Source organism: Panicum virgatum, chromosome 9K (assembly GCF_016808335.1).
Source record: "Panicum virgatum strain AP13 chromosome 9K, P.virgatum_v5, whole genome shotgun sequence".
In the NCBI taxonomy this organism is placed as follows: domain Eukaryota; kingdom Viridiplantae; phylum Streptophyta; class Magnoliopsida; order Poales; family Poaceae; genus Panicum; species Panicum virgatum.
In genome coordinates this window covers 31350044-31422132 of record NC_053144.1, presented here as the reverse complement: position 1 = coordinate 31422132, position 72089 = coordinate 31350044, and the positions used below count along the sequence as shown (strand labels likewise).

The 72089-nt window shown below is 45.0% G+C and overlaps 2 protein-coding genes and 1 pseudogene across 2 annotated transcripts; 1 reads left to right on the top strand and 2 right to left on the bottom strand.

Annotated features, from left to right (window-relative positions):
* The first annotated feature begins 18484 nt into the window (after nucleotides 1–18484).
* On the top strand, nucleotides 18485–19557 carry LOC120651245. Its single transcript, XM_039928682.1, has 2 exons — nucleotides 18485–18565; nucleotides 18794–19557. The coding sequence occupies exons 1-2, from the start codon at nucleotides 18555–18557 to the stop codon at nucleotides 19278–19280; spliced, it is 498 nt and encodes a 165-aa protein (XP_039784616.1). The 5' UTR covers nucleotides 18485–18554; the 3' UTR covers nucleotides 19281–19557.
* Nucleotides 19558–20323: 766 nt separating this feature from the next.
* On the bottom strand, nucleotides 20324–26262 carry LOC120651244 (probable polyol transporter 6). The gene is made up of 3 exons (XM_039928681.1): nucleotides 25865–26262; nucleotides 22061–22302; nucleotides 20324–21904 (listed from the first exon to the last, which is right to left on the bottom strand). Exons 2-3 carry the CDS (start codon nucleotides 22227–22229, stop codon nucleotides 20475–20477), a joined length of 1599 nt encoding a protein of 532 aa, XP_039784615.1. The 5' UTR covers nucleotides 22230–22302; nucleotides 25865–26262; the 3' UTR covers nucleotides 20324–20474.
* Nucleotides 26263–34578: 8316 nt separating this feature from the next.
* LOC120647946 lies at nucleotides 34579–47823 on the bottom strand (annotated as a pseudogene).
* Between the last annotated feature and the right edge of the window lie 24266 nt (nucleotides 47824–72089).

Below are 72089 nucleotides of genomic sequence, written 5' to 3'. Positions count from 1 at the left end.
ATCAATTGGTTGGCGCAACCCCCAGTCTGGACAGAGAGGAAAATCTGTGAAAAGAAAGGTAGCGACGAAGGACAACAAAGAAGGAGGTGATGATGATGTGAGAGACGATTGGACAAATTTTCCATTAAGCGTGATTGATCATGTCCAACATGGGAAGTGGAATAAGAGCTGCATGGAACACCTTCACCTCTTGCATGAAGGACCATGGCTTTGCATCAATTTGAAGGTAAGAAAGTCGAGCTCTATGACTTTAAATGAAGCGCTTTGCGGGAGGCAACCCGATCTTTTATTTTATATATATTAATATGACCGTCTACATTGCACTCTTTAATCGGAATATCAAGTAACATTGTACCATTGCTCTAACAAAAACCACAACTTCATGTTGTTAATTCTAAATATTATTGAGGGAGCACTTTGTTATTTGATCTTGGGAAACTTGTAGACCTTTTTGTGTGCCTATTAGTGTTTAGAGTCTTTTTATTTGTGTCCTTTTAGAGGGAAATATGAAGTGTTGCACCACCCTTTGATTCTAAACTTGTGGCTAGTTAACTTAGGTTAACTTTTTGTTTTGTTTTAGACCACCTCATCATGTCATATCATTTTGTTCACCCACCCCATGTTGCATTGCATACCATGTTGTTCGTCTCACCCTTGCATTGCGTTGCACATTGCATTTAAAAAAACTTTTTCTAAAAACATTGACTAGCCTCGCTTTTGAGATCCTAAAACCTTTAGGAAAACCACTCATAGAGCAATCCTAAAATCATAGGTTATGTTTTTCATTCAAAAAAATCTAACTTTTGTTTCTCTCTAGTTTTTTTTTAAAAAACCACCTTAGATAGAATTTCTATACCCAACACTCTCTCTTCAAAATTTTTGTTTTAAACCAAAAAAATATAGAAAACCCATAAACCTACTTCTAAAACCTTGTTAGCTCGGTTGCTTGGTCCTTTTCGATAAATAACCTTTTCATTGTCAAAAGCCTCACTTCTTATGAAGTGTCGCAAAGGCTTTTTGTCACTCTTAGCAATTGTTTTTGAATAAGCTAGTTACGTAACAACATCGAAAAGTCCTTTCAACCTTGCTAACACTTGTTTTTCTTAACTTTGCATTTGCACTTTGCATCCATTCCATTGTTCATGCCACAAGTTGAGTCTAGGGATGCTTGGTTTGTTGGCATTTGTCTCTAATTCCGACCGTCACCCCGGGGGTAGTGTGTGCATTTGATTATTTTGCAGGCATGACAAAGCGTTCCTATGAATTCGTGATCAAAGAAGAAATCAAATTTGTCAACATCTCCAAAGTTCGAGAGCAAGCCCCGCTGTTTTCATCAAATTTTGCACATGGACAGAGACGTACAAGGAAGAAAAAGTTGATATTCAGAAGCTTCATGAAATTCCCGTTCCAACGCATCCAAGATCAATGAATTTGAAGACCCGTACAAGGAGATATGGCAAGAACATTGGACGTTGTGCGTTCTGAAATTCGTCAAGACAGATTGCAGCGCTGGGATGAAACAGACACAACTCTCTTGTTCGGAATCATTTTTGGGCGAATGAGGACTCATTGGAAAGGAAAATTCGTTCACTTCGCAATGGAGCAATGTTTCATACATGTTCTATTCTGGGAATTGAAAGAAAAATTCGTGAAGATGAGGCAGCAATGGGACAACGAGGAATTGAAGGAGGCGATGACGATGTGAAGCAATGATTTGGACCATGACTTAGTACAAGAAGAAGTTGAAGGAAATTGAGGCAACAAAGGTGAAGACACATTGAAGATGATATTCATACACATGAGGGAAGGACTTCAAGAATTTCAAGATGGTCCATCTTGTACTTCCACGCCTAGCATCATGCTAAGCATGGGGGAGGATTTCGTGAACAAGGAAGAAGGATCTCATGGAGTAAGATAATCATAGTTGCCACAAGATGCTCATGATTCTTCTTCCATGCTTAGTACTATGCTTAAGTATGGGGGAGGCCGCGCTACACTTCATTACGAGCATCGAGAAGGACGGTAAATCTTCCTCAACTCTCTCTTTTTCTAAATGCTTGTACATATATGCCTTCAACCATAGATGCAACCTTTGTATGGGTCAGTTGGATCCATGCCACTACAATTTCACGATTTTTGATTTCATGTTGAAATCGATGCCATTGAGTGGCATGATTTTCAACGTGAAACCCAATTTCACGGAGTTGTGGTGGCATGAATCGAGTTTTCCTTTGTATATACCTCTCAACCTATCACATGGCTTCTAGGAGGACAACCTAGTTTTTTTTTGTTTTCAATAAGTGTAGGATCACCATCACTTTGTACTCACCACATTGATACATTTTGGCAATGCCTTATGCTTATGGAAAAATGATGAAAGTTGCTGCTTTGTTTTACCTGCGCTATGTTGTATATGACTTGACCATTTGCTCTCAATTAAATGGAATTAAAATGATTAAATACCGGCTCTTTTATTTGTGGAGGTTAAATGACTAAATTCTAGACCCACATATTCTATGTTGCTCTTTGATTTAAGTCTACCGATGACCTTACACCTTGTGTTGTTTAATTTGAAAACTTAATTCCTATGCTATCTACATTTGTGAATCTCTTGCAAAGTTCTACCTACCAAAGCCTATACATACATATTATTTCATGATGAAACCTTTAGATTGCAAACTTATATTTTTATGAGTTGGATTAAGATTGATTTCTTTGGTATGAGACTAAGAAGATGGTCATTCCATTTTTTTTGTGTAACCTTCTTTCTGCTAGCCTATTTATCCATGCATTGTGAGTTTCTACTTCGGGAATTTTGCAAACCTCGCTGGATATCCACCCTAAACCAAAAATATCTTTTTGTAATTACCTCCTTGACCACAACCCAATTTGAGTATGGATTATCATTTCGACGGAATCAAAAGAATTAAGGGCACCATATAAAGAGTAGTTTTGGGAGACAAGGCTCCCCGGAGATTCAAAAGGTTCTACGAAGAAGAAGGTGAATTTGAGAAACTTACCCTAGCTAGTTGGTTCTCCCACTATTCATACTCGAGGACGAGCATTCGTTCAAGCATGGGGGGATGGCTGTGTAAGTATTCTATGTTATCAAAAGTTCTAAGGAGTTAAAAGAAAGAAAAAGAGAAAAAAAGAAAAAAAGAAAGAAAAAGAGGAAAATAGAAAAAAAGAAAGAAAAAGAGAAAAGAAAAATGAAAGAAAAAAAAGAGAAGAATAAAATGCTCCTTAGCTTTTTTTGGCTTCATTAATTTTCCAAGTTACTTTGAAGAATTATTCCATACTCAAATCTTCCAACCATGTGCAATCCGATAACGAGAACTTTATTTGTGTCTCGGGATCATCCATTTGCCACTTGCACATGTCCACCTATCTAAATGTGTGTGTTTCATCTTTCTCCCTCTCCAACATTATTCTCCAATGGCCTTTTTGACTAGTCTCGGTAATTCCATTAGATCTCTCTCTTAGTTTGATAATATTTCAAGTATAATGTTTTGCTAGGATTGTTTTTACCAACCAAGCTCCATATAAGCCTTCCACTTTTATATATGAGTAGAATAGGTTGAAGACAATCTAATGTAGGCTTGAGAGACTAGATGAGATGAGTATTTCCATGATCTTTTGCAAGAGAACCTCACTTATGTTTGATATCCATTCTTTTGAAAAATCTTCACGATGAAACAAGGTAAAGGTTTGAAGTTCGCTTAAGTTTGAGAGCATGTCATTTATTTATTATTGTGGCTTGTTCTTTAATTGCTAGTCTATCTTCCATAATGAAAAAGTAGCCGGTCATAACATGAACTTAAATGCTAAATACTTGAGAGAGCAATATGTCTTGTTATGTATGACTGAGTGCAGAGAGGACATTGAGGGGCAACGCTGATTTCTTTATAAGCAAAGTCCTGGACTTACTCGAGGACAAGCAAGGTTTAAGCATGGGGGGAATGTTGGCGCTCCTTAAGTACCCCTTTTATCCCTTGTTTATCCTTGATAATGACATGAATTTAATATCAAAATCACTAACCGTCCTAATTATTGGTCATTTTCACACTTGCACATATATTTTGGAGGAACTTCGTTTTTGCAGGTTTTTGGCCTATTTTGCAGCATGAAATGACGAGGCCCGTGATCGAGCGCTAACACGGAGAAAGACGAAGGCCAAAGCCCAAAGGAAGGACCAAAGCCCATGTTGATTCGAAGCCCATTCATGCATATCCATCCTCCAAGAGAGCCCAAAGGACCAAACCCACGAAGATGAGATCAAGATACTTCGGGATTAAGAAAAGCAAATGAAGATTTAAGGAAGGATTCTCTATCCTATCCTTTCCTCGAAGATATCTCCAAGATAACGACGTCCAAAGGGGTGCAATCGTGAAGGACATAAACTCTAGAAGATGTGAGGAGTCTACACGCGAAAGATGAGACCGAGGCGGGCCCGAAAGAGGGTAGGCCGGCCGGCCTAGGCCCATGAGCCGGCCGGCCTAGCCTGTTTTCGAGGCGGTTCGGCCTCCCCTTCGACCGGTGGCTTCCTCGGCTCATAGATAGCTTGCACCTTATTCAACTCGGGGCATCCATCCACCTAGAACTCGACGAAAACCTAGGGCCAAGACCGGAGGGAGACGACGGCCGTTGCAAGTCTTCGAAGTTGTCTAGGAGATGGCTTAGGCCGCCCCTAGCCGCCATGGCCTCCCTGTGTGGTTGTGCCATGGTGGAGTTCATGAGCTAGTTGGAGTCGTCAATGGTATGTACTCGGTGGTGACGATCCAAACGAATCTATTATGTGAGTAATGATAATCATGTCTTCCGAATCTTTTAGCGACCATGTTCTCTCTTTCGATTTTGTTCTTTTCTTTAGGTTTGCTTCATCCTAGATCTATTATCGAGATAGATCGCTTAGCATGATCTTGTAGTCATGGTGGCTAGAGGTTCATGGCGGAACTACCAAAGGGGGTTCGACTTGCTTCAGGGTGCTTTCGTCCAAACGGGGGCGTTGTGACAGGGCGTTGCTTTAAGTAGATGGGGTATCGAAGGATTAGATTGGATATTTTGGATTTAAAGATGCCATTGATTGAGATGCATGATTTATTTGCTCGTTAGCTTGAACTACAACTAGATGACAATAGGTCTAGTCATGTCTTTGGTTTTTCTATGGTTACGCCTATATTCATGGATGAGATCAACCTTTACACAACACTCATATCTATTAAAGGTTACTCTATATGTGCAATTCATGATTCATGTTAGGATAGATCCGTTAGATTAGATGGAAAACCTTGGGTAGTTCTTTGTCGATCTACGGATTGATAAACCTTGGGGGAATACTCTAAGGGAAAAGTTACACGATCCCGTGCGCTTGCGGTATATAAATTGGGGCGCTAAGGAGCGTCCACATGGGGACAGGAAGAATCAGTCTCCGTATCATGGGAAAGACCATGAAATTCAAGTTCCAGAACAAAAGGGAGGTATTCCTGATTCATGAGGATAGTGAGAAATAAGAGCTATGGGCAGAGCCAGGTTGGGATGATCAAGATTATCATCCCCCCCTTCCAAGCCAGCTTGGGAGGATTGGGAAATTCATACTCCACCAACCGAGCCAGTGGAAGACGACCAGAAGATCCCTGACTTCATCACCAACACAGTATGGGAAGATCTGGAAATTGTCTATCCTGCATCCGAGGATCCTGTTCCTGCGCCGCCTACGCCACTTAAGAAGACCAAAAAGGTGTGGCGCAAGAAGAACAAGATATCATCGACCACTACTACTTCTCCAGGTACGGACGAAACGACCTCAACCTAATCAGGTATGGAGAAAGGTCCTGCTTTTTGGACCCTAAACCAAGAGCTAGCTTGGGGGAGGTTCCCTCCCCTAAGTCAATTGTATCCCTTTATTTGCTTTCAATAAAATTTGATAAAAAACTTTCAGAAACAAAATAAAAATTTACTGCTTTATTTCCCTTTTTCATGATGCACGGTAAGAATGTTTTAACTCCTTTTGATAAGTTGAAAGGATGAGTTTTGCTTTGCTCTATCATGTGTGTTGTGCCTGGTTCGAAAATAAGAGTTCTCTTGAGTTTAAATCTGCTAGTTATGCAAATATCTTGTCAATGAACCTGAAAGTTCCGTGGGTTGCGTATGCTTGATTCAAGTCTAAGTTGTTGCGAGTTCAGATATGGTAAATAAGGTTGTGCAAGCTTGTTCTAGTGATGCTTGAAGTCTGGAGTTGTTTTCAAAAAAAATTAAAAGAGGCAAGTTCCCCAGCGATATGCAAGGTCCTACCAGAGACATATGTCATATTCCATGAAAAACCCTTTGCACATATGCTGCTTGATATTCTGTTGAGTTTTGTCAAATTGTGTGACCCTAGAGAGATGCTTTTCATGCTTCCTCGATCATAAGCACGCACACGTCCCATCCAATTGCTACATTCCTACACTGGGAATTGGCACCACCACCCATTCATTTCACATAATAAGTGCTCCATGTCTTGGTGATCTCTCTCGTAGAACATCCTTGAAATAAAATAAAGTCAGATTATGGTTGCCCAAAAAAAAGAGAAAAGATGGCATGCCAAAGAAGCATGACCCAAAAAAAAAGAAAAGAGAGAAAAAAGGGGTAGCCATGTCTCAAAAAAAAAGAAGAAGAAGAAAGAGACATAGGGATGATTCCAGAGAGAAAATCCATTAGGAGTAAGTCATATCCATCCATCCATCCACTCATACACTTGCACCTTTTGATCGAGATTGCATGACTTGTTTCTCCATGGATCCTCTCGTTGACTTTACAATAAATAGAATACAAGTGTGCCCTGTTCTTATCCTACCTTGAGCTCCATAAAGGCTTGTAGTAGTAGGGAAGATCAAAGGCAGATACTGCCCTGATAAGGAAATACAAGATGAGTGCCTCGAGAGAGTTATCCTAGGAGCTTTGCCATGTTTTCAAAATTCTTTCAAAAAGTATCTCCAGATGGATTGCGGATCTATGAACAAGTAAGTATCACTCTATGCACCGTTCTGACTTTCAACAGCCCAAGACAAGGAGATAGCTAAAAAGCCCCATGAAGGAGTAAGGTAATTGAGCAAAGGTATGCTAACCGACTTATTTAAGCTTATAAATGAATCCCTTTGCTTCAGACTATGACATGACAGGTAAGGTACGAGCCAAAGTGATTTTCTAATCAACAACCTGATTTGTCCTACTTTGCTCGGGACGAGCAAAGGACAGCTTGGGGGATCTTGTTGACGCTCATTAACGATCATTTCCAGGCGCCAACTTGATCAAAAAATCATGAGAGTTTGCATTTCTTACACGCATCCTTATCCAATAAAATCCCTAAACCACACTTTACCTTTTAGAATATGCAAGTTGTGTTTTCAAGCTAATATGCAGGTTACAAGCACACTTTGGCCCGACATAAAATCATAGAAATTATCAGAGCACCGATTCGGGCTCAGATGGACCAAAAGTGATGCAAGAACCCAATTCAAACAAGTCAAGACAGGCCAACCCCAGCATGGATCAGACAAAGAGGCCCAAGACAGCCCACCAGAAGAAGTTGGGGGCGGTTGGTGGCCCGGGCAGGCCGACCGACCTACCTGGTCGGCCGACCTGGCCCGTGGGCCCACCGCCTCAACCAGGGCACGTGGCGCTTCCCCATTGGCCCCTACGTTGGTTGTGCTGGCTTCACCCCATGGCTCCTTGCGATAAATACAAGGGGGGTGGAGAATAGGACACACACACACACACCACTCACCTCTCCTCTCTTGCATTCCTTGCATAGTCTTTAGGCTTAGTGGAGTTTAGGAGAAGTCTAGAAGTCATCGAGTCGCCGGTGTTGCTCGAGAGTCTGGTATGGGTTCATCTCTAGCTCTCTCTTTAATATTCGGTTGTTTGTAATAGAATTAGACTATGGTTACCGATATCTGCTTGAAGTATATTCTGAGTTATCGAGTATATGCTTCTTGTCATGGTTGTGTTATCATTCTATGCTTGCATTGTATGATCGCCCTGTGCTGGAGATGGTTAGTCTTTTGTTCTTAGAACTCTATCAACTGCTCCAGTTTTCGTATGATTGCTCTAGTGTGATGTCTGTACATTCGGAGGGTGGGGGCTCCGCGCGGGACACTAGAGTATCCCTTACTAGTGTAGACATGGTGTCTAGATTAGCTAAGTGTTGCTGGATGTCAACTATACCCACGGTTTGTAGAGGTAGCTAGCAGGTGGTGACAGCCCTGTCCGAGCCTTTTAGTAATCCTCCACATTCGGTATGGGGGGTAGGAGTGACATAAAGTCGCCGGGGTGTACGGGCTCCTCCTGTCGCTTCGATAGCGATCTCCCTGTTGTGTAGTTTAATCTCTGACGAGCTAACCAATGAGAAAGTGTAGATATAGCTAGCCTAGTACAGCTGACTCGAGCTCTGACTTTTACCTTGCTCCCAGCCTAAAGCATCTTTTATCTTTCATTTATTTATTTATTTATTTATCCGAGAGGGTAGTTTGTGTGTGTGTCACACTACCTCCTACCATGTCATTATCTTACCCCTGTTTATATATGAGAATATCCAATCTAGATAGAGTTCACCCACTAATATATATATTCTCACACTCACCGCCTTCCCTGCGGAAATATAAATGACACCCCGGTATACTCTCGGGTAAAATGCTACAGCGGTATTCCGTGCGCTTGCGGATTTATTCGTGGTTCATGAAATACTGCCACCCCAAATTGGTGTCTGCGGGCGTCATCGCTGGTGACGTTGGTAGGCACCAACAGACATCGACATGCTGGACACGTTCATGCCATTGCCTTCCCCAAGTTATAAGTCATCCCCAACTCGGTCATCACGTTCGTCTCGGATTCAGCCGACACCCCTGCACGGTTTCGGTGATATCTCCCTCATACGACGTCCAAATGAGGTGATCTTGGATGCGATGGAATCGTGATGACGAGACGCTCCTTTTGGTTCTAGTCCCAGATCTAGAAACCTCGTGGAACATTCTGTGTGACCACAGAAATGTGCTACATCATCTGTTTTGGGCCTTTTCAGGCTTTGTATCGTGTTTGGCCTTAGGCCCATGTTGTGGGCGCCTCCCTGGTCGCCCCCAACCCTAGGACGCACCCTCCTCCCTTAAACTCAGTAGCCGCCGCCGATCAGACTAGGGTTTTGTTTAGTCTTGTGATTTTCTTCGAGAAACAGACATTGCATCGTTGTATCTGTGGTGACAAGTCCTTATACATTGATTCAGGGCCCCCATTCTTGATCTCCTCCACTGTGTCGATTAGTCCTTTGGAATCGAGTTCTTGAACCCCTCTTTTGATTCGCTTCATTCATACTTGCAATTATCAGATTGCGTGTTTACCCTTTTTTGCTTGTGTTCTTCGATTCGCTTGCAGGAAAAGCCTTCTTGGCGAGGTCAATCAAGTTATGCTTGGTTGATAACCAACGGAGCAGTGGTGTAGCAGTTGCAGGGTTCGAGTCGTGCTGATTTGAAGCCGGATCGTCAACGTCAAGATCTCCACCAATCGAATGTACCCTTACCTCTCGGAAGATCGGGCCTACTCCTCATCACTCCTTACTCACGCCGCGATCACGATCAAGGGACATTCGTAAAAAGAAAGGTTATCAATGTTCCATTAAACAATGATATGTAATCATTATGTTGTACTTTGATGTTCATGTGACCAAGTGATTGATGTAATATATCTGAAACAAATTTCATGAAATTATTAGCCAAAATAACAAATATTTGCATAAACTTATATTCAAATTAACAAAATGATATAAACTACAAAAATATAATTTTGCATGGCCAAAATAACATATGTTAGTACTTTTAATGAATTAATTTATTTTTTTAGAAACCAAACACATTTGAAACTCATTTGAAGTCAATGTGACGAGTTCAGAGCATAAACCTATATTCGATTTGATGCAGTGTACCTCCTCAGCGCCAGTGGACACTCCTTGGCGTCCTCCGTGCCGCCCCCTCCACACTCCACCCTTCGTCGGTGTCGTCATCCTCCGCGCACGCCTCGTCGTCCCTCCTCTGCGCCGCCATCTGGCCTCGTCCACACCATCATCCTTGGAGACCGGCGTCCTCCTCCGCTCACGGCCACCACAGGCTCCAACGCCGCCGCCTCGCTGTAAGGAACATGTCACCATTTATGCCATTTCAAGTGATTTTGGTGATCGAATGACAACACAATACTTGGACTAATATGATTGTTAAGATGACCATTCTCAGGCTTTTAGGTTCAAGTGATGACAAAGAGAAAGAGAAGATAGGCATAGCAAGTCCCGAAGGGCTGCCCCTACGGGGGTTCTGCTACCCAGTTAGCGGACAGGGGTCGAGGGGGAGCCGCCCCTCGCGGGTCTCAGGGCAGCGCCCTGAAAGCTCTTCGGATCAGGAGCACCAGAAGAACTGATGCCTAAGCATCGGTCCATCCGACGCTTGTCGAAAGAACTGGCGCTATGAAGTTTGGTGCAGAAGGGAATCGAAGCCAAGTCAGCCTATAGGCACCGGTTGAACCGACGGGTCAAAAAGGGGGCATCGGTGCATTGGGTGTCCTATGTTCCAGAGACGATGTCAAGACCCCAGGAGAAGATTCTTCAGCACCGGTTGAACCGGTGAAGCATCGGTGCATACCATCGGTGTAATGACGTCAGCTGTCAGGAGAAGATTCTTAAGCACCGGATGAACCGGTGATGCATCGGAACAAAGCATCGGTTCAACCGGTGGTCACTGCATCAGCTGTCAGGACTTCAACGGCTACTTCGGTTTATGAGTGACCGAAAGAACCGACGCTACCCCTGCCAGAGGCATCGGTTCTTCCGGTGATACGCAGATTTTCAGCTGACCGTTGGAGCAACGGCTACAAGACTTGGTGGCCTATATATACGCCTCACCCCGGCCATTTGAATGGTGCTGGAGTTGCTAGGACATCCCACACACACCCAAGAACATCTCCAACCACCATAGAGCTTCATTGTACATCATATAGGCTTAAGCACACTTGTGAGAGTGCTTAGTGCTTGTAATAGGGATTAGTTCTTGCGAGAGCTCCCTTGAGAGAAGTCTTGCTGCGGCAAGCAACTTGTGATCCGTCATGTGACCCTCCGTCTTGGTGTGGAGTGGCAACGACACTTTGTGCGGGGGAAGAGGAGGCCCCCTCCTTGGTGGAGAAGCTCCGTAGTGGATTACGGCCGGGTGACCGAGAGAGACGGTGGCGGTGCACGAGACTCGGTGTCTTAGGGGCACTTGCCTTTGCTTGCCGGCATCGCCTTGGTGGCGTAGTGCAAGACGGTGATAGGAAGAGCCTCGGTGTCCCGTGGACGTAGGCGTTTGTGCCGAACCATGTTACATGACCGTGTCTACTCGGGAGTTTGCATCCCTCTTGCACTTACCTCTTTACTTACCGCTTTACATTTCCGCATTTACTCTATCTTGCGTATCTTTACTTTCCTAGTTAGTTTGATTAGGATTGGCTAGGTTGCAAGTCTTTTAGGGGTAAGTAGAGAGTAGCATAGATAAACCTTAGTCATAACTAGCATATATAGGACGTGTTAGGTTTATCTTATGCAAGTAGTTTGAGCCCTAGGTTAAAAAGCAATTAGCGACCCTATTCACCCCCTCCCCCTCTAGGGTCGGACACCCCGGTGATCCTAACACTCGCCCTACCCGACGTCGCGCCGACGTGAGCCCTCGGGCTAATGTCAGCACGACTCCATGCTACCGTCAGCCATTTTTTAATTAGATTAAGTGATTATTAAAATTTGTAGGAAATTGTAGAAAATTTGTTAAGATTGTAGATATTTGTTCAAATTGATGTAAATTTGTACAAATTGATTGATATTTGTTCGAATTGATGAAAGTGATAAATTTTTTCAAAAATTCTATGAATTGGTGAATATTTGTGGAAATTGATGAAAATAGTAAGAAAATATTAGGAATTGATAGTAAATAGTGAAAATTGTAAGGGAATTTCAAGGCACTTTGAAGAAATTGTAGAAAATTCCAGGGCACATTGTAGAAATTATGTAGAAATTGTAGATATTTGTTCGAATTGATGAAAGTTTCTTAAAATTGGTAGATATTTGTTCGAATTGATGAAAATGATGAAAAATTATAAAAGATTATGTGAATTGGTGAATATTTGTAGAAATTGATGAAAATAGTAAGAAAATATTAGGAATTGATAGTAAATTGTGAAAATTGTAAGGGACTTTCAAGGCACCTTGTAGAAATTGTAGAAAATTCCAGGGTACATTGATATTGTTGATTGTCTCCATGGATCAAAGTTCATGTATATGATGTAAATTTTGTGTTGTATTACATGTGTTGACTTATTTGGTATTGTTAAATTGCATATCGAACATGCGTTGTTTCACATAGGGATCAAAATGGAACACTTTCGTCGTGATGGCGACGAGGACTTCCTTCATAACATAATTGGTCAAGGTACCCACCACCTAGAGCATTTCAAAGAAGATGTTGCCGAGTATGATGGCAGCGAATACCTAAACGATACTGGTGATGGCGATGATGGTCAGCCAGAAGAAATGGTTATATATAAACATCTGCATGAATTCTATATATATGTACAATATGTATTAAATAGATACTTTTCTAGGCATCCGAATCGTGAAGAAAATTATGGAGGGGCACACTATCATTACCTCATTGCACCCTGATGGTGAACCAAAGTTTCCGAAGGGTGTAAATACGATCGTGGTCAATCAATGTGGATGTTATGTCAGAAACCACATTCCCATTAGCTTCAAGCTATGGAAGAAAAGCAAAGCCACAGATATTGATGCTGACATCATCCCCGAGACTGAGAAAGAAATGTTCCGGGCAGATGTGAAATGGCACTTCAGTTTTCCAGAGGACAAAGAACAACTCTTTAAGGATTGGGTCATGAAGAAGATGGCTATTGCTTTTCAGATATTCAATAAAAATTTGAACAAAGACTACATAAAAAGGGGACTCATGCCTAACTTTGAGAAAGACTTTAAAAATCAATGTCCTTATTGGGATGCATTAGTGCAGTACAAGTCATCCAAGGATAGCAAGAAGAAGACAGCCCAAGCCAAAGAGGATGCAAGCAAAAAGAAACACTTCCATCATCATGGGCAAGGAGGATATGCATCGGCGATTCCGAAATGGCAGAAGATGGAAGATGATCTCATTTCTAGAGAAATCGTACCAACGACTTTCAACTGGATGTTGCGAGCAAGACATTACTTCTACGCTCATGGAGGCACATTGAATATGAAAGGTGGGTCATTTGTTACTAGCGATGCCATAAGGAAAGTGGCTGACAGGCTCGATGTGGCACTAAAGGCCATGTCCGAAGGAAGCTTCAAGTCGGATAGAGAGAAAAACGAGGTGACATATGCTCTTCGGACACCAGAACATACAAGGCATGTACGTAGTTCCATGGGAGCATGGCTTTAGTGCTGACATAGAGACGTGTCGAAGCCGACAGAGAAGAAAGGTTGAACAAGAAGAGAAGATGTGTGCCCTAGAAGAACGGGTAGCTTCGATTGAAGGTGCAACGGCAACTAGCCAGCAACAACAACTAGAAGCCAGATCAACGGCTCATTTGGAGAGTAGCCCCACCTTCTCGAAACATCGTAGCAGCATCGCTTGCATGGAAGACCCAGCCGCAGATCGAGCCGAAACGGTTGCGGTACATTACCCTATGGATGACATCACCATGAGGACCCCCTGTGAGCTTCTATATCAGTAGTTCCTCATGGAGTTGTTGAAGTCCCTGTCCAAGGTGGGACAATCCATGGCATGACTATTCGTGAAGGCTATGCTAGAGTCATGGTTGACCGTGTCAAGACCTCGACCTTGAGATTCCTGGAGGCGATGGAGAAGAGGAACTAGGACAGGCCCCCCACACTTGGATCTGTTGGAACAAATGGTACATAAGATTTCCGCAAGGAACGACAGTGACCGCAGAAAGGGATCCTAGCCCGGCTCCGAGGTCACCAGCTGCTAAAGGGTACCCTAGCGTGGAACCGCCGTCACTGGCCTCTACCCAAGACCCTAGTGTTAGTCCATCATCGCCGTCCACGGCCGCTTCTCGGGACCCCGACGTTAGTCCACCTCCGCCACCTCCACCTCCGGTCCCCTCGAAGAAGAAAAAAATCTGATTGGGTCCTGCCACCTCCACCTCCAAGGCTGATGAAGACCCAACAACGCAAGAAGAAAGAGAAGGCCCCGCAAGAGAAGTCAGGTTATGAAATTACTGATGAGGAATTGCCTGCCCATGTGAAAAAAGAAGTGCGCGATCACTTCAAGCCAAAGAAGCTTGAGCCGAAGGAACCAGTGGATCCAGCAGGGAAGAAATTCTATCTCTCCGAGATGTGCCAACCAAAGTAGAAAGAACACATGTCGGAATATGAACACTCAATCACAAGGTCATGGTGAAGAAGAGTAACCATCGACAAAACCAGACAATTCCCAGCTCGGAGAACAACCCAACCAACCCATACCCCCTCTCAAGGTGCTGTCAAAAGAGGATGAAGCTACTGCTTAGATTGTCGAGGAAACCAACGTCAAAAAAGGTCAGCTCCGAGGTAAAGATGAAGTCACGCTTCACCCAGAGGCAGGCAGAAAACCATTTGTAATGGAGCAACCTCTTATGTGGCCAGAGTTGATTGACATGTTACCAACAAGAATGCGTGAGTTGCATCAATGGTACATGAAAGCATCGGTAGAGGGGTATGTAATGCTTGCTGCTCGAATTAAATATATCCATTTCCATCGAGGGATGGATGACGTATGGATTGATTTTGACAATTGTTGGTTTCTATACCATCAAGACGCCCTAGACAATTCCCTCGCCAGTGTATGGGCTATGTAAGTGTTTCCTCTCATTCTATACTCTAGCTCTATTAAGTCACTTTGTTTTCTCATCCCGCCCTTGTTGATGCTCAGTAACGACTCATTTTGAGCATCATCTTGAGCTTAAAATCATGAGAATAAAGTCTCATACCAGCCTATGTTATCCAAAAAAAGCCAATTCCACGTTTCCTCTTAGAAATATTGCCATATTGGAATTCAGATAGAAATGCAGGTAAAACAGACTTCAAGGATCAAGATACAAACCCGACCATCAGAGCAAGCCATCAGCTCCTGCATGAGCATATGAAAGACGAGCGTCAACACTAGTGGTAGGAGTTATTGCTAACAAATTCCACAAAGTGTTGGTGTACATTTATGTTCAGGTTGCTTATGCTTGGAAATGAGAGGAGAATGCAGCCCAAAAGCAAGGTGACATGTTGTCAATCCGAGGCAAAATCTTCTCGATGAATCAGACGCATTCACAAGGATCTACGAGCCCACCAGAGCTACCAAACTGACTCAAGACATGAGGGCCTACCTAGCAGCCTTCAGACCAAGAACCGGGCCGAACGGGCTCAGCCCACGGTAGGCCAACCATCATGGTCGTCCGACCATGTGGTGGCGGCCCACGGGCCCCACCGACTCTCAGCTCACATGTGGCGAGGTGTGGTTGGTCCCCCATGGCAGTTTGGCTCAATCCCGAGCAAGAGGCTGGAGGTTCCCTCCTATAAATACAAGGGGAGGGGCTGTAATTGAGACAACACATCACACCATCAACAATTCACTCTTCTCTTGAGTTCTCACTTGAGTGAGAGTTGTCTTAGGAAGTTTAGGGGTAGAGGTACTCAGGAGGGGTGCCGGTAACAGCGCTTTTCTCGAATTTGTACCTCTACAAGAGAGTGAGGGAGAGTCAGGGGAAGTGCCGGGTCTGTCGGCACTCTTCTCCACTTGTACCTCGACGGATGCTTATTTGGTTGTAAGTGTTTGAGACTTTCTTATTTAGAATTAGAGTTTATTTGCAAGTTATTTCTTTTGCCTTATATTAGTTGAGTGTATGCTTAGAGTAGCATTTGATCCTAGCTTAAGACTCCGGATAGAAAAGGATAATCTTGATCAGGGTTAGGATTAGTAGGGAATAGCTTAGACGTGGTGTCTAGGCTATACTATACCACTCAGTTGTCTGATAGTCCCACGATTTGTTGAGGTAGCCAGCAGGTGGTGACAGCCCTGTCCAAGCCCTAGTAACCCTCCGCGTCTCGATATTGGATAGAGCATTACTACTGGAGCTATTGGCTTGTTTAAGCTAGTCGAAATCGGTAGCTTGAAGTATAACGGCGAAGTATCTCTTCCCCTAAACATAGATTCTAAATCTTAGGAAGTCCTCTCTGTACTATCCCTCCTACACTAGTGCGTGTGTCCTTGGATGAGCCTGAACCCGTAGATAGTGTACTCACGTTCCTCAGTGGATACGATACCCTGGAATACTCCTGGGTGAAAGCTACAGCGGTATCCGGGCACTTGCGGATTTTATTCGTGACGTTACAAAGTACCAACAGTCCTTTTATTTGTAATCATGCAGGATGAAAGCGCAAGAATGCCGGAAGAACGGGATCATCTACAACATAGGCTTCATGGACCCAAATGCTATACATGAGGTGATGAGGAGAGTGTACGGACCTGGCCAAATTGGACCGAGAATAATATATTCATGGCCTTGAATGGGCAGCACGATCGCACATTCATTCTGTTGCCGTACAACTTCGAGTGAGTCCTTTGACTTTTTTTAATAACTTCAATTTGCCTATAATATAAGTATATATCCAGCATTTCTTCTAACCATGTATGTATCAACAGTTTCCACTAGATCCTACTTGTGATCGAGATCGATCGGTCCCGAGTTACTGTATTCGACTCATTGAGGAAGCCAAAAGACAAATATCAAAATCTCATAATCATCATGCAAAGGGCATGGTCTCGGTTCCTCATAAAACACTTAAGAGTCACGTCAACGCCGAGTGAACTTGCATTCAAACTTGACAAGCCGGTACGAATATAATTCATGTCGCACATCTACTTTCATTTATTCAAACAATATGAATATTTTATATACATATATATATAGTGTTTGAGACAGAAGCAAGGAACCAACCTCTGTCGGTGTTTACCGCCAAGTCTGCTCAGGGATACCCTTAGCAGTAGGGTTTGTAAGTAGGGATCGACTGCTCTAGAACTCGATGGTACAAGGAACTCAAAGATTTAGACAGGTTCGGGCCGCGAGTTTGCGTAATACCCTACGTCATGTGTGGTTTGTATTGCCTTAGGTGTTGATGATTGTTTGGAGCGGGTCCCTGCCCGCCCTTATATATCTGGGGGGACAGGGTTACTTGGAAAGTTCTAGCCGAGTACAGTTGGAGTCCTACTACAATACAATCGGGTAGTTTCCTTTGTACTACAGCTAGTTCTATGCATATTCGGGTAGTTACAAAAGAGGTAAGGTATATCTATGAGCTATTCCTTACTCTAGAACATTCTATGTCTATAAGCAGTCCCGCTGTCCCGGGTCTGCCAACCTCTACGGATACTACATATGCGAGTACATGCATTATTTTTGCAGACTCACAAAGAGGATGACACAAGAAACATTCGATGTATGTATAACATTAAAAATAATTTCTTGCATTTAATTCCATGCAGGTACTAAATGAAAATATTGGTGTTTATTTATTCCTGATAGATTTGGAATATGAAAGAGAACCTCATCAAACCGGAAAGAATTAGGGCAATTCAAGAATCACTCTGTGGATTCCTGTTGGATGAGGTGATAAATTCAAAAGGTGAATTGTATTCATATCAAGGATAAGCGTGACTCGAGCTGCTCCAAAGAAGCACCGCAACGGCGATGACGAAGATGATGACTAGAATTATTTAAGAATTTTCGAAAAAAACTTATGGGCATTCATACTTGTAAATATTTTTGTAATCCCAAGTACTCTACTATTAGAAGTAATTGTAATATTTCAAGTGTATATAAATATGATATGTATATAATTTCTTTTATTTGTTCGATATACAAATACGAATGCTAGATACGAGTATGAATACACAAACCGCTATGAGTACGAGTACTAATACTAATTAATTGAAATTGAAAAGAAAAGAGAACAAACATAAAGTGCAACCAAAAATAAATAAAGATGTCTGGCCTGGCTGCCTGCGTGGCAGACAGTTTAGTACCGGTTGGTATTACCAACTGATACTAAACTAGCCATTTAGTACCGGGCGTGGTGATCGGTTCTAAGTGCACGCGCACTTAGTACCAGAGGAGCAGTACCGGGCAGGAAACCGGTACTAACCGGGGGTTCCCGCCAAGTACTAATGGATGTTTTTCTAGCAATGTTATAACATCTTTAAAAATAGGGAAAATTGGATGCATACCATCAAAAGATTGCATGTTTGGCAATGTACCATTAAAAGATCGTTTCTTTGCTATATACCATGGAAAGATCACAACGTTGAGATTTGTAGCATTTCTGTTAACTTTGCTAACGCCATCCGTTCCACCTGCTCCTCTCCGTCCCAACCACCACCGCCGAAGATGGGGGAGGGCACTTCCTCAGCGACAACGACGCCGCCGAGGTCGACGCGGTCTGCGGCGGGGAGGTCGATCACTGCGACGTCGGCAAGATGGAGCACGGGTGAGCCCGCGAGCGCCTTGATTAGCGTCGCCTTCGGCTTCCTCCACTTTCCCCTTTTCCTTGCCTCCGACGGAATCTAATTCGGTCCTCCCGGGGCCGAATCGCTCGGCGTTGTGCGCCCGCTTGAATTTGCTCGGTGGATTGGGTCCTCTGGAGTTCCCCCGATCTGTGGCTGGTTTAGTTTGCTGAGCATATTCTCATGGGGAGGAATTTGTGATGTTTATCCAGGTGCGAGCATTACCGGCGGAGGTGTAAGATCGTGGCGCCGTGCTGCAAGCAGGTGTTCCCCTGCCGCCACTGCCACAACGAGGCCACGGTGAGCGGCTGCCCTACTGCTGCCTGTGTCGGGCCCGTCCGCTGCCGAATCGAGTCCCGCCACCTCGAGCTCCATCGCGGCCGCATCGGCGTGAGGAGGCTGCTCCTCGCCGCGCTCGTCGACCTTGGCGCCTTCACCAACATGCCGCCATCCGCCGGCATCGACCCGCTCGCGGCTCCCCTGCCCTCCGCCCGCCGTGCTCCTGCCCGCTCGTTGTTCGCTGTGCCCCTGGTCGCTGCGCAACTCGCCGCGGGCTCATCTGTGCCGAGGTCCTTCGCGTCACCGTCATCGCGAGGCGGCCGCTCCTCGCTGAGCACGCGCCGTACGCGGACAGCTGCCAAGGTCGCCGTCAGCAGGGAGACCGCTGGATCCTTCTCACCTCGCTCATGTCCTCCCTGAGACGGGCCCCGCTGCCCCAGCGGCCTTCGCCTCCCGGGCAGGCAGCGGCGAGTGCCAGGCATGCTCCTGCGCCCCTCCCCATGTACGCGCGTATGCCCCAAGTTCGACGCCATCCTTGCCTGCTGCGTGCCCGTGTTCTTCGTGCACGGGTGGCTTTGAAGAAGACGACTCAAGAACGGAGATACAACGGGACGTTAGCGAAGGTAACTGAAGTGCTAGAAACCAATAACGTGTGACCTTTCAGTGCTATATAGCAAAGAAGTAATCTTTTAAAGGTATATTGCCAAACATGCAACCTTTTGATGGTATGCATCCAATTTTCCCTTAAAAATATTGATGATTTTTTCATCATTATGTTTTGTATCCCAGCCTATCAAAACATTACTGGAAATTTTATATTATATTTTTTTAATATATATTGTTTTGTTTGCTATCATCATGCAAAGTTTTAACTTCAGGCTCTAGTGTGTGTGGAGAAATAAAAAAAGATAAATCTTATTAAGCGAAAAATTGAACCCGTTGATACAAATTGAACAAAAAATAGTTTAGTGGGGTTATTCGGTTTTAGCCATATTTGAAGGGAGTAATAAGAACTTCCCCGGAAATCGATTAGTGGATCATAAGGTGGAAATCGGTTCCCAGGACCTAGTTTTGATTTTTTTTTTCAGATGACTTCGAACATAGACAGGCACTAAATCAATATTACAGTTGGAACTGAGTGTAAATTATTAGGAGCTAAGGTTCTTATGGTGAATCAACTCATCTGGGTTTGAGCTCTCGACTCAACATGGGTCCTCGTATTTTTTGAATTTATTTTAAAATTTAATTAATTGGCGCTATTCTTTTAGTGACAGAAATCCCAGGGTGTGTCGCCTAAGTCTTTCGAAGGTACCTATTGATAGCGGAGTGACTGTGGTGACTTTGTGAATCTCGAAGGTTTGTTGGCTCAGTCTTTCAAAGGCACTCATAGGGCAGGGGTACCTGTGTATTTGTAAGCATTTGCGTTTGTACTGTGTTTCAAAAAAAATTATAGTACTGCTGAATGAGATAAAATATTTTGTAGTTAACAAGTTCTTTTGTTATTTGAGATGGTTTAGGGTCATAGTTCCTTGGGAATATTCCATCCCACATGAGAAGTCTTGACTCTTGACATATAAACACATTGGTTATGCACATTTATTTCTATATATCGCATTACGGCTGCGCCTTGCCGTCGGGGATGTTGGACGCCGGAAGCTCCACCGCCATCGCCTGTGACCGACGCCGTTCACGCCACCCGCGGCTGAAAACCTCCTCGATCTCCTCCAGGGGCCGGCCCTGCGTCTCGGGGCAGAGGAAGTAGAAGAACGTGGCGGCCAGCACGGCCAGCCCCGCGAACAGGAAGAAGGCGCCGCCGATGGTCACCGCCTTGTACAGCGACACGAACGTCATGGACACGCTGGCGTTCATGACGCGGTTGATGGCCACGCCCACGCTGGCGCCCTGCGCGCGCAGCCGGAGCGGGTACACCTCCGAGCTGTACGCCCAGGTGATGGGGCCCACGCCGACGGAGAAGGACGCTATGAAGGTGAACACCGTCGCGATGGACAGCACCACCGCCCACGCCGGCGAGTGGTGCGGCGCCGAGCGCTCGACGACGGTAAGGCCAAGGCCGAGGCAGGCCAGCGAGGCGACGATGCCCGCGAGGCTGGAGAGGTAGAGCGGCCTCCGGCCGATGCGGTCAACGAGCAGGATGGCCGTCAGGATGAACACCGTCTTGGTCACGCCGACGCCGATGGTGGCCACGAGGATCTCGCTGCGGGTGGCGATGCCAGCCGCCTTGAATATGCGCGGGCTGTAGAGCACCACGGCCTCGATGCCCGTGAGGTGCTGGAAGAAGTGCACGCCGAAGGCCGCGACGAGGATACGCCGGACGGGCGGCGTCGGGTGCAGGAACATCTCCCTCCAGACGCCCTTGCCGACGCTGCTCGGTTGGTGGGGCGCACTCGCGGCGGCGTCATCTGCAATAATCCCCGCCGCGATCTTGATCTCCGCGAGGCGCACGTCGGCCTCGTCCGCGGTGTCACACACCTGCCGGAGCACGGCGAGGGCATGCTCGACGCGGCCCTGCATGACGAGCCACCGCGGCGACTCCGGCATCGCGATGACGCCGACCGCGAGCACGGCGCTGGGCAGCGCGCCGAGGCCCAGCATGGCGCGCCAGCCGTAGACCAGCGGCAGCTTGGCGAGCAGGTAGTTGGCCACGTACCCGACGAGGATGCCGAAGCTGATGCAGATCTCGGGCAGCGACGTGACGGAGCCGCGGATCTCGGCGGACGAGATCTCGGCCGCGTAGACGGGCGCGATCATGAGCGCGTAGCCGACGCCGACGCCCGCGACGCAGCGGCCGGCCAGGAGCGTGGCGAAGTTGGGCGCGAGGCCCATGAGCGCGGAGCCGGCGAGGAAGATGGTGGCCGCGAGGGAGATGGTGAGGCGGCGGCCGATCCAGTCGGAGACGCGGCCGGCGGTGAGGGAGCCGACGAGGGCGCAGACGTTGAGGATGCCGGCGAGGACCTGCACCTGCGTGTCGTTGGTCTTGAGGTCCTCCTTAATTAAGAGCATCGCGCCGCTCATCACGCCCGTGTCTGCAAATGCACACGTCGTACGTGTTCCCGTTACTTGCACGTGCGTGGTATACTTTTATTTACTGATCGATAAAACTTTTGAACGAAGTCTAATTTGTGGCAATTAGGAGATGGATCGAGTTGATGCATGCATGTGTTAATAATAAGTCTAGCTACCGTATCCCATGAGGATGGAGATGATGGAGCCGATAATGGAGCACGCCACGGCATACTTGCTCTTCCCCGCATGGCCGCCCCGTTGCTTCTCTTCTCCCATGGCTGCTGCTCCTCGCGATCTCTTTTGTGTGTCAGATCGCTGTGTCCGTAACACACACAGCCACTGCATGCAAGCGAGTCAAGCGGCAAGCACTCCAGGTCCTCTTATAGCCGTCACGTCACGCACTTGCTGTTGAGGTTGCCTGCAGGCAGGTTGTATCCGAGGAACGGAACATATAAATCACACATGTACACTACTTGTGTAGGTAAAAAACAAGATGGTTACAACCACCGAGGGATCGATATGGGGGATGACTAGCTGATTGTGCACGCACTATGGCGTTCGCTTCTCGATCGGTGGAGTGGTAGGCACGGGCACACCGCAATCAGTAGTACGGTTCGGAACCAAGACGAGTTTAACTCGTGCTGGGACAGCATATAGATCGAACAACTTTTATAATTAATTATTCTTAGTATGTGTTGTCCAAGATAAAGGGGGAAACTAGAAGCTGCCTAGATTGCTGACATGTGTGTGTAATGCTGATCGAAATGGGAAACTGGGCCCACATGCCATTGACAAAACCCATGGCCCATCCAAGATTAGGATGGTAGATGAAAATATCTCCTGGCTACTTGACCGATGACAAAGAATCTAGCTAGTAGTATAAGGTACAGGTCTAACAATATAATTGAAGTAGCATACTATACCGAATTCTTCACTCAATGCATGGAACAGTGACAGCCATGCACTCGAAAAAATCCATGTATGGCAGTTACGCACTTTGGCACAGTGCCCCCAAGCAGCAGCCACCGAGCGTGCTACAAACTGACAACTCACGCATGCAGCGGCTTTATTTTGTACGCTTCTTTGTATTGGCAGGGAGTAGATCGATCGAGTGCTTATCCACGCTGGGTTCGAAGTCAGAGACGACAGCTCAGTTTCCTTTCATGCATCCAATTCATTGTTCTTTTTTTTATTAATTTCTTAATATTTTCATTGTTATTTCTAACATTGTTCTCACTCGCTCTATAGAGATTAGACAACATCCCAAAAGGACAGCCAAATAATAAATCGGCCGCGCTCAGTAAGCTGATGCGGAGGATTTTATTTGAGATGTATATATTCATACCAGTAAGCTGATGCGGAGGATTTGAGATGTATGTGTGTATATATATATATATATAATATGTTTTGATGTTATATACCATGCATGCAAAGATGCTCTCCATGATCATTTTTAAACAGTTGATATGCTCTTTTCTTTTCTTTTTCTCATACATGGTTCAATTAATTGAGATAGCTAGTCATCTAGTCCAACCATGCATATGCAAGCACTATATAGTATATACGGCCTCTCCTACAACTCCTTTTGGTGGCGTACGTGTTTGCGTCGACACGGTCTCGAACTCTCGATCAGCCGCAACTTGTTGAATTCGTTCTGTGGGGGCCGGCCCGGCGCCGACACCTGGATACATGGTGCATTTTTTCTAATTCTTTCTTTATTATTAGTTTTTTTTTCTGCTGACCTGTTTTCTACGAGTAGTTACTTCTCAAGAGATCGAAAAAGTGTGTGTGTGTGAGAGAGAGATGACCAGCAACACTAGTGGACGTCATGTTGGGGTACGAAATCTTATTTGAATTGGAAGATCACGATGCATACGAGTCATCGGGTTGGATCGTGACCTCACGATCGACATCCTCGTGGATCATCGATCACCTCTACGATCTTTTGCCGCCGCTGTCTGGCCGTCCACTTCTGCCTTCCTCGGGGATTCGTCTATGTCCATGCCTCGCGCGTGCACGCGTGCAGACCAAGGTGGCGTCCTGGACCGCGCATGCTCACCTTAGCTTGCTCGCCACCGCCGATCGTATGGGAAACCACGTTCTATGCATGGAAGGGTAAATCGTTGAAAGACAATCCCTTTCAAGAGGGGAACATATTAGATGCAAAACAATCTCTCCATGCAAACTATGAAAATTTCAATCTGGGCTATCGGATCAACATCCAAGGGGAGGGGCGCAGGAGGGTGAGAGGAGGAATTTGTAAAAGTGTGATTACCCAATCCAGGAGCGGGTCCAGATTGTAAAATTACCCAATCCCCCGTGCCCTTTGGATGTTGATCCAATGATCCAGATTGAAGTTTTCATAATTTGTACGAAGAGATTGGTTTGCACCTGATATGTTATGTTCCAAGAGTACATCGTGGCTTTCACTGGTGTATGTAATCAACTCACTGGTGAGTTCTGAATGTGGAATCCATTCATTCATTTCGTTTCATTCTAATATAGACTCCATTTGGATCATGTGCAACTACAAATTATGAGAATCGGGATACTAGCTGGTGGGTAGGTTGAGAAACCCAATTATCTACAATGTGCCCATAATCTCCAAATAGCTAGTTTGGACATTGAAGTGGATATATTGTAGGATTGTTAGAATCAGTTGGGTGGTTGGATTCTTATAATACGCACTAAAATCCTCCGTTGGATACTTATTACTAATTTTTATCTGGATTAATTTGCTTTAGAGCATCTCCAGCAGTCTCTCTTTTCCCAATAACTCGTCAATATTGAAAAAAGATATGCTCTAGCAGTTCTCCAATGCGTTTCTTTTTCCCAAACTAGTAGAGATGTATGTGCCACAGGCACGTATTTAATTTTCCATCCATCAAGCAACAATGTCATTTATTTTCTTTTAAAAATTAATACACCTCATTCTTTTCCTTTCATAAAACAATGATGCCAATTAGTATCCTTTCAAACAAACAATGACGTGAATTATGTGTGAATGCATATGCAAAGGAAAGTGAAGTGTGTGCAAAGAAAAGTAATACGCTGGTACAAAAGGTGGGTATAGGAAATTGCTAATGTAAAAAGTATTAGAATTTTGGTTGAAACATTTTCTTTCTATTAATTTCGTGGGTCTACACTCCATTAGTCAAACCTTTAGGCTGGCAAGTGGAACATCCATAAGGGGTAAGGTGTGCCTAATCTTGGTGAGAGAAGAGTTTTAATTGTTTCAACTTTTATAGTATAGATAGATATAGATATAGAAAAATATTAGTTTGTTCCAATAATTCACCCCCAACTCCCCTCGAATAATGGAAGAACTTTTGCTCTTTCAACATGTTAGTTGTATTTGGAATGTGATTATTGGGGATTGTAAAATATCTCCTCCAGTAACTAATGAAAGTAATTCATTGGATATCACAATAACACCTTATTTGAAGATGTTTATTAGAAAGCAGTGGCGGATCTAGAATAATTCTGAGGGGCTTATTTCCACCTATAGACAATTTCAGCCTCTCCTCGCAGTACATTTTGCAAATGCTTAGTAAATTTTCCTAACTAGCTCTTCATAGGGATTTGCTACTACTGTTTACAACCTAAACTCCCTTTTTCTCAGCCTTGCTTCCTCCCAAGGCCACTCTCCCCCCCTGAGCACACAGACAAAAAAAGTACTACCGGAATTCCATCCTCCGCCATTTATTTTCAACATTGTCTCTAGCTAGTAGATCGAAGAAAAACCATCAGGACGAATAGGAGGTGCGACCAAGAATTAACAGTGAGACCCCTTTCGACCTTTGCTCTTCTATTAAACAATCGATCACCTAATCATATATATGATTCCCTGATTTCCTAAATGAGTTTCGATCTCATGAGCAATGATCAATGAAGAATTGACATGAAAAGTATATACAGATCAAGACGCACGGAGGCCACAAAGAACGAGGAACAGACGGGCATGGTTCGAGTCGACTCACCTGCTGCCAGGCTGCTAATAACTAGCAACCATGTATTAGCACCGCCGCCCGCACGGCCGTATCGCCCATTCTGATGGGAACGCAGCAGCCAACTTCCGGCCGCCGCCGCCGCGGCAGAGAGGAAGACGAATCGCCTCCAAAGAAAAATCCCAGAATTGGACACAGGAAGTAGAGGGGCCGGATCTCGATCGGTCTGTCAGATGGAGTGTCAATTACCTTTGTAGCGCTCGCGCGTACTGTAGGCCGTATTTGCAGGTCATTAAGTATTCTGATCCCCTGGAGATTCAATCCTATCCATTCCAAGAGCTTCCATTGCTTACTAATCGTCTAATCCAGTGCCGCTCGCGCGGCAGACTCGCTCGCCAACGACTTCCATGCATGCTCTCCTCTACAAGATAGATATGGAAATGACGCCTTTGCATCTGGGTGCCGCGTGCGTATAAGGTTTCCAGTGGTTTAATCAACTAGCTCATCTCGATCAGATCGGTGCACTGCTTGGGCCGGCCTAACCAAAGCTAAAAATAGCAAAATCTAAAATATTCTCTTTTAGTTTTACTAGTGGAGATGCTGGAGATGCACGCATTTAATTTTCCTTCCATCAAGCAACGGCGTCATTTATTTTTCTTTTAAATTTAAAAATAATATACATCTTTTTTTCTTCCATTAAACAATAATGTTAATTATTATCCTTTCAAAATAAATAATGACATGAATTATGAGTGAATCTATATGTGCAAAGGAAAGTAAAGAATGTGCCAAAGGAAAATAATATGCGGATATCAAAGGTGGCTAACAAATGCTTATGCAAAAAGAATTAGAATTTTGGTGAAAATATTTTCTTTCTATAAAAAAATGGAACTCCACGACACGACTGCTCCTAGGAAAGGAGGAAAATTTCCAGCCTGTTGGTTGTTCTATTTGTGGTTTGAGCGTTGCTTTTGCGTTAGCACCCACCAACAGCTCCATCGTCGGAGAGCAGCTCAACTAATGTTGACCGTACCGTATGCTAACCGAGACCAAGGAAAGCCCGTGATTACACAGGATCTACGGAGAAATTGCTCGGTTTCACTGCTGCATAAAACGTTTGTTGGGGCGGTTGAAACAATATTTTTAGGGGCGGTTGGCCTACCCGTCCCTATTTTTTGCAGCTAAAAAAAGCTGTTTACAGAAGCGGGTGTGTTACCAGCTCCTGAAAATACATTTCCAGAGACAGGTCACCCCTCACTTGCCCCTAGAAACCGATTTTCAGAGGCGGTCCACCCCCCAACCGCCCCTGAAAATGGGGCGGTTGGGGGGTGGACCGCCCTTCGGTTTCCATGGGGGGTGAGGGGGTGACTCGGCCCTGGAAATGATTTTCCAGCCTACCAAAATTTTCATCAATTTGAATTTAATTTGTTTCTCAGTAACTTTTAAAATGTGAATTCCTGCTATATTGTTCTATCAAGCTAGTTCGCGATCGAATGTCACAGTGATCGACATGAAACATGTTTAATAAATATAGATAATTACACACGCAAAATTAAATCATGTGGAAATAAAACACACACACATATATCATTACAAAGCATAATTAATACAGTACATCATTAAAATTGAAGCTCAAATGCATGTTTTTCTCCTGTTTACCAACACTACTAGCAGAGGCATGGTGCTTCTTCTTCTCCCACTCACGAAGACCAAGGTATCTAGTTTCCATTGCTAATACACTGTGTTTATAAAAAAAATGTTTCCCTTGGGTTGATCACTTCGTGCATAACGAAACAGCATAAATCTGCGGCTACTTCTAAAAGTTCTCTGTCATGGACCTGCCCTTGGTTCCTTGGGGGATTGTCCTGCAATTAATGATAATCCATGGAGAAAGTAAGCAATTCGCAAAAATAATGTAACATGTAAATCTAATGCTAATAAAGACTAGTCCCTTTTATTTTCAGGATCAGTTGTGTATCTCCCTTGTACCTTGAGATTCTCACACAAGTAATACCTGCTGTACACTAAGAAAGCAGGTTGCTTGTGGGACTGGAAGTATGTGCATAGAGTCATTTGTTTTTCTTCTCAAGGGGATGTGTCAGTGTTTAGCCATCAAGCCTGCCACAGGTATCCCCAGGGTAGTTGATAGTTGGCAGGGACTCGCCGAGATCAGAAACGTGATGGTGCAAGAAACACAAAGATTTATACATGCTAGGGCCACCGAGAACATAATACCCTACGTCATGTGTGGTTGTTTGTATTGCCTTGAGGGTTGATCAATGATCGTGTGTTTTGGAGGGGTCACTGCCCGCCCTTATATAGTTTGGGGGGAAAGCGTTACATGAAAAGTCCTAGCCGAGTACTATCAGAGTCCTTCCCAATGTCTATCGGGTAGTTTCCTTCTATCGACTAGTCCTACTTCTGTACGAGTAGTTACAATATGGTAAGGTCTATCCCATGCGATACTCCTTACTCTATAATATTCTACGCCTATGAGCAGTCCTGCTGCCCTGGGTCTGACAAGCCCCTGAGCTCTTCGTAGTCGAGTCCTGCAGGCATCGAGTACTTCTGAAGGCATCTTTGAGTGCTTCAACTGCTTCTGGACCCCATTATGCCATCCTGAAGTCCATCGAGTGCTTCGAGTAGCCTTCCGAGTACTTCCTTGACTGCATCAAGGCTATGAGGTGCTCTAGCCCCAAATCATCTTCTTTTATATGGTGCGCGATGATCTTGCGCTCCATATGGAGTAGTCCCCCAAGCCTTAGTTTGAATCGAAGAATGAGGATGAGGTTCCAATTTGTCTTCTTTTAATTTTTCATAATTTCAAAAAAATTGGCCATTAATGACACATATCCCGCAACCCTCGAGCCTTGAATAAAAATCCAAAGATTTGGAATTAAGGGTCAAGAACCCATGGCATTGATTTTAATCAGATGCGGTATAAATGGGAATTTTTTGTGTTTTTTTACAAAACCTCCGTTTCCTCATATATAAAAATCCCGAAAAGGCAGAAGAAACCAAAAAAATATAAATATCCCTAAATTGCGGCTTTGTAAATTATGTGAGATGTCACTTTGTCTTCTGACTATTTACCATATTGCCACCGCCAATAGTTACTTAACCATGTGGTGACTCTCTAGGTTTTCACCCAGTGCTTCCAGTTGCCACAGACATTTCTAACTTCCGCCGCCACTGAGAATAGATCTATTCTTGAGCCCCCTCATCTCTTCCTTCAATCGATTCTTTGAATCTCCATAGCCCAGCACATCCGCTTCTGCCATAGACCCGAAGCCCCCGAGTGTATGCATGCGAAGCGATCTGTGGATTTCTGCATATCCCCCAAGAAGTCAACCGAAAAAGGAAAGGAGAAGGATGCAACGAGTACTCCGTCATTGGATGAGGGTTGGCTAACAAGTAAGTCCACAGTATCTGACATACTCTCCGTTGTGGATGATTGTACTTCAATCTCAAGAGATTATCAAGTGGTGCCCTGCTTTGGGGCACACTCGTCGGTTTGAAGAAACGAACGAAACAGTTCTTTTTAGTTCTTTTGTTGGACGGGTAGTGGTGGGAGGTACCGATCTTCAGCTACGCCAAGGAAAGGAAAAATTCTATATCCTGTACAAACTGCCCCGCAAGGTGATTGACTTGAAAGAGAAGTGGTTTTATGTCGAGAATCATACTCCTTCCATGCCAGTATGGACACCTGGTGCTCCACATCATTGTAGAATATTCTACGCCTATGAGAAGTTCCGCTGCCCCGGGTCTGACAGGATGATCAACTCCTAATTTAATGCAGTGCTGGTAAGCCCTATTTGAAAAAGAAACAAGTGAGAAGTTAGTATATAAACCATGGAAACCACCAACACCATCATCATTGCCGACACCATCGTCTAAATAAGCATCAAACATTCTATCAGCCTCATCGTCTTGTATGAATTCATCCAGTGGATTATTGGTTGGAGGGGGAGCACCAGCTCGCCCTGATACTTCCAGATTTTGTACTCCATAACAAAACCACTCACCACTAGATGCGATCTGATTGTAACGGGGTCGTTGTATACTTTTAAATTCCTGCATACTTTGCATGGGCAATGTATCAATTGTGTCTTCTCATTTCTTGTGTGGTCCTTCGCAACTTTAATGAATTTATTAAGCAGTCCACGGAAGTAGGCGTCTATTCTTCGACCATTGTACATCCATGTCCTATCCATCTCTGAACAAGTATTATATGTATACGTGTTGAAAAAACGCAATTTAACTAATACTAAATTAAAAAAATTGATTTCCAACCTATTACTTTAACACTAAATGTTGGGGAAAAAATTATATCATGCATGTGTGTAAAGATTGAAAAAATCAAATCTTTTTGACAAAAGAAATAAGCCCTGAATTGATATAAATATATATACTTCTGTATATGCATAGGTGTTGAAAAAAAGTCAATTTAACTAGTACTAAATAAAAATGATAAAAACTCAACATATTATTTTACCACTAAATGTTGGGAAAAAAATATAACATGCATCTTTTAAAAATAGGGAAAAAACAAATCTTCTTCAATCTCCTCGATAGATCTAGGGCATTATTTACTTAAGAATGAGGCTGAACGCTATAAATTGAGTCTAAACAATTACATAATCTTGTTCTCCAACTAAAATATCGCAACTTCATCCTAAAGTTTGAGGCAAATGGTGGATCAAATGGCTAATCCACACCATGGAGATCTAGAGCTAGTTAGAGGCAAAGAAGCTCCATTTGAGCCATAAATCTTATAAAAGAGATTCAAAATGACAAGAATTAGCGTCAACTTACCTTCTAGAGCCCCCAACTCGAAGGAAATCAAGTTGAAAACCTCCTCCTCTTTTTACTTTTTTAGATCTTGGGGAAGCTCCTCTCCCGACCAAACAATGGGGGTCGGAAGGAAGAGAAAGGTGCCCATATTTTTGTACATATTTTCAGGGGCGGGTGGGGGTGAGCCGCCCCTAAACGATACATATTTGTAATGTTTTTTCATAGAATCCCAAACTCACGAAGCTACATGTTAATGATGTTTCATAATTATGTAATGCTTTTATCCAAAAATGCCAAACACAAAGCTATATGTGGGTAGTTAGGATAAAGATCAAGATTTATGTTTCACGGTTTCCATATGTGAAGGATGTGATGTTCCATCTAATGCGCAACTTGACGCCTCTTCTAAAGTACTATAGATAGAATTACTCGATGGACCGACCTATGGGGAGAGAGGGCTCTCGCCGATAAGAATTGCTAAGTTACTCCTCCGCGCCAAAATTCCAAGCACTATGATTAAAGTTGATATCGCCAAGGCTTTTGATATAGTCAACTGTCGCTTCCTCCTCAGCTTGCTACACCACCTTAGTTTCTGAAGGCGTTGGCTTGATTGGATTTCTCTCATGCTTTCTTCGACAATCACAAAAGTTATCCTAAATGGGTCGCTGGGTAGGAGGATTTGTCACGCCAAGGGCTTGCGTCAAGGCGACCCCTAATCGCTGCTGTTATTTGTGATTGTTATGGAGGGGTTAAATTCTCAATTGAAGCTGGTGGTTGACGATTGTGCTCTCCTGCGGCCCCTACATCAAAAGATCAAGGAAAGGACCTTTCTATACGCTGATGACGTTGTGGTGTTTCTTTCGGCAGAGCAACAGGATCTGGTGCTTATGAAGATTATTCTAGAGATCTTTGCAGGAGCTTGAGGGCTTAAGACAAATATGTCTAAATGCATGATTTCACCTATACAGTGCGATTCGGAGGCGACAGTTACTTTGTTCACTCATTTCCCGGGCAGGATTGACCCTTCCCTGTCCACTACTTGGGCATCCCTCTTGGTCTGAGGAGGCTCAGTAAGTCTGATCTGCAACCCCTGGTTGACAAGGTCGCTGACAGGCTGCCGACTTGGAAGGCTGTCCCGGGCTGCCGACTTGGAAGAACAGTCCTGATAAAGAGCACGCTTTCAGCTATACCTACTCATATAGCTTTGGCAGTCAATCTCTCCCCATAGGTAATAAAATGTATCAACAGTTGCAGAAGGGGCTTCCTTTGGCAGGACGCTCAATCAGCAAAGGGGGGCACTGCTTGCTGGCGTGGCCACGTGTGTGCAAACCCACGGAGCTGGAGGGTCTTGATCTGCAGCTTTTTCATTATGCATTGCACATGAGATGGCTTTGGCTACGGCGGACTGACGACTCTCGGTCGTGGCAGGAGCAGCATGCTGAAGAGGAATATATTGTTCAAGCCATGTTTCGGGCCTCCATCTATGTTGAGCTAGGAGATGGACTTAAAGATTCATTTTGGACTGATCGTTGGCTGCAAGTTCAATCTTTGATGGATACTGTCCCTTGTCTCTTCAATTCTGGAGTAAGAAAGCAGCGAACTGTCGCCCAAGCATTATAGGGAGACAGGTGGATCAGGGGCATGACCAGGGCGCTGACGGGAGATCGGTGGATCAGGGGCTGACTGTGCAGGTTCTGCTGGAATATTTACAAGTTTGGGATAGGTAGGTTCTTCTGGAATATTTACAAGTTTGGGATCGGACGAGGGACATCGCTTTGGTGGAGGGTCGAGCCGATAAAATTTGTTGCAAGTGGACTACTACTGATAAGATCTTCTCCACCTCATCCGCATATATGTCCTTCGTGGGATAGCACCCTGTAGAGGGAGCTAAATTACTTCGCAAAACACGTGCCTGGCCACATGCAAATTCTTCACCTGGCTTGTGATCCATGAAAGATGTTGGACAACAGCTCGGCGTAAGAGACACGTTTACAAGACCATGACTCCTGTGTGCTTTGAACCCAGCTACCGGAGACTATTGACCATTTACTGATTGCTTGCCCATTTTCAAGGGAGATTTGGTTCAAGGTGCTGTGCAAGGTGGGTTGGGACTCGGTTGCGCCAAACATCCAGTCTGACAAATTTGTGGTATGGTGGGCCGACATGAGAAAACAAATACGGAATGCAGGCAAACGCTGCTTCGACTCTCTTGTTGTCCTGGTGTGCTGGCTCCTTTGGAAAGAAAGGAAATGATAGAACCTTTGATCACTGGGTGAGAACAACGCAGGATGTCTTAGCTTGTGTGTCCGATGAAATTGAGGCTTGGTTCCAGGAAGGGTTCAAGCAGCTCAAGCCGGTAGTAGTGGCCATGGGTATGCTTCCGGGTCGCACAACTATAGCCATGTAATAGTGTCGCGTGGGTTTTGTGGGTGGGTTTAATTTCTTTTCACCAGAACCCACCTATCCTTGTAATTTAACTAACTCTCCTCTTAATAAAAAACATGCTCATGCACGGTCGCGGAAAAAAGTGGAGAGATCTCAACCCCAAAGTTTCCTATGTTACATGACTTAATATGATGAACGCATGCATATCAATTTCAAATTGAAAATAAAACGGTACTACGACCGTACTTCCAAATCAGAATTTGATTATTATATCATTATATTCATTTTAATGTCACTTAAATATGTTCCGATCACAGTAGTGAAGTTATACTTTTTCAAAATAAATTATTTTACTTTCTTTATTATTCTAAGGTAAAGACTTCTTACTGGCCGGCCGCATTTTAACTTGATTGCACGGCCACATGCATGGGAGCGGTTCACGGAAAAGTATTTTTATTTCTATTGCTCTCTCTTAAAAAGCTGTAGTTTTCGAAACATTAGTCAAATTAAAATTTTAATTGCACAGCTGTATTTCCTTTGAAGAGACCTTCAAAACAAGACGTTACTTGCATATGTTTCAACAATATTTTTTAAATACACATAAATTGCTTACATAGATTAGAAAAATGCCAACATAAATTGGTAAAATTGCTCAATTGACTTGCTCAAGTTACCTATCACGGATCATGCAATAACACATCCACCTATCTCCAACACAATTGTTTGCCATCATCCTCTAATCACACCATTCAATTATCTTCTAGACATCAACATCAATATCCACTTAACTAGACGGAGACGAGTCAAGCAATATTTTGTAAAACGATGGGCAACTTTTGCAAAATTCATAAGCAAAGTAGAATACACTAAAAAGCATTTTCTCAAACGAAAAATATATTTTCGAAACATAGTGGTGTGGGATCTTGTTTCGAAGCTCTTGTTGAAACGAGTGCAACTGTGTTATCGGATTTTGATTTGGACACTCGGTATTAAAACTACGATATTTTTTCGAAGAGGGAAGATTGCAAAAATAGAAAACTGTAATCAGTGATTTTTTCTAAAAGGAGCAGCCGTACGGCGGGCTCCGGCCGTAAGTTAGCATGGTCCTTATTTTAATATTAATGAACTAAAAAGATACTTTTTCTTAATTTTCATGGAGTACAAAATTACTTTCTTAACATGGAATTGCAAAGATAATTTATCGGATAATGCAAATATGCCTTTTTTTTCTTTTTCGGAAATGTCGTGGGATTAGATTTCCATTTAGCAATGTTTGAGGGATCTCCCTTTAAGTCTCCCTTTAAGACCAAATGGAGAGCCCTCTCCACTTAGACTGCAGTTATTGGATTTATTAAGAATTTTATTCTTCAGACACTATCCAGGTGATGATAGCTCAAACTTCAAACATTGGTCGTTTGTGCACAGAAACAAAGTAAAACCTCTGGCTCTTATTCCAATACGGAAGAAAGGAGAAATTCCGAGGAGGACATGAAAAAGACAAGTCCTGCTGTATATAGAATAACCAAGGATGAGCATGCACCCTGCCAAAGTGGGCATTAAAAGGCTAATTATTCACTGAACTGTGCATTGTTCATCTCCCATGCCGTCAGATGTTGCACTTTGATGTCCTCCTCACCGTTGTTGAAGACGAACAGATGGGCGCTTCTGCCTGTTGCAAGGGATGGATAGACTCTTGACAGGATGCAGGTCTTGCCTCCGGCTCCGAAGCTTTCAATCACCGACCGATCAATCTAGACCACAAATAAAGAAAATGCAAATAAGTACTCTAACTAGCCATCACGCCATCTGTATTCTTTTCTGGTGTTGCTCCAAGGTAAAGGGTAGTGGGCAAAACCGACATTTGTAAGTTCCAATTGACAGTTTTTTGTTTCAGGCATCAAAACGTCGTAACAGAATGATGGGTAACCGTAAAAGCAAATACATACCAGGGTTCTGAGAGAAATTTTTCCATCTGTAATGTCCGTATCGACAAAGCCAGCGACCCTTGGCATGTATAGATCCGGGCTAAGAGATGACCTGCTCAAATAATGTCACAAGTTCAGAACAAATTTGGGGACAGCAGTTGTTAGATTTTGCACTTATTTGTGCATGGTTTTTGGCTTATTAGGACACGAGTTAAGAGATAACCTGGTGGTGTCGCTGCACATGAGGACTACTGGTCTGCCGTTGTATGCTCTGAAGACTCTGAAGAAAACTGCAGTCCTCTCGTCCAGGTTGGAAGAGGCCAGCACCCACAGGCCAAAGGGGCCCACACCACCTCCCACATCGGCACCTTTCATGTTGCACAGCTTCTGGGCGTCGTTGCTGAACGACGGGTCAAATGGCTCGGCCTTGTCCAGGCTTGGTGTCTCGAAAACCACTTCAACGTCAGCCTGCTCTCAAAATCATTGTTCAAATTATGAGTCATCTTGCAGATGTAATTCAAAGATTCTGCGAGAAGCTGAAGCCATAGTGGTGATGGAAATGTAATCCAACGTAAGTACCTACTGAGAAGCCTCGTACATTTCGATCTCAAGGTGTTTTCCATGTCTGACAACCTTGTCGCGTACAGTGGTCGGCTTCCCTCTGAGGCTCTCGACCTCCTCGACGGGCCACTGCACCAGCTGCTTCCCGCCGGCGTCGAGCCAGACCTTGCGCGGGATCGCCTGGATCCCCGCCCACCCCTTGGCCGCGTCGGCGGTGGCCGTGTCGGATTCGTTGACCCACCCCCACAGGACCCTCCGCTGCTTCGCCGGGTCGTAGAACGTCTTGGACGCGTAGAAGGTGCCGTAGTCGTACCGCGTCCGGTTGTAGTCGCCGGCGGGGTCGTCGGGGACGTAACTGTCGGTGCCGGCGTCGTACGTGCCGATGGTGTAGTAGTCGTTCCACAAGAACGGAAGGCTGCTCTTGAGGACGTGCTTCACAGCGTCGCCGGACGACGACGACAGGTCGAGCGCGTCCTCGCTGCCGGCGGCCGCCACAGGGAAGAAGTCCGGGCACTCCCACATGGCCGTTATCGCCGAGTGCAGCGGCTGCTCGGCGCGCTCCCAGGCCTTGAGGTCCCAGCTCCGGTACACGAGCGCCCGGCCCTCCTGGCCCTTCTCATTCCCGACAAGGAGGCGCCAGCGCCCGTCGGGGCCCTTCCACGCGGTGGTCGGGTCGCGGAACTGCGTCGCGTTCAGGCCGGCCTCCGGCAAGATGATCGGGTTGTAGTCGGGCTTCACCCACTCCCGGAGCAGCGGGTCCGACGCGTCCTTGGGGTAGGCAACGTTCTGCACCTGGTAATTGGTGTCGTTGCCTTGGATCCTGTTGAGGCCGGTGTAGACAATCATCGGCGTGCCGTCGGGGAGGATGGTCGCGGAGCCAGACCAGCAGCCGAACTGGTCGGACTCGATGCTTGGGGAAATGGCCGGCTCCAGGGTCATCCAGTTGATGAGGTCCCGCGACACCAAGCAGCACCATTGGGGTTGTATTGGTAGAACAGATGGTACCATCCTTTGTAGTACATTGGGCCTGTACGTACGTTCATATATATGTATGTCAAGAAACATTTTCTATTTTGTCATTCAAACTCTAGCTTTCCAGAGTCAACAGCGAATCCAGAGTATATAAATGGATGAAAAAGAGACAAATACGAGTGCAAGTATGGGCAGAATCATACCATTAGGATCTGTGGGTACGGTAAAAAGATATCCCGTGGAGGGACGACAAGGACGGAGCAAGCAGCACGTGAAATTAACACAACAAAAACAAGTTAGTATCGATCAAAATAAAACAAAACAAAACACATACAAAGAGCAGGAGCAAAATTTTTTGCTCATGTATCGAGTTTTCTTCACATTAAATGATTGTATGAGCTCGACATTTGCACATTTAAAGTGTTTACGGTCAAACAAACTTATGAGTTTCAAATAATATTGTTGCGTATTTTTGTATATGCTTGGTTTATTTTTTGATAATAGTAGTGATAGATGGATCAAATAAACAAATAAGCAATCTATAGGTGCACGAACTGAGCGTAACTCACCAGCTAAGATTTCTTGTAGTGGAATCTATCCACATGGGTTTGAGTCGTTGACTCAGCATGAGTGCTCGCATATTTATAGATTTATTGCAGAATTTAACAGGCATTATTATTTGAGTGCTAGGAGACGTGCTTGTCAATGACGAGGTGTCCTTAGTGACTTCGTCAATCTCAACGATCTATCGGCCTAGTGTTCGAAAGCACTTATGTGTGTGTATTTGCAAAAGAAAATAATTTATTGGTGTATTTGTTCTAATTATTTACATTGTGGCAGTTGTGGCCTTCTGGGTAAATTATCAATATGCAGAGACAATAATTATCTTTATTTTTCTTTAATTGAAGTGTATTTTATCTGATTCTAGTGCTAAAATGCAGAACTGAATTTTGTTTTGAGATGCTAAGATAATATATATAGTTACTGTTGACGCAAAAATCCCAGTGTAGGGGACTCTCGCGCTCCATGTACGCCAAGGCCGGGGAGATCTGCTTTGCTTCGATGTACCGAACCCAACAGGCGCGCATACGGTGCGCTAGGCGTGCCAGTCAATTTGACCTGCAATTGACAAGCAAAGTCAACGCTAAATTCTAGGTGGTTATCGGCTAGCCAGCCAATAACGATAGGCATGCACGGGTCGCCCATCGTACGGCCGATTCATGGGGCTTGAGGCCATGCTCATAGTGACGCAGCCTGCATGCAACACCTAGATCCCATCATGATCGGCTGTGGTCGAATCCGACACAATGATAGCCGATAGCGAACGGATCTAAGCTGGATAAATGTGATGTAAACTTAAGAGAAACTAGATTAAAAACAACCTAGCAAGATCTAAGCAAACATCGATAACTTGGTGGTAAAAGCAACAACAAGCTAGACTAATCGGATCAAATTAATCTAACAGATCGCCAACTTTTACCGATAACTGGTGAGCAAACCAGATATTGCAGAACGAATCTAGAGAGCTCTATAACTGGTAAATAGCTAAACCCCGCCGGACGGATCTAACATGCCCGATAACTTTGAGCGCCATAGACGGAGGAAGAAGTGATGCGCTATCAACCTGAACCCATCTATCCGCAACTATACTCGAAATTTTTCAACAAGCGATGGAACATACTTGTTGAGAAGAACTCGTAAAGAAAAAAAGCTACTGCAACTATGGCGAAGCCACCGTGCGGAAAGATAGATGCATTGAATATAAAGATTTTATTTGAATGTGGTTGATCAAAGTTTACAAATGATGAAGGTGACTATTTATAGTCTCACCCTAACCTCCCTTGTCGATATGGCGAGATTACAACTTGAAACACAAGAAACAAACTTGCCTAATTGAAACAAATCTAATATCTAAAAGATAACTTCCTGACTTCATCCGTCAGCTCCTTCCATAGCTCCATCGGCTACGATGCATCCTCCTGGCCCAAAGGCCCAATTTGATCCTTCTTCTCCCTTGATCCAACGCCGGCCCATTTTCCATCGGCCACTTGCCCAACAGATTGACACGTGCCAAAAAATGTTGTCAACAGTTACACATACCTCACAAGTACTTTGTATCCGTAGTGACACCTAAAGATATTTTTGAGGACAGCGACACCTAAAGTGAAATGATGTGACTCACGATGTGTTTGGATGAGCTAAATTCGAATGCTAAACTTTAGCAACTATTAGAACTCATCTCTCTTCTAAAGTTTTTGAGTCTTGAATAAAGCTTAGTGCACCTTATTAGCACTCCTATTTGGATGCAGTGTTAAAGTTTAGCTCTTTCACCTATTTGCACATGAATTTGAATAGGACCTCATAGTTGTTATATGCTGCCCCTCATGCAAAAATGATTTGTAGGACACTCCATTTTTTCTATGGAAGGCCCAAAAGCTAACATGCTCCTACAAATGGAGCGGGGTTTCTATAGCAATTCATCTGCCCCTAAAAAATGCATTTTTAGGGGGCTGATGTTTATTTCTAGGTGCGGGTGATGGCAGGACCCGCCCCTTCCAGATGGTCATATGCAAAAAAAAAATCATACTTTTCAAATGATATTGGATGAAATCAAACTTTATACCAAAATTATAGATGTTGACTGGATCTAAAATTTTGTACTTGTTAAATTTATCATTTAAGGTCACTTAACAATCCAAAAAATTATTATAAGTTCTCTAGTTCCAAAATGAGTAAATTTCACCAGCGGTCCCTGAACTTATCCCGAGTTCTCATCCCGGTCCCGGTACTCTCAAAATGCACGTCTAGGTCCCTGAACTTGTCCTGAGTTCTCATCCCGGTCCCGGTACTCTCAAAATGCACGTCTAGGTCCCTGAACTTGTCCCGAGTTCTCATTCTGGTCCATGAACTTGCTAATCTGTTTCATATAGGTCCAAATCTCCATAACACGCGCTCCAAACAGTACGATTAAGTGAACTGATAGGTGGGGCCCATATGGCAGTCACACCTCTCCCTTCTCCCTCCTCCCTCTGTATGGGCGCCGCCGGACCCCACCCCTAGCGTCCGTCGCCACCCGTGCGCCTGCGCTGCCACGATGGACCTCAGCTCCGCGCTGCCCCGGTCCTCGTTCATGCCCCAACCGCCGCTTGGCCACGCCGATGGCGGACCCCGCATCCCCGCCGTCCCTCCACCGGCCCCACGCCCTCCCTACCCAGTCGCGCTGCCGTCAAGGCCGTCGTCCCACGCAACCCTCGGCTACCCCGCTCCCTGTGGATGTTGTGCCACCCCGAGGGCGGCGCCCTCCATGGCCACCACCGCCAGCGCGCCCTGGCAGGCGAGCCCCGCTCCGGTCCTGGTCCCGGTCCAGCGCCCGCGGGCCCGCACAGCGCCGCCCCGGCCGGCGAGCCGGCGACCCCCTCGCCCGAGCCTGCCCCCTTCCCCATTCTCAAGGTTGAAGATGGCCATGGCCATGGGCGGCGACGTTGGGAGCGAGAGAGGAGGGAGAAGGGAGAGGTGTGACTGCCATATGGGCCCCACCTATCAGTTCACTTAATCGTACTGTTTGGAGCGCATGTTATGGAGGTTTTGACCTATATGAAACTGATTAGCAAGTTCATGGACCGGGATGAGAACTCGGGACAAGTTCAGGGACCTATACGTGCATTTTGAGAGTACCGGGACCGGGATGAGAACTCGGGACAAGTTCAGGGACCTAGACGTGCATTTTGAGAGTACCGGGACCGGGATGAGAACTCGGGACAAGTTCAGGGACCGCAGTGAAATTTACTCTTCCAAAATCTAGAAGTTTTGGTTTTTTTCAACAACCTCGAATTGAGAGTAGTTACATATCAATATGTAGTAGTGGTAAGATGTAAAATTTATAGTTTATATATTATTCATTTAAGATGAGGATCACAAAATCTTTCACTAGTTGTACCCTACATATGATTATAGCCATATAGTAGCTCATACAACTCAAGTCATACTTTGTAACGAGATCCTTACAGTTGAGTGACTGCCATTTGAGGTCCTCAGCGGTGGAGCCTACATGGCAGTCACTCAACTGCAGAGGGTGAACAACAGAGAAACTGGTTCCCATACTTTGAGGTTTCTACGATGTTAACTTTTATATACATTGAAATATGTTTAACATATTTTTTATCTATAGTTCACAATAACCATACACTACATGTTTTCCTTTTTTATTTGTTCTACTATAATTAAATATTTAAATGATTTTTTTGAATAAAATAGAAAAAATATTTTTACGGTCGAGCCCACTCCTACAAATCAATTTCATAGTAAATACAAAAGAATAGAAAACCACATAGAGTTATAATATACTATGTAGTGTGGTGGAAGGAGGGTATCCGCGAGGCTTGAGGTATGTGGTTCGAACCTTAGTTACACAAGTGTGCATATTTTGTCAAAAAGTTGTACCTTGATAGTAGAGGGACTTGTGGTGGTGACCAGTTGGTTGGGATATTTTTTCCTTTTTTAGTTTTCTATTTTCAAGTTTTTTTAATTTATTTTATGTTCTAAAAATTTATTTGTAAGAGTGTGTGAGGCTAGCCTGGCGTCCTAAAAATGTATTTGTAGAGGCAAGTAAGCTACCCGATCCTACAATCAATTTTTTAGGTACCAGAAATAAGTGCGGGCATTGCAGCCGTCTCTAAAAATATAATTTTAGACACCCTTAAATTTTTTTTTCATAGTAGCGTGTTGCAGCAATAATGCTAAGGTAATGACCTCTACGTGACCGGCTGTAATTTTATTGAACCGTACGGCGTACACCTGTTCCTCTGTCAAGTCCTCTGTGCCAGGGCTTGGCAGGCGGCTTCTGCTCGGCCCCTCAACGCCGCCTCGTGGGCCGCCGTCGGGCATCGCAGTTCTTGGACAACGTGAGTTTTCCTCCTCCCCTCCTCCTGCTCCACATTTTCTCTCCGATTAAGCTATGGCTGCCTGATTTGGGTTACAATTTTGGGGATTTGGGGATTTTGGCTAGCGGCTAGCCTCCTCGACTTCGATTTCTCCTTGGGCTTCCTGTTGACCTCGGAGCCGCCATGCCGTACGTCGACGAGTTCTTCTACAACGGCCAGATCCGCGTGCGGTTCGCCTCGCCACTGCATTGCTCCGGCCACAGCAGCCCAACGGGGACGCAGCGGCGGTCCCGGCCCTATCACCGCTGCCAGGGAGGCGGACGACGGCGGCGCCAGCGGCCTCAATGCCGTGTCCGACGAGTGCGGCCGCATCCGGCGTGGAGCAGGCTGCCGACGGCGAGGAGCAGGCTTCCGCGGATGCGGTGACCCCTGCGGTGTCGCACTCGTCCTCATCCTCCGCCTCGTCTCCTGTAAGCAGTACTACTAGACATAATAGAGTTTATTAAGCAATTTTGTTGAGTATCTCACAATTTTTCCAGTAAGCAATAATATTGTTCTATCTAGGTATAACAGTACAATTCATTAAGCAATTTGTTAATTTGGGTTTCATGAATAGAGCTTTAGTTTGCCCCCTGAACGTGAAATGGTTATCTCGTTCTTTTTCGCATCATCATAAGCATTTTAGTATTTTGCAATAGGTATTTTTGTCAATAAGTAGAAGCATTTTCCATGCAGACAACCTCATCATTTATTGGATATTATGTAAGCAACTTATTCTAAATGAACATGCAAATTATTCATTTTAGTTTAGCATTTTTTGTGTTATGATTTACCATTTTCCATGTGTATATTTATACAAGTGAAATGGACATCTCACTAGTATTACTAGAAGCATTTCAACATTTTTCCAGTAGGCAACTCAATGCATTTATCTAGATAATAATGGTTAAGAATATGACAAACTCGGTGTATTTTATCTGGGCAATGCAGCTTCAACAGAAAGGACCTTTTGGTGGGGTGATTGGTGGTGGACACGGACCGACAGCTTGCAGATGGAGTATGGGCACATGATCAAGCAAGTTCTAGTTGGATAGATGACAACTATTTGTTGCAACATTGTAGCGGTTCGGATTCTATTTCTCTTAGGAGAAGGGGGAGTTGCTCGGGACTGGGGAGGGATCCTAAAACCACTGCAGATGAATACAAAAACTAGATCTGCAGAAGCATTTTTCTCTTTAGGAAGTAGTGAAAATGTACTTACTCCTGGTGTAGACAGTCAATTTTATGACACTATCTTCGTTTTCCTTCCGGCAGCGGCGGGTGCCAGGGAGCCAACTAATTTATCTCGGGGGCAGGCTGATTCTGAGGGGAAGAAACAGAGCACGCAAGTTAGCGGGTCCCTGGCGGGGCCGGGCCTAGGTGGGAAAGCAACAGTTTTACTTTTTTTTTCCAAAAATAGTGCGGCCGTACAGAAGACTAGTTTTATGGCCAGCCATAATATAGCCGGGTCCATAATGCTAAATATACCTACAGAACCTAGTGAGAAAAAAATCTAATATATGATGCTCCTCGAGGCTGGACCTGTTTACATCTGGCAGCTTATCTAGAACATAGACTGCACTCGCAGACCAACACAAGTCTTTTCTGCACATTTTGTCCTTACTCGTGCACACTCGGGAAGAACTTACTGGTCGGTCACTCATTCCCAAAGTGCTCCAGACCATGCACACTTAACCTCAAAGCTCTTTGAAGACCGGCTTCTAGAGAAAAGTTGCAACTTGTTGGTATGAGTATTCTATTAATTCTATTAAACCCTAGGCCAGGATATCACACTCTCACCCCCTTAAGGGACCAACACTCTTGTCGGTCAAACCCAAGCCAGAAACATCATCTCTTGGCCATGTTTGTGCGTCCAATGCAAATGGTGCGTCCCAGATACCCGTGCACTGACCCGTCATGCGCCCATGCACCATGCTCACGTCCCAGATGCCCGTGCACTGACCCATCAGTTGGCTTTGATACCATTCTGTAACATCCCGCCCCCAGAAGCCGGGCCTGCTTACATCTGGCAGCTTATCTAGAAGATAGACTACCCTCACAGACCAAGTTTGTTCTGCACACTTTATCCTCACTTGTGGGCACCTGGGTGTCCTCACTCGTGTGCACCCGGCAAGACCTTCATGGTCGATCACCCATCCCCAAATTGCTCTAGGCCAAGTATGTTTAACCTTAGAGTTATTTGGATACCGGTTTCCGTAAAAAAGTTATAATTTATTGGTATGGGTATCCTATTAATCTTATTAAGATCTGGGTCAGGATATCATACATGGGCTTGTTTGTTGTCTAACAAATCGTAGTTCGTCCAATATGTTGTTCTTCTTGATTACTTGGGCTGTTGGGCCTCTAGTCTTTACAGGCCATGATTCCAGTCATAGGTCAGCATTAGTTGGAGGGCATATAGCCTAGTGGTTACAAGAGTCATGGTAGTACTTTTGGTCCTGGTTTAACTCCTCGTGGGAGCGAATATTCTAGAATTCAACGGCATTATGCTTTTAGTGATATGCGATGTTCTCATCGATGGTGAAGCTCATGTGGTTACTTCATCATTCTCGAGGATTGCCGGCTTAGTCTTTGTAGATGCTCATATAGGTAGGTGTTGGCGCTCCTTAAGTACCCATTTATCCCTTGTTTATCCTTGATAATGGCATGAATTCAATATCAAAATCACTAACCGTCCTAACCCCGGCCTAATTATTGGTCATTTTCACATATGCACATATATTTTGGAGGAATTTCGTTTTTGCAGGTTTTTGGCCTATTTTGGAGCATGAAATGACGAGGCCCGTGATCGAGTGCTAACACAGAGAAAGACGAAGGCCAAAGCCCAAAGGAAGGACCAAAGCCCATGTTGATTCGAAGCCCATTCATGCACATCCATCCTCCAAGAGAGCCCAAAGGACCGAGCCCACGAAGATGAGATCAAGATACTTCGGGATTAAGCAAAGCAAATGAAGATTTAAGGAAGGATTCCCTATCCTATCCTTTCCTCGAAGATATCTCCAAGATAACGACGTCAAAAGGGGTGCAATCGTGAAGGACATAAACTTTAGAAGATGCGAGGAGTCTGCACGCGAAAAATGAGACCGAGGCGAGCCCGAAACAGGGTAGGCCGGCCGGCCTAGGCCCATGGGGCCGGCCGGCCCAGCCCGTTTTCAAGGCGGTTTGGCCTCCCCTTCGACCGGTGGCTTCCTCGGCTTATAAATAGCTCGCACCTTATTCATCTCGGGGCATCTATCCAACCAGAACTCGACGAAAACCTAGGGCCAAGACCGGAGGGAGACGACGACCGCCGCAAGTCTTTGAAGTTGTCTAGGAGATGGCTTAGGCCGCCCCTAGCCGCCATGGCCTCCCTGCGTGGTTGCGCCATGGTGGAGTTCATGAGCTAGTTGGAGTCGTCAATGGTATGTACTCGGTGGTGACGATCCAAACGAATCTATTATGTGAGTAATGATAATCATGTCTTCCGAATCTATTAGCGATCATGTTCTCTCTTTCGATTTCGTTCTTTTCTTTGGGTTTGCTTCATCTTAGATCTATTATCGAGATAGATCGCTTAGCATGATCTTGTAGTCTTGGTGGCTAGAGGTTCATGGCGGAACTACCAAAGGGGGTTCGACTTGCTTCTGGGTATTTCGTTCAAAAGGGGGGCGTCGTGACAGGCCGTCTCCACAGAGTAGGCGGAGTATCGTGGGATCGGATTGGAGATTTTGAGTTTAAAGATGCTTTTGATTGAGATGCATGATTTATTTGCTCGTTAGCTTGAACTACAACTAGATGGCGATAGGCCTAGTCATGTCTTTGGTTTTGCTATGATTAAGCCTATGTTCATGGATGAGATCAACCTTTACACATCACTCATATCTGTCAAAGGTTTACCCTTTATATGCAATCAATGCTTCATGTTAGGATAGATCCGTTAGATTAGATGGAAAAGCTTAGGTAGTTCTTTGTCGATCCACGGATTGATAAACCTTGGGGGAATACTCTAAGGGAAAAGCTACACGAACCGTGCGCTTGCGGTATACAAATCGGGGCGCTAAGGAGCGTCAACAGTAGGGTTTGGGCTCATGTGTTCAAAAAGAGGAGTCCGTATGCTGTGAGTGTTTGAGTTGCACTATATCATCTAAAAAAGTTGGAATCCTACAAATTGATCATTTATATTATAGGTACCTAGAAAGGCAGAGCTGGTAAGCTTGGCGGATCATATTTTCCATCTCTTCCATAGTTAAACACTCCACTGCCTAATGCAAGTAATTTCTGGTTTTTCTTTTGCGAAATGTGGTAGATTGTATTAATGAAACATTAAATCTAGTACATCCCTTTTACATACAAGACCCTGGAAGAAGTAGAAATTACAACGAGGTTCTCATCTTCTTCTCAACAGAGCTGCTCCGCCTAAGAACTAGAACGGAGACTCCAAAACCACCCATCACCATCGTCGGAGACTCCAAGCATTGGTAAGCCGCAAGAGCCAGACCCGCTGGGACCCATCTTCCTCCACTGAAAGAACTACGGCGATTTCACACCATGGACGAGGGAGGAATTGCAATCGATGCCAACATGACGGAGCAGGAGTCCAGTCGGCCGACGACGAGGCTGCCACCCAACTAGATAGTGACCCCTACAAGCTAAGGGGTAGACTACAACTCAACCCCGAATGCAAAGAGGTCGAGGCCAACTAACCTCGCTCCCTGCACACTGGAGGAGCACAAGGAGGAAGAAAAGGCTTCTATGAACCTCACCGGAGATGATGCCGCCACCGCCGCCGGAGAGGCATATGAGAAGGATGACCATAGGCAACAACCCGCACATCGTCGCCGGTAGAAACGAGATAGTAGAACATCTACATATATATAGGGCCCATCCGCCAAGCGGGCTCCCCAACCCGCTCTGCCGCCCCAAGGACCGCCGGAGGGGAGGGGGCCGGCAGATCGAGGGGGGGGGGACGGATCTGCCCTAGGAATCATCTGTAGCTACTGTAGCTTGGGGAAAACAAGGAAGGGTGGTTGCTGGCAGATTGTAAGTAATTTGTACTCTCAATGAGGAAACTTTGAGTCGTCTTTGATTAGCAAACTTTGAATTGTCTATATGGGGCAACTTTGAATCGTCTATGATTAGCAAATCTAGAATTATAAAACAGAACTATGGGTTTGCAAACACACCCACATGCGCACCACCCCACAAGGAAAACATCTTATGATATCCCTATTTGCAGACTCAATCATACAACAGTATCCACTAGCTAGTCCACTAGATATAATTTGGTTCCGAAGTACCCATCACAATTTGATACTGTTACCCATGGTGAATCCATCAACCTCAAAATATGCTCCCGAAGGTGTTTATTGGGTTAATTGCATGCGTTTATAGTGGTCAATATAATATGCGTGAACAACTGCGCCTGTACTATGTTTTGTAAGAAAAAAATAACAAATGAGAGAAGTGAGGAATTTTATTAGTTGCGGACCATAATTTATTCATGAACTAATAATATCCATATGTCTTTGTGAATAGTTATGACCCTTTAGTTTGCTAGTCCTGCTGGTCTGCTGGAGTACATGTTAATAGACTATTTTCTCCTAATTTACTAGATTATTATATTTTTACGTGCTTGAAATTGGTTGCCAACCAATCATGCACATTATTTTGTCTGGAATAATATATTTTTGATTTCAAACAAATGAACCAAATGTTGGCACGATGCACACAATGATGCACCTAAATTAAACACTATTGCGACAAAATATTTTTTTTGGATGATGTAGTGGTAGTGCCGATGTACCATGAGTCCATGAGGTCGATGCAATAATGTTTCCGATGGATTTAGTTGCTGGCTAGTCTACTGCTAGAGAATTATACGGATTGTGCATGTTAAATCATTGTAACGTTGGATCTTTTTTTTTCTTGTTATCATGGCATATAGTTAAGGAAGAAAAACTGTATCTTCCTGCAAGGCGTAAAATCCAACCCATTACAAAATGAAACATAATAATCACTAACATATGTTATATATAATTAATTGAGCGACTTGCTTAGAAACTTATTAAGGATTGATTGATATATGTATTAGGATTCCTGACCAACTCACAGGATTTGAGTTTTTAATAACTATGATGAAATGTACATCGCAAAGAGAGAAAGAAAAAGCATATAGACTATCGATGCAATGACCAAGTCCTGATGGTAGGATTCTGGAAAGAGATCGTAAAGAAATGTAAGTAGAGCATTGGTAGCGTACCATTCATCCAGTTCTTGGAGGGCTGGAAGTGATAGCCAGTCCTGAGTTCGGGGCTGGTAATGGACAGGGCACGGCTGCCATCGTGTCAGACTCCAGGATCCGGCGAACGGCTTGAGAGGCAGCAGCGAGCTGCAGCAGTAGCAGTGACACCAACGTCCCTGCAACACGAGACGCCATTGCTAGCTGTGTCTCCTCGGTTCCTCACTCCTCAGAGCGTATAATGGAGCTGGAGGGGCACATATTTATAAACGCACGCACAGAGAAGCTATTGAATCAAAGAATCCTTATAATTCAGATCGCCAGCTATAGTGATGAGTTAGTCCTAAACAAAATAAGAAAACAAATAAAATTGCAGCACCTTGTCCTGAACGAAACTCCCCAGATGCCTATCGCACGGCTTCACATGCTTGCACGTTCACTGATACTTCGTCATGAAAGTCAACTACCATTGGCATCAATACTTCGTCATGAAAGTCAACTACCATTGGCATGATGCCGGGAACATTTATGTACTGAATTCGCCGAGGAAAAACGTATAAGTTTTTTTTTGGAGAAATTTTACAGTACTTGGAAATTTTAGGAGCAGTTGAGGGGCCCAGATCCAATGGTCAGAAAGGAGGAGGAAACTATTATGAATAATCAACAACGTGGACCAGAACCTATTATTACGTGGGCCAGGAACCACTTATGAAAATAATGGTAGGGATATTTTAGTATTTTTCCTATCCCTTTTGCTCAATAAACAGAGAACGCTTTCCAGAAAATCCGTTGAAGTCACCCAATCTTCGTTGCTGCCGACGCCGGCGGCGGGCCGCGGGCAGACCCTGCTACCGCATGTCCCTGATCCTAGGATGGCGGCGCGGCACGGGCGGGGCTCGTGGGCAGCTAAGAGGTGCAGCGCACCTAGGAGCCGGGACGGCCGGGCGGCACAGCGATGGCGTCAAGGAGCGGGGACGGTTGGATGGCACTAGCAGGCGCGTCCTCGGTGCTGGCATGGCCGTGAATACCATTCGCGAGCTCTTGCTCGAGGACGAGTTCCTTGACGTGATCTGGTCGGCAATTGTGCTGCATGGCCCTGTTCGAATTAACGATGAATTGTTACAATTTAAAACTCGATTTGAGTGGTACTGATGAAAGCGAATGTCGTGAAGGTCTGGGAAGAAGGGTCAGGCTATGATTTTCATTTGGCACTTTGTCAGATGTCATGAGTTGACTCGAACCGATCAACGACTTATCGAATTAGGATGAAAGCCAGAGTGCAAATTGCATCTCAGAAGAGCCACGCCGCGGCGCAGCACGATGGTCTCTCCTCAGCAGCACTGCACCGGGGCGCGGGGCGGCGCCGGCGTCGGGGATCGCAGACGGCCGGGAGGCGCAGCTAAGCAGAGTGCGAGGCTGGTGGGCGCACGCCGCCGGCGTGTGGGCACGGGAGAAGCCATCCCAATCTATTTAGTGCTCACATGACATATTACTAAACTACCCCTAATTATAGAAAAAAGTAGCTTCTACAGATCAACGACTCTGCTTTTTTTAGAGGGGAGGAACTAGAGGTTCCTCCCAAGCACCGTAACAACTCTCTTTTTTTTGAGTTAAAAACGTTTAAGCTTTTTTTTAGTTAAAAACGTTTAAGGTTACTAAACTGGATTAGAAGGTTCTCACACCCTTAATCTAGATACAAATGATCTCACTGCCCTTCTCAGATTAGGTCAGGTCAAAGTCTTAACTTTTGATATCATTCAATGAAAGCTGAATACTGAAGGAGACAAGGCGTGAGGTGTGGAGGAAACAGTAAGTTGTTTCAATTCGCTTGTTGTCAGCTGGTTCTTCTGTGGCCTTTATGATGATCAACTTATTACAAGCATAGACTTTAATATTGAACTTGAATAAACTTCTTTTGAAGGGAATCAATAATCAGCACAACAAAGAGCTACTACTACAGAAAGATGGCTTTAACTCGACAGTGACGGGGAACGCTATCACCGGCGGTGGTGCTGGCTAGGAAAAACAAAAAGAAAATGCCACTGCTGCTCGCCGTGCCGCCCCGACCGCTCCGGCCACTCCCCGCGCCGCGCCTCTGTGACCACGCAGGCCACTGCCCACGTGCCGCGCCGATCGTGGCCCCACGCGTCCGCTGCATGACACCCACCATTGCTTCCACCAACCTGCGTTGCTACCATGCGACGGAAGTAGGGAGGAGAGGATTCAGCGAGGGAAGGCCCGCGCACCGGCCGTCGTAGCCGCTGCCACCCATCGCCCCACGTAGCTGCTCCTGCCCACCTGCCACTGCTCCTCCAGTGTGCGAGGAGACGGCGTGTTGGGGACGTCACTGTTGAAAATATACTTTAGAGGCAATCTGATGATTATATTTTTTTTATTCATGATTAACAAAATGTTTTTTGAATATTCATGAATAGCAACGTCTATTGATTGACATTAAGTGAATTGTTTGTGAAGCACTTTACTTGTATAATAGTTATTTTAAAGATGTTTCCAATCGGAGTTTATGTTTGGACACACATGAATATTAGACTAGCATATGTATTGGTTGATGACTATGTTTCACAAGTTATGGGCATGGAGATGTCAAACTAATAATGTTGGCTCATGTAGAACATTAGTCTGGACTGACCCAACACGAGAGATGCTGAATTCTCATAACACAATAAGTACAATGTGTCTTTAAACCTGAGATTGTAGCATGTACTCAAGATGTGAACTGACTTGTTTAGGAGTCATCAAACACTACTCCGTAACTTGGTAGTTATAAAGTTTGCTTTCGGGTTTGTCAAGAAGCATACTGTGAGATATGGTCAATCGAGATGGGATTTGCCCCTCTCTACAAGAGAGAGATATCTCTAGGCCCCTCGAGTGAGTCAGATCAAGAAAAGCATGGCCATGCAATGGTTAAATGTTAACCAAGGATCTGAATCACGGCATCGAGAAAGAAAGGTCAGCTTAGAGCTAGACCAAATATCGTGAGGCAAATGGAATAGCATGTACATAATATTGTAATGACTCATCTGATATGATCTTTGCGTGCGCATAGGAATTGACATGTCTTAGAGTACTCGGGTCATGTCTATTCCCGTGTGAGCCCATAGGGTCACACACTTAAGGGGAAGAAAGCCCAATGAGAATAAGATCTGAATTGGACCTGGTCTTCGGCGCACAAATTGGCCTCGGCTGGGAGCCCATTAGGGGGCGCCCAAAACCCTGGGGGGGGGAACCTATACATACATGGGTGGGGCGCACGGAGGCTCAATTAATCCTCTCCTTGCGCCCACGCCTGCCTCCTGCTCGTGCGCCAAGCCCTAGGTCGCCCTTGCGGATCTAACAGTCTGGAGTACGACACTTCCTCCGCCGTATGTGTGGATACCTTGGAGGCGCTGCATCTACTACACGCAGACGAGACGTACATGAGGAAGTTCTCGCAACTGCACTACATCGATGCGCTTTAGAAGTTCCACACCCGCGCGTCTAGTGGTAATCTCATGATTTATAACAGTAGCAGTTCTTGATTTATGGGGTAGAAAATTTTTGTTTGCGTCCTGAAAGTGCATTTCGCCCCCTAAGTGGGTTTTGGTGTTAATGACATGCACAATTAAAGAGCTAATGCATTTATCGAGTAATGAAAAAGAGCAATTAACGACGCCATATTTGATAAAGAGACGATGTTTGAGCTTCGTTGAAGATCTATTTTAAATTTCTATTTCGAATTTGAGTATAGGAAATACTGTACTATTAAGAGGGATGCGAAAAGTTGAGTTGAAGATGCCAAAGTGCCCTTGAGATGCTAACATATCCTTTGAGAGTCACAAAAGCACTCACTTGAGCACTTGTCCCTGCAAATTCTGAAGGGGTCGGAAGTTCCGACCCTCCCCCCCCCCCTCGAAAGTAGCTAGTTTCTTCCTCCCTCCGACAATTGGTGCTCGGTCATTTCTTTTAAATGTGTCAGAAGTTCCGTCCACATCGTCAGAAGTTCCGACAATCACTTAACAGCACTGTAAACAGCTAGTTTTGGCGGGCTCGGGTATATATACCCCCTCACCCCTCTTTCATTTGCTACTGACTCCCACGAACAAAAGACACTCTTGAGCTTCAAATCCCTCCTCCCATTCCCTTCTTGAGCTAAGCATTGCAAGGATTCAATCTAGGACTTGGGTCATGTGGCGGAACCACCCAAAATAAATTGGATTAGTGCGCTAACCATCGTTGCAAATGCAACTCTGATCCAACTCGCACGTACCTTGACGGTTCCTTGAGTAAAATCTCGATTAAAACCACAAAAAACCGGGATCGAATAAGCAAACCTCACACAAAGGCGAGTCCAGAGAGTACAACAACACGCATTTCATACATCACAGAGTCTTGCAGCGGAATTTAAAATTATTACAGACCCGTTCTGAAAGTAAAGACAGTAGTACTACAGAAGTCTTATCTACAACAGTCCATCAGAGTTCATTTATTCAGTGGAAGGTAAAAGCGTGGTAACTAATGATAACATGACATCTCGATAAAGCCCATACGAGACATCACTCGGAAGGAGAAGCGCCAGCACCAGCTGAGGATCCCTCCCACTTCATAGACCAACCCGGAGGTAGAGTACAAGGGTAAGTTAAACCAGCGATCATATCCTCAAAGTTCTCACCTGAAAACAAAGCCACAAGCAAGACTGAGTATACTAATACTCAGCAAGACTTACCCGTCAATGGATATAACTTAGTCCACTTAACTAGACATGCAAGGCTTTTTAGCTGGAGGGGTTTGTTTTGCCGAAAAAGCGACTAGTAGTAGATCCTTACTTTTCAAATTTTAGCTTTCATAATTCTAGTTCAATTAACCATTCTAGATAAGCATCTATCTCTAATCATCCATATTGGAAACAATTAATCAACCATCAAAATTCATCAACATCATCTTCCACTTGTTACTCTATGTAGCAGAAGTGTTAAGTAGTCTCATGCCGTGAGAGGCGGACGATTCGAATCGAGTTTGTTAACCTGGCCAGGAGAACCTAACACTCACGTATGGGAACCAAGTCACCCACACAACTTTTCCCCTTTCTTTCAAGTCCGTGGATCCGGGTCATCCCCCTCGACTACAAAGGAAGTCTACTCTAGTAGCCGCGTGGCGCGACCACCCTAAACTAGTTCAGAAGAGGATAAATGATCGTTCCACTCGCCGGTCCAATCAGGTACTAGAGCTTACCGATTACCATATTCCTCGGCATGTGGTTAGTATTTTCAAACGCTTAACAACTTGTACCACACACTGCGACCTTATCCATTTTTCTCTCTACGATGGGGTCCCATGATCCCGTCTATAAGCCTTATATTTGCAGTATGTGGTAAAACAGTCAGATCCTATAATCTCGCGAGTAGTAAGAATACTCGACTTTTACCGGAGCAATGGTGGACGGCGGAAGGGGAAAACGGGCTCGTGCGCGATGATGAGGCCCTGGGTTCTATTTATACGGAAGGAGGCTTAGTGGCGAAGGTTCGGGGCTGCTGGGGGAGGTCGATTCGGAGCCGGGGCACTCGACGGCGTCGTCGCTGGCCGGCGGGCGGCGTGTCGCGCGGAGCGCGCTCCTGGACGCGTGGCGTGGCCGCGAGATGCCAACGGTGCCCAGTTTTGCCAATACCGGGGGCGCGTGGGGCCACTTGGCCGTGCGCTCACCTGGCCGGACGTGGTCTATGGGCGCCGGCGGCGTACGGTGCCACCAGCCACGCTGAGAGGGAGAGGGAGAGAGAAACAGAGTCAGGGGTAGAACTGTAATTACTCGAAGTTCTGTATTCAGTTTACAAAACTCAATTTTTCTCCTTTCTCTTGGCCTCAAAAGAAAAACTAATGAATACCATTTTTGTTTAGTTTTTCGAGATCTACAACTTTTGATTGAGGCACTTTTTCATTTGAGCAACGGTTTGTGAGTTAAGTTAAAAGATTCAAATACTCCATAAAAGGCTTCAATTTGATTTGTCTAATTGGGCTGAATTTGGGCCCACTTCCATTTAAGCACATGTTACTTATTGTACCAGAATTTTCTGTACAATCTTTTGGTGTGATGATTTGGACATGAAATATAGTTGGAACTTTCCTTATTTGCCCTCACAAAAAAAACCCAATATTTGAATTTGAATTTCCTTTATCTTTTGTTGTCATTTAAGACTTGTTTGCTCTCTTTAATTCAACTAATTATTTCCATTGTATTTTGATTGACTTTTAAACACCTAGGGTGTCACAGGTCAGAGCAAGATTTGAGTGTGAGATTGAGCCATTGACTTGTATGCGCAGCCATCTTCATCTCATGAGCACGTGAAGCATCTCCATCCATCAATTCGCGTTCGTTACTCTTGAAGCTTGCTTCTAGACGGTTAGACGTCGCCCGTGGAGCGTCCTCTTGTGTGTGTGTGTGTGTGTGTGCTCCCCGGGGAGTTTGTATTATCCCAATCCTTTGTGAATTTGCATAGTAAGTGATTTAGCCCTCCTTGGTGGTTGATTGAGTGAGGCAAACGGTTAAGTAGACATCCTTGGTCTTTGTGAGCTCCTCAACGGAGACGTAGCTCCCTGTGTGGGAGTGAACTTCGGGAACAAATCTTGTGTCTCTTGTTCTTATTGTTCATATCTCGTTATTCTTGACTTTGAGCTCATTTTATCCCAATCTACTTTTGTGGGTTGTTCCGTTGTGGAAGATCACTTGTAGGTTACTTTAGGACCTATTGGCTAACTTTTGATTCAAACACTTTTTTTAGGTTTCAATTTCTTTACTCTTGTCGGAATTTCCTTCACAAGTGTCGGAAGTTCCGATCTTCCTAGACAAGGGTTGAAAGTTACGACAGACTGATCCGCTGCAAAGAATTGCTTAGGTTTTTTAGGTTTGCCTATTCACATTACCCCACTCTAGGCCTCACCAAGATCCTTTCAATTGGTATCAGAGCCTAATCTCTTGATTAAGGCTTAATCGCTAAGGGATTAACGATGTCTCAAGATGGGAAAGGGGCCGAATACACCGAAGTTGCCACTACTCAAGCCAGCGTTGATGCTGGGGCGGCTGAATGGAGTCCTTGGAACCCCTTTGGTCGCTCAACTCCTACTCCTCCCATTTAAGATATCTCATCAAATGACAACTCAAGTTCAAGTGATGAAGATGAAGGTGAGATGTCCGAAGCAAGGAGAAGAAAAGAAGAAAGATGAATGCCAAGATTAAAAAGAAGGCAACGAAGATGATGAAGAAGGAAATCAAGAAAGAAAAGGAAAATCATCCTTTCTATGGAATGCATCAAGTTCTCATAGCTATGCTCAATTTCAATTTGTTAACTTGGGCCAACCTTCCTTAATTGATGGGACGAATTATCCCAAGTGGCAATTTGACATGAAAGTGCACCTGTACGGGCTTCACCACTCTATTTAGGAAGTTGTTGTTGTAGGTGTGACTCCACCCAAGAATGGAATACCCACGGCCGAGCAAGCTCAAGACTACTACCGCAATGTGCAAGCGTGAGGTTCATGACAAGCTCTCTTTGTGTCAGTGAATTCAGCAAGGTCCATGGGATTGAAGTAGCCAAGAAGATTTGGGACACATTGAAGAAAGCTCATGAAGGAACCGATGAAGTTCGTGAGGGCAAGGTGGACTGGTTATAAGAAGAATTGGAACACTTTGTCATGAATGATGGGGAGACTTTGATCGATATGTGTGAGAGACTCATGGTTCTTGTGTCCGACATTACGACTCTTGGAAGTGAGAAGTGGGATGATCACAAAGTTACAAAGAAGTTGCTTAGAGCCTTCACACCAAGAAACCCCACTCTTGCAACAATGATTAGAAGAGGTCCCAAATTCATGACCAAGACACCAAATCAACTTCTTGGTGAAATCCATCATCAAGAGCTAGTCAAGAGAGATGTGGCATCACTTAGTCACAAGGTGAACACAAATGTGGCCTTCAATGTCACCCCTTGCTTGAAGGTTGATACAAACCAAAGCCAACAAAGGCCGAATCAAGTGATGAAGAGATGGATTTGGTCATAAGAAACTTTAAGAATTTCATGACGAAGACGTATTACAACAAGCTAAGGATGGACAAGAAAAAGCCATCACAAAGAAGATGCTATGTGTGCAAGGAATTGGGTCATCACATTGCCGATTGCCCAAAATTGAGGAACAAGAGTAATGAAGAGAAGAAATACAAGGAGAAGAGCAAGGAATTCAAGAAGAAATATCAAGGTCATGCTCATATTGGTGAAGAGTGGGATTCTGATTGTAACACCCGGTTTATAAAAGGACATAAACCGAGCAATCATATACGTGCCAGGATCAAGTCACACGTATATACAACAGAATGAACAGTATATCACAGCACATATCACATAAAAGATATAATAAAGCGAGTACGAATGTTATTTATTACAATAATAACAAAATGTCTGATACAGAGTATGCGAAAGCGTAAAACATATACGATAACTCTAGTCGGAAGCTGAGCAGGGCGCCACAGGGACGTCGACTGGGAGACGAACGCCTAGAAGTCCTCGTACTCCTGGTAGCTCTGAGTTAACTCCCTCGCGTCGGCAGGAACTAAGCAGTAGTAGAATATCCCCAGGAGGAAAAAGAGTAGAGTAGGCAAGAGTGAGTACACAACTTGTACTTAACAAGTATAACACAAACTATGAGGCTCTAAGGTTGGCTGACTCAACTGAATTAGCTTTTAATCTTGGCAAAATTTTATTAAAGCTATTTACTACAAGTTGATGAATTACCATACCCTAGTTACATAGTAATTAATCAAAATTAATTATGAACTACTGAGAACCAAACCAAACCAAACCAAACCACCTGGGGAAACCCTCCTAATCAAAGGAAGATAACCCCACTAATCAAAAAGAGGATCTGGGCCGCTCATGACCATGAGCACGGCTAGTATACCAGTTTTACACTCTGCAGAGGTTGCACATCTTTACCCACAAGTCGTGAGCTACGCTAGTTGCTCATCACACTCCCTTAGGTGAGATGATTAGCAAACTCACTATGAGGCCGTTACAAAGGACCACGTTGGTAAGGGGTAACCGCTAAGGATTCAGGCAATGCAACGATGGGGCCCACCTCGAGGGGGTACAAGATAACACAGACCAAGCCTCGTAGCGCAGGGACCATTGAAGCTCGACCCCTCTCTTGCCCCGTCGGTAAGTTACTCCCGAACCAAAATGGCCTAATTAGTAAGCCAAAACCATCCCATTCCAGTCTTGTGGTAGCGCTGTTGTCCCAGGTTGTCGCTCTATGAACCGGTCCTTATGGAGAGTGGCCAACCCAGCACTAAGCACCGTGCTGGCCCCCTAAACCATGTTTCTAGAAAAAGCAATTTTTAACGAGACGTGAGCCCCTCAAACGGGCCACTTCCCAGAATTAAGTTGCATATACCATTAATCAGATTAATTAAAAAGGACCAAGTGTGTTATAGCGCGGCACCTAGCACAGCTAACCAAAATGCAACCCAAGGGATATATATAAAGGATATAAAGTGGCTAGGAAAGTCCTTATAGGCATACAATATTAAAATGCGGTATGAAATTGTATTTAAAAGTGATAGGTGTTGTTCATGTTATACTTGCCTTCCTCAAAGTTCTCCTGCTGCTCAAACTACCCTGAAGATGGCTCCTGGTACTCCTCAGATGGATCAACGTCTACTCACGATCGCAACGCCACAACAAGTCCAGCACATACACATACATACAAACAAAGGCAAAAGCTAAGAAATAGTACAACAATACATAAAAACAGCAAACAAAACTAGGCTAAAACTGTTCTATGCGTTACAACGATCGCGTGGACATAAAGAACGCCTAAAACGGAGCTAGAACGCGAAAACTAGGCTTAAAACAAGATCCAGGGACCTATCTGCAAGAAAAACTGAGCTACAGGGGGGTCTGGGCAAAAATCGAGGGTTTATGTGCAAAAACCAGAAAGTTCTAGGGGCTGACGTGCGAAAAGACCTTAACTGGATGGCGGGTTCTATTTCTAGGAAGCTCAGGGGGTCCGTGCAAAATTCTGGGCCGATCTGGAATTATTTTTGAACACAACTGGACCGCGGGTTGATTTCAAGGAAGCTGGGGGGGACTCTTTAGCAAAAAGTCCAGCGAATCGGTACGTAGAGTCTAATCGTGTGCGTTCGCTCGGGATCGACACCGGCGACCAATTCCCACGGCGGCGCGGCTCGGGCTCGCCGGAGTTCACCGATTCCGGCGTTCCCATGGTCAAAATGACCGGAGTTTGAGTCAGGGAGGTTCTACACGACATGTTTAACTCACCTAGGCACTAAGCCGGGCACGGTGGGGCTCTGAGCGTCGGGCGCGACTGCGGCGGCTGTGTCTGTGCTAGGTTGTTGGCGTAAAGTGGTCAGGGAGGCTCTACGTAGCAATCTCAAGACAACCCGGGGCTTACGCGGGGCTGTGTGGTGCTGCAGCATGCTCGCCACGGTGAGGCGGCGGTGGCGGAACGCCGGCCACAAGGGTGAGCTACGGCCTACCGGATCTAGCACAACAGAATGAGGGAGGGGATCGGGGTGTGGCTCACCGAGGCTCGAAACGAGCGGAAGCGTGATGCAGGGAGGTCGGCGGCGAGGTCGAGCAGCGGGTCCGGCGCGGCGCACGGGAGCAGGTCACTGCGGGTAACCTCCGGGTGTTTGTGCGGCACGGCTTAACTCGTGGCTTCGCTGCGAAGGTACAGAGGGGGTTAAGGAGGTCCGGCGTTCAACGGCGGCGAGGAATCGTGGTGGCGGATAGATCACCTGTTACACCGGTGTCCGGCTCGATTCCGGCGATGGCGAGGTCCGGGGTCGGGGCAGCAAGCTCGGAGGCGGTCCTGGGCACAGGGCAGAGCTGTTGTGCGGCTCTGGCGGGGCTAGGTGGCGGCGGAGTAGCACAGCCGTGGCGGAGCGGGGTGCCATGCTCGGCGGATCATGGCGGGGGTGGTGCTAGGGTTACGGTGGTGGTGCGGGCGTAGGAGATGGCGTACAGGGGGCCGTGGGGTGCGATTTAAAGTAGGCGGGCAGGATCTGGGCGTCCGTGCCATGGGACACGCGGGCGAGGATCTCGCCGGGAAGCTCGGGCTCGGTTAGCTCGGGGAGGAAATAAGGAAGGAGGAGGGAAGGCGCTGACGAGTGGGCCTGAGGTGGCAGTCGCAGAGCGGGCGAACGCGGCTGAGCACGGGACGTGCGGGCACGCCGACAGGTGGGGCGGCCATATCAGTCGGAGGCGGGGAGCGCGCTGCGCGGGCGCTCGAGCTCCGGGAGCGCGCGGAGAGAAGGAGCTAGGCCGCTGCGCGTGGGTCAGTGCGGGAGGGAAAGGATTGGGGAGCTGGGCCGCGGGGAAAGGAGAGGGAGAGGGAAAGCTAGGCCTGCGTGGAAGGGGTTGGGCCGGACTGGTTTGGGGTTTTGGGCTGGATACTGGGTTTGGGTTTCTTTCTTTTCTTTTTCTTTCTTCTTTTTCAAACAAACTCAAACCACACTCAAATCTAATTGAATTCAAACCAAATTTGAACTCAAACCCTATGCACTCAACCAATTAAAAATATGCACCGGCATGAATGCACAACAAGTTAAACCTAACATAAATTTTGATTACATTATGAAGCAAAAATAAATTATAAATGCAAGGCTAAGCAAATTAAAACCTAGAAAATTAAATAAACCAATTAAATTTATTATTAAATACTGAAATTTAGATTAGGGTGTTACAAATCCTACCCCCTTACAGGAATCTCGTCCCGAGATTCTGGGATGGCTAGCAAAGAGAAACAAGGATGGAATTAAGTTCTACTCACACCTGGTATCACCTGCTGCTGATCCTGATCATTCTCTGTACAACTTTTGGCATAATGACCTTTTTGCCTACATTGGTAGCACATGCGGCGGCGGTGAATGGCGCTACTTGGTTGACCTCCCTATGAACTTAACATCCCATCTTGCATTATTTCTACTGCTTGCTTTTTGGACTCCTTGCGACCGCGTGGCTGAATGACATTCATAGTGATAGTCAACCCATCAACATAATCATAGAGTGCTTGGTTCTTGACCTGTGTATCTCTAGAGCACTCAGGATCCTTTCTCTTCTGGATGGTCTGTAGCTCATCAACTGATGGGGAGTCAAGGAAAAGGGAATCCTCAGCTAGCCGCTCTTGATGAGACATCTTTCTCTTTGTACTGGAGAACAACCTCTGGTTCCTCCTAGTTGTGGCTTCATCTTCAGTCGCATGAACTTGATGACAAGGAACGCCATAGAATTGGCAACACGGGCAAGTTTTCTCACCATTCTTCGGGTGGTATGTTGTTTACGAAGACTGATCTTGTACCGTTATCGGCTGCTCCACGGAAACTGTTGCACGATCACCACCACCCATTGCACTATATCCAAGGCTGTTTTGTCCAGCTGACATCTGAGCTGGGGTAAAGAGGAAACATAGATTGGTAAGGTCAAAGAAGAGAGAAAACCCCACTATGTAAGGTTCTATCTTATTTAGACATCACTGCCCATTCATCACTGCTGCTAACTCCAGATAGGTGTTACATAACTCCGAAAAAGAGATCTATAACATAACCCTTCTACCTCGTTCGAGAGATTCTCAAATTTGCCTATACTATCTGTAGACCGGGGTGTCACACTGATGATGAAAACTCCAAACAAAAAGGGTATGACAACCGTAGCCATGCCAAAGTCATCAAGGAAGCTCTTCAACAACCTCTCCGATGACGAAGATGACATTTTTGCCTCATGGCAAAAGGGTTAAGGTACTAGGATCATCCATCATCCCCTCTCTTCCTTCCTCTACATCTAGTAGTACTCAAAATGATTTCGAGAATTAGGAAAAGCAACATGAAGCTTACATGATAAAAGAATTTGGAAATAAAGGTTTTAACACTTAGGGAGAAGTTGGAGAAAAAGAAAGAGATTCTCGATAGGCAAGAAGACTTGCTCATCCTTGAAAAGGAGAGAAGCCTTGCCTTAGAGAAATATTTTGCAGAGGAGAAAGCTATGGTTGCAAAGTTGGCCACAGACTTGTCTTTGGATAATGACTCAAACAAAAGGTTGCTAAAAGAGAACACTTTGGCTAGTGATTATCATGCTTCCCTAAAGGTCACAAATAGTGAATGTTGGCATTTCTTAAGACGCTACCGGGTCTACGAAGACCTCGACAACGGCCTCAAAATTGCCTGTTGGCGGTCCTTAGTGCAATCACTAGAAATGAGGGTGCCGACCCATTCTAGCAACTGCACCCAAGGGGTGCCACTCTCGTGGTATAATCTATATGATTACAGAAGGGTCCGCAAGCGCACGGATATACCGTTGTAGCATTTCACCCGGAGAGTAAGGGTATCGTTATTTATTTTGTCCCAAAGGATGGCAGCGGCAATGGTATTGTACTTAACATTAACCATGACATTATGCCTCAAGCAATAGGCAAAACTCTAACAGGGGTAAGTCCAGGTAAAGAAATAAGCAAGGGTAATGCGACACAGCACACATCCACACCCCAGGAGGAAGGAATAAAAGAGGGAAACGACAAAACAAAGGACTAATCTATCCTACGTTAAATTAGCTGGAGCTTAGACTAGGTTAGATGTCCTAGTGCTTCTATCCAATGCTGAGGTCATGTTAGGAGATGGTTAGGACTACAGGTGCTAGGAAAATGGAATAGCGGGGAGATGGTCCCACACCTGAGTACATCCAGTCCCGTTACCTCTTTGCATAAACTCCTACACCGAACTCGAACATCAGGGAGTACGCTAAACGCAACACAGCTGTTACGCCGGACGGACACTGTTATCACCTCCTGCCGTTTACCCCAGTCACACCGTGGAGCACGGTCATATTCGAAGGATCCCACATACGCGAGCACCACACTCGTGCATGAGGTCACTACCCTAGCGTCCCCGAGTCTCCCACCCTTCAGATGGACAAGTAAAACGCTAGAGCAAGCCTGAAAGCACAACGAACCCCTATCCGTACTTGGATCATCTGGCCTAACTAAGACCTTAGAATAACTCATGAATGAACTAAGCATGGATTGATAAACTATCAAGATAGTAAAGCAACCATGGCATATCTCTATGTGATGAATAGAAGTCTGACAAATCGGATACAAAGTACCGGGAGCCGAGGATTGCTCCATGACCCTGAGGATGACTTGCTTCGCTAAGGGAAACTAGCCTAGCTAAGAGAGCAAGAGAAAGAGAGAGCCTCCTTGCAGAGAGTAGAATGAGAGGTGTGTGTGTGTGTGTGTGTGTGTGTTGAGAGGGGGTAAGAGGCCCTATTTATAGCTCTAGAGATCGGTTCCCGCCAAATGCATATATGGAATGTGATCAGGTGCCTTGGAAGCTACACCTCCTTGAGATGCACCTGGACGTGTTGCAGGGCAGGTTCGGGCGAACCTGGGGTTCAGCCGACCCCACCTGTCAGCCTCTTGAGCTGATCCTTTGCTGGCTGGCTGATACGTGGAATCTTATCCTTATCCTCTAGTGCATCCTGCATGGAGCCCCCCTTTCCTCTGTCAAGTGAGCCCTCTTTGTAAGTGTGTGATGCCGGATGCGATCTTCTGCGTAGTTGTGTGGCATCTGCTGTGTGTTTTCATCTTATTCTGCTCTTGCTCATCTGAAATGTACAAAACTCAAAAACAATTGTGGAGCAAGTCTAGTTGACGGTCGAATTTGGCACTTAAGGACCATCAATAGTGAACTTCAAGAAAGCTTCTCAGGCTTGACGGCCAAATATAAAGACCATGAAGTTAACTTTAGTGCTCTTTGGGAAAGCTCAAAAACCAACTCTAAGGCAAGTCTTGACTCCAATGCCTCCACAAGTGAAGGTTGCTCCAAATACTATAAAATTGATGTTCAAGCTTGTGTTACTAACTTGGAAAAGCTAGAGAAGTTGATCAAAGCCAAGGATGTTCAACTCAACCGGCTCAACATGCTTGTGAGAAATGGCTATGAAGGTAATGTTTAGCCCAAGCCAAGACAAGTTACAAGGATGGAAAATTTTCTATGCAAAAGGACGGGCTTGGTCATTAAGGGAGAAAAGGTAAATTAGAGGAAAGTGGTCAAAGGTAAGGAGTGAGGTAAGGAGTGTGTGCCTTTCACCAAGGGTGGTAATCTTGGAGACTTGATGGACGTAGAACATGGTTTGAAAACTACAATTCCATCTCAAACCAAGAAGAAGGTTGAAGCTCCCATCACAAGCAAGAATGTCACACATGAGCCCTCACCTAGCTATACTACGAACTACATGGTGACAATGGACCACAATGATAAAATAGTGGTCAAGTATGCTAGAGCTTACACTAGAAGGCCGTGTTTAAAAGTGTGTGGGCACCCAAAATGTACTCTTCTAACCTACAAGGACCCAAATCTCTTTTGGTACCTAAATTTCAAGCTTAACTTGTTTTGTAGGCATATTCCTCTGGTGGCACCACATGGTTGATTGATCGTGGATGCTCAAATCATATGACCGCGGAGAAGAATTGTTCACATCAATTCAATATGACAACATTCCAAAAGAAACAATTGTCTTTGGAGACAATAGCAAGGGTAAAGTAATTCGATTGGATAAAATTTCACTTACTCATGACAATTCAATTACTATTGTTTATTTGGTTGAAACTTTGGGGGTACAATTTGTTGACTATCTCACAACTTTCGGGGATGGGTTACAATTGTCTCTTTACTAATGAGGGTGTGACCGTCACTAGAAGGGATAATTCCTCAATTGCTTTCACTGTTGTGTTGAAGGGCTAAGTCTATATTGTGGATTTTTCAACAGAAAAGGTTGAGCCCAAGACATTCTTGGTGGAAAATTCGACGTGGGTTGGCTATGGCATTGTCGACTAGCTCGTGTTGGAATGAGGAACTTAGCCAAACTTCAAAATGGCGAGCACATCCTAGGACTAACCAATGTTGTCATCAAGAAAGATAGGTTGTGTAGCGCATGCCAAGCCGGAAAGAAAGTTGGTGCTCCACATCCTGTCAAGAACATCATGATTTCAAATAGGCCCTTGAAACTTCTACACATGGATTTGTTTGGACCCATTGCCGACATAAGCATTGGTGGTAACAAAATATGGTCTTGTAATTATTGATGATTTTTCTCATTTCACTTGGTATTCTTTTTGCAATATAAAAGTGAGGCCCAAGGGATTGTCAAAAGATTCATTAGAAGAGCCCAAAATGAGTATGAGCTGAAAATAAAAAACATAAGAAGTGATAATGGCTTGGAATTCCAGAATACCAATGTTGAAGAACTTCTTGATGAAGAAGGGATCAAGCATGAATTCTCCGCTCCATACACTCCTCAACAAAATGGTATCATGGAGAAGAAAATAGGACTTTAATTGAAGATGCAAGAACCATGCTTGATGAGTACAAGACCCCGAATAGTTTTTGGGCCCAAGAAATCAACACCGCTTGCCATGCAATCAACCGTCTGTACCTCCACAAGCATTTGGGCAAGACACCCTACGAAATAATCACCGAGAACAAACCCAAGGTGCATTACTTTAGAGATTTTGGATGTAAGTGTTTCATACTTTACAAGAAAATCAAAGGCTCAAAGTTTGCACCAAAGGTAGATGAAGGTTTTCTTCTTGGTTATGGTACTAACGAACATGCCTATAGTGTTTTCAACAAAACCACCCGTTGTGTTGAGATTATAGTAGATGTAAATTTTGATGAATCCAATAGCTCTCAAGTAGAGCAAGTTAATAAAAGTTTTGTAGATCAAGAAAAGCCTCCAAGAATTTCAATCATGAGAATGAGCTTGGGTGAAGTGAGACCACGTGAAGTGAACACTCAAGCCCCCATTGAAGAAAATATCAATAATCAACCATCATCATCAACAAGAGTTGAGCCACCAAGTTCTCAAGCCCCTCAAGATCAAATTCAATCTCATGGTGACGGCCATGATCATTGCATGAATCAAGGGGGAGCATAAGGTGAAGAGGCTCAAAAAGATGCTCCTCAAGCTGAAAATGATGATGATAGTGGACCAATTCAACCTCATCATCATGTATCTCATCCAAGAGTGCATCAAAGTATACAATGGAATCATCCCGTTGACAACATCCTTGGGAGTATTTGAAGAGGGGTAACTACTCGTTCATCTTTAGCAAGTTTTTGTGTACATTACTCTTTTGTTTCTTCTTTGGAACCTCTCAAGGTAGATGAAGCAATTGATGATCCGGATTGAGTAATTGTCATGCAAGAAGAGTTAAACAACTTCATAAGAAATGAGGTATGGGAGTCGGTTGAGTGCCCAAAGCAAAATGTGATTGACACCGAGTGGGCTTTTCGCAACAAACAAGATGAACATGGTGTTGTCACAGAAAAATAAGGCAAGGTTAGTTGCACAATGATTCACCCAAATTGAAGGTTTAGATTTTTATGACGCTTATGCACCCGTAGCTAGGCTTGAGTCAGTTCGAATATTATTGGCCTATGCTACTTACCATGATTTCAAGCTTTATCAAATGGACGTGAAAAGTTCATTCTTGAATGGCCGCCTATCTGAGTTGGTGTATGTGGAACAACCGTTGGGCTTTAAAGTTCCCAAACATCCAAACCAGGTGTACAAGCTCCATAAGACGGTCTATGGGCTCAAGCAAGCTCCTAGAGCCTGGTATGAATGCCTTAAAGATTTTTTTCTCAAGAAGAGTTTTGAAATTGGAAAACCAATTCTACTCTCTTTACTCACAAAGTCGATAAAGATATTTTTGTGTGCCAAATATATGTTGATGACATTATATTTGGCTCAACTCATCAAAAATTTTGTGACAAATTTAGTAGGATCGTGACCAAGAGATTTGAGATGTAAATAGTGGGTGAATTGAAGTTCTTCCATGGATTTCAAATCAAGCAAATGAAGGAAGGGGCTTTCATATGTCAAACCAAGTATGTGAAGGATATGCTCAAGAAGTTTGACAAGGCCGATGCAAAGCCCATCAAGACAATCATGGCACTAAATGGTCATCTTGGTTTAAATGAAGAAGGAAAGTCAGTCGATCAAAAGGTATATCGCTCCATGATTGGCTCTCTCCTTTATCTTTGTGCATCTAAGCCCGATATTATGCTTAGTGTGTGCATGTGTGCAACATTTCAAGCTAATCCTAAGGAATATCATTTAATGGGAGTTAAGAGAATTTTGAGGTATTTAGTACACACTCCTAACCTTGGCTTGTGGTATCCCAAAGACTCCACTTTCGATCTACTTGGCTATTCTGATTCGGATTATGCCGGCTGCAAAGTAGATAGAAAGGGTACAACGGGGATGTGTCAATTCCTTGGCCGTTCTCTTAGTATTGTGGAATTCAAAGAAACAGAATTCAGTTGCTTTATCTATAACATCCCGTAATTTTTACGATATGTTATATATTCCAAAAATATGAGTTTTCAAAAACTTTTTTGTGTGATTGTGATATTAGTCAGAATAATATAAGGTTGCCTTCTAATTCTCTATAAATTCCTAAAAAATAAAAGATATTTAAATATAAGGACTCTCATGATAGTGTGATTTTATTCGGATTTATTTGGAGTTTTTGGATCTACCTTGTTTATTTGAACTCAAGTTGAATTTGATTTTACCTTTCTTGAATTGTGTGGATTTTAATTTGAATTTAGTCATTCAAATTAAAATCCAAAGCTAACTATCACTAACCTCTAACATGCCCAAACCTAACTAACCAGCCCATCCATCCCAACCCACCTAACCCGTCATGCACAGCACCATCCCTGCGTGGCCCGTTCCCGACCCAGCCTAGCGAGCACAGCCCAACCCGCGTGCACCTACCCAGCTAGCCCACACCATGGCCTCGCAGCACCGCACCGTACGCGGCCCGCACCGCCACCGCCACCGCTCCCTTGCTCCGCCCAACCCTAGACCCGGGGAGGAAATTCCCCTTCCGCCGCAACCAATCGAACCCAGAGCAGAGGAAGAGCCATGAGTGGAGGAGAAGAGGAAGGAGGAGGTGAAGGAGTCGCCACCACCAGAGCTCGTCACCAGGCTAGCGTCCCGATCATCTACAGCAGCGTAGCAGCGCGTCCTGCACAGCGTCACCTCGCCACGGCAACACCTTGTCACATCGCTGCCTCTTTCTTCCCCAACCCACTCGGTAGGACGCCGCTCTCCCTCGCTGTCCACCCATCTTTGCTTGCTATCCGGCCGCCTTGTGCCGCCGATGAACCTTCTCTAGAGCCACCCTAGGATCCCTGCCCCTTGTTTGTCTGCAGGAGCCTGCCGCCACGCCGTGACCCTGGTTTCCCAGGCGCGCGCACGCACGGAGCACCCACGCACACCCGCACGGGCCTTGGCCGTTCGTAGGACGAACCTGACGCCTCATCGAACTTTCACCATCGACCGGCCGTGCGCGGGCCTTGTCCCGCATGCGTACCATCCGAACCACCTTGACCAGTCCTCGCCGTCATGTTGCGCTTGTTGCGTGCGCACCCACCGCATAGCGCACGCGCGCGCGCTCACCCTCGTGCTGCCGTCCTGACCGTCGTTGCCTCACCGCGCCGCAATCTCGGCTTCCCGAGCGCCTACGCGTGTGACCAAGCCCGAGCAAGCCCTGGGCACTGCGTTTTGCCGCCACGGCGAGCTCTACCTCGCCGCTATCGCAGTTCGGCCTCACCGGAACGCCGCGCAAGTCTAGCAGCTACACTGCGGTTCGTGTTCCCCGAGCACCCGCGCGCATGAGCCCTAACCGCGTCGAACCCGAGCCCGCCACTATGGCAGAACTGCCTAAATTAATCTGGTTCAAGTGCTCTAACCATCATCTTTACGGACGAATTGGTTAACACGCACTTCAAGCGGAGTAATCTGACAGTTTGTCAGGTAAAATCCCGATACAACCAATGTATTTCCGACCGAAACAACATACCTCACACGAAGGTGAGTTCAGAGATTACAATAACCATAAATTTTACAACACAAACTTTAGTAGTAAATGCTATTACAAACTAAGTTTGAGAATTCAAATCGGGTACCTCAGAAATTTGAAAGTAGATAAGTTCTTCAGAGTTTATAAACACCGGAAAAGTAAACGACATCTAGCGACGATATATGACATCATGATGAAGCTCGTACATGACATCACTGAGTATACTAATACTCAGCAAGGCTGACGCGACTAAGGGTATATAATATCCCTTTAACTAGACATGTAAGGCTTGTGAAGGCTCTGGAGTTTTCTTTTGCTGAAAAGCAACAAAGAGCAAGTCCTTAATTTCAAGTTTTAGCTTTCAGATTCTAATTGGATTAATCAGTCTAGGTAAGCATCTATCTTTACAAACATGGTAGAGAAATTAATTTCATTCAAACAGATTGAGTATCATTTTTGTTCCACTTCTTACTCTATGTGGCAAAGGGATCATGCAGTCTCAATTTCCGCGAGAAACGGACGATTCTGAATCGAATTTCCAACCTTGCAAGGGTAAACCTAACACACACGCTTGGAGCACTGATGAGTCACTCCCAAGCAACCGTTTGCTTTTCATTCTGGTTTGTAGATCGGTGCCACTCTCCCCGACTACAGGGAACCACCACATCCCTGCACCCGTGGTGTTGTGCAACATAAAATAAACTCCTATCTCTAAGAGAGAGTGGGAGGTATGTCCACTTGCTGGGCCGATCAGTTACTAGGCTTACCGCATACTATATTTACGGCATGTTGCTAGTACTTTCAAACGCTTAACCACCGCTACCACACACTGCGGCCTTAGCAATTTATCAACATAGACGGATTTCAATCGTGAAGCTTGTAACCAAATCCGTCCATTGTCCTTATAGTGATTGCAAGAAAGTAAACAATCAACTCCTATAAAGCTCGCAAATGACAGGCAATCACTCGACTTTTACAGGTCCTATTAGCATAGCATCTATTCGGACTCAGTTTCTAGTGTTCAATCAATAGGTACCTAGAATTATGCATCTAAGGTTTTCATTCAACTCCAATAACTTAAATGCACAAGTAAATAATAATAAGTTGCATAATTTGAAAAATAATAGGATTATGCACTGGGGCTTGCCTGCAGTAGTGTCTATAGAGTCAGTAGGTTGTGGCTCTTCCGAATTTAGGTTCGGGACTTAAGTTAATTCTGTAACATTGACCTAGGCTTCAGAAATATCACCGTCTGTTTCCTGGATAAGCTTGTATGTTTCGTCTGCTAGCGATGTTGTTTCTATATGAAATGCAGTAGTTGGATTTAGTGAAGTGCTTGAGTATAGCTTTCCTTCACTAAAAAGTTGTAATTCAACCAATCAAACAATTTAGATTAACCCTGTTAAGTACTCTCTTCTATAACTCATTAATCCTAACTTCATAAAATAACATGGCTGGCTACTCTAAGCAAAATAGAGTGGTTTCATTCAAATCTAGAGTTTGAATCTAAAAGAATTCAAACGACTAAGACCTTAATGCAAACATGGCATGACCCTGCATTCAATCATTTAAACCTAAACTTGGCAAACATTGGTGGAGTAGTACTTTACAAAAATTAACCAACTAGAGTAATATGATTACATTCACATGGCAACTAAGGTGGGGTTTATGTCCATCTAAGTCATGGTTCAAGAACAATTAACAAACCCTAAACTAGGAACATGATCTGATTCTATAAATTTATGCTAACATTACTAAATAAAACAACTCTACACTACAAATTCAAACCCCTTCATGCAGCACATAAATCATGATAAATAAAATAATCAAATAGCTCCTAGATATTGCTCAAATTCTATAGAACAATATATTGCAGTACTGGAGCTAGAAATTTAACTGCACACTCTTAGAACAGGTATAAAGCTTCAGTAAAATTTTCAAGATTTAAGACTCAACAGAACATTAGTACAAAAATAGACAAAATTAAAACTAAAACTCATGGTTAAATTAAAACCTTAATCTAGACAATGCTAAAACTCTCCCAAGAATTACCATCAACTACATGTGATCAGTAGAGCCCATGGTAGAAATATGACCCTAAGAAACTAACAACAGCATGCTTTAATAAATAATAAGTACATAAGCTATAATTAAATAAAGTACATGAAATCACAATAAAAAGTCAGGCACTAGGGCTACAAATTTTTCACAAGAGCATACATAGCACATATGTTACATGGTTCAAAAATCAAGTTCACCACAGCTATGGTTCAAGAGATAAAAATAAAACACTCATTTCCTAATATTTAATCTAGAGCACAAACCAAAGGGATTCAGTGCAACTCACAAAACCAAAATTGTAGAGCTTGGTTTAATGAGTTCAGAAAGTTGAGTTTGCATTTTTCTGATTTTTTTATGAATTGTTATGTATTTTCAAATTTCACTAGTTTGAGTTCTATAGTTCATGTTTATTTTTCACTTAGCCCCCTGGACTTTGGTTTCTTCTCATGGGAAGTCCCTGACCAAAAACAGGGGAGGGGTTGGCGGCGCCGTTTTCGGTGAGCTCCCTCGCCGGAGGTGGGGGCCCCGCAGGGGAAAAGAAAGAGGAGTTCAAGGGCTACCTCTGGGGGTGCTCGGCTCGTCGGGAGATGGACGGATTTGGGCTCGCCACGGAGAGGGGCGATCGGCGACGGTCTGGACCGCGGCGGCGGCGTCCCGGCAGCAATGGGGTGGTGCGGCCTAGCCTGGGAGCTTCAAAGGAAGGAGGGCGAGCTATTTGTGAAGTCGGTTTGGACAAAGTGGTGGTGGTGGAGGTCAGCCCGCGACGAGCTCAAGCTCGCCGGCGTGGATGGCAGGCAGGGCGGTCGGGCTCGCATAAAGAGGGGGGGTCTACCCCTTTTATAGGCAAGGGAGGAGGGAAAGAGCTCGCCGGAGGCTATGGGCAGGATCTGGTGGTGGGGGTACTTGTCCAGCGGCGGCCGGTGGTCGTGGCGTGAAGGAATGTGGGCGGGGCGGCAGGGCGCGCATGCAAGAAGCTAAGCAGAGGCGATTCGGGTGGCGGTGGGGGCTGGTGCTCGACGTGTGGAGGCGGCCAAGGCGGTAGCTTGGCAGTTGGCGACTGGCGGTGGGGCAAACCGGTGGCGAGCGGCGGCGCCCCTGGTTCGATAGAGAGGAGGAAGAAGGAAGGGTAGCAAGGGTGGTTTTGGAAATTTTCCAAAATCTCAGGGGCCTAACTAAAAAGTAAAATTTCCCATTGATCTAGGGCTTAGATGAAATAGTGTTCAACATGAAAGTTGTGTAGTTTTTCAAGATCTACAACTTTCATGTCGGGCAAAAACTCACTAGGTCAAAGGATTTGAAACTATTTTTAAATCTGTCAATTCTTTTAAAAGCAAAAGAACACAACTTAAATTTTAAAATTGCAAGGGTAGCCCTAAGCATAAATATATCTTTTTATGATGGTAAAAGTGAAAAACAAAACATGCACTTTAACCCCTCACAAAATTTGAAATTTTGCCTTATTCAAAGCTATTTTGTAAAAAGGACCCTGCACTTTTCCAAAATTACAAGAATATCCTTACTATGGCAATCATGGTTTAAATTTTTAAATACTCATAAACACAAAAGCTATATTTTAACTGGGTGGTTCTAGCCCATAAAACCTGGATTGTCACAGCCACCTTGACCACGCCCTGTCCTCGCAAGATCTCTGCCATCGTCGCTGCTGGAAGCCCTCGTCGTCGCCTCCTGGAGGATGCGCCACCGTCCGCCTTGTCCCGAGTGCGCACACGCACATGAGAGCCACGCCAGATCTACCCTGAGCCATAGCCGATCCCGCCAAGGATGACAAGTGGGGACCCAGGATCGGAGGAAGAGAAGACGCCCACATGCGGGCCCGTTGCGTCAGCAGGAAAAGAAGGAAAAAGAAGAAAAGGAAGGGAGGAAAGAAGAAATGGTCCACCGGCCAAGTCCACGAGCCGCACGCCGAGCCAGCCCGAGGAGCCAAGCCAAAAACCGAGCTGGCCTGCTCCGTCACGGACCAAGCCGACGGCCCAAGAAGCCAAGCCCCGAGCTGACCTAGATGGGCCAAGAAAAGCCAGCCCAGTTCCTCTTTGAGCCCAGTGACCACGCAACCTTTCCCTTTCTTTTTCTTTAAACCACACCTGGCACATGGGCCCCGCCTGTCAGTGACCCAGTGCCGCTGACATGTGGACCCCACCTGGACGTGGATCCGTTGACCGTTGACTTGGTCAATGTTGACCAAGTCAACGATGACGTCATGATGACGTCAGTAGAGGCTGACCCAGTGCTGATGTCAGCATGACACGTGGCACGCCCAGAGGCTGCCATGTGGCATGTTGTGTGTATTTCTTTTTCCAAAAACCTTTTGTTAATTCTAGAAAATGCTTTTAAGCTTAGAAAATTCATAATAAATCAACTGTAGCTCTGAAAATTATGAAACCAGTCTCATAATTCTTCTAAAATCATGATCTACACGTTAGAGTAGGTTTTGTTGTGAGTTGGATATTATTTGA

Excerpts from the sequence above, each read along its gene's own strand:
- LOC120651244 (XM_039928681.1), bottom strand. The coding sequence starts at position 22,229 with ATGCAGTGGCTGTGTGTGTTACGGACACAGCGATCTGACACACAAAAG. Across the intron at positions 21,905-22,060 it reads CTCCATCCTCATGGGATACG|ACACGGGCGTGATGAGCGGC; the intron begins GTAGCTAGACTT and ends GTGCATTTGCAG.